We start from the raw sequence: 72,089 nt of genomic DNA, 5'->3' as shown, positions 1-72,089 counted from the left end.
TCTAATGGTGGTTTAGGTCTGCTTCTTATTTTTACACTTTGCTAGTTTATTTCCAAAAAAACTCAACAGTTAAAGGAAGTGTGAGAAAAAAAAATGCTATAGTGATCCTACAAAAATTAGTTTCTTGTTAAGTGAAGAAATAAGTAAAACAATGATTTCAACACAGTAATTCTATAAAAAATGAGAATTTAAAAGTGCTCCGAATTTGTGCGAATTTTAAATATTTGTTCCCTTTCTTTTTTTTATATGCCAACCCAAAGTGTAGGAATGAGGAATAGTCGTGTCAGTCTTGAGCGTCTAGACCAACATCGTGTTTTTCATTTTTTACCCTAATAATATTTAATTAATTTTTCATAATGGAAGTTTTTACAATCGACGGAAGGATCGGTAGAAGAAAGTAATAAAATAAAGGTGTTGACAGTATCTCAGAGGAGACAAGGGGTGAAAGTGAAAGAGTGGAAAATTAGGTAAAGGAGGGTCAATGAAGCAGCGCATTTTAAGTTTGTAGGAGAAATACTTATAAATTTAATAAGCGTTACTTCAATGACTCTCCTTTGCCTTCACACCTTGTCTCACCTGACATACTATCAACACATTTGTTTCATTACTTTCTTCAACAGTTCTCTCCGTCGATTATAAAAAAAAATTACCTTACTTACTGGTCCATGTCCGCCAGTTCCACAAAACAAAGGAATGAAACCAGAGACCTTCACTGCCGACGGTTACCCGCCATGACTTTCATCTGTCGCCAGGACAGGTTCGCTGCTTCGCCATGAGCTCTTGGGTCTGCATCTTCTTAGTTGTCCTTGCGGATTTTCGTCAAGTGCTTCTCTGTACATCTCATTCGCTCCTTTACTCAAGGTGTGGTCGTTCCACTTCCACCTAAAAAAAGCAAAGTCGAGTTGCTGACCTCCTATTTTTTGTACGACAGAAATCGGAGCCAGTTGTTAAAGTACAGGACAATTGCGGGGCTGATGCTACGATCCTCTTGACTCTAGTTGAAAATTCAAATTTTTTCATGTAAAATAATCAGGTTTGAGTGATGTTTCGAAGACCTGTAAGGGCACCCCTCTGGCCTTTCTGATTCGTGCGGCTATATCAGTTTTAGCACCAGCATCCGGCATTGTCTGGCTACCAAGATATTGAAAGGCTTCCACCTGCTCAACCTATTGTTCAGATACTGTGAATTTGGTAGGATTTTCAGTGTTTACCACCACAGACTTAGTCTTCGATACATCGACTATGATACTTGCTGCCGGAGACCTCTCCCTGCCCTGATACCCTGCTGGTAATCTAACTTGCTCTGCATATGGATTTGGTATTGTTTGAACAAGATAATGTCGCCGATTAGGTCGAGGTCATTTAGCTGCACCATTGTTAGAGGATTCCAAGGAAATCCTCGATTTGGTCTACTGTCAATCGATCCAACTAATAGCTCATCCACAACGATGAGAAACAGCGATGATAAGATGCAACACTGTAGCAGCGACCCTTATAGGATCGGACAAGACGTCATATGTCCTGCATCCACACCACCGAAAAAGTTGCTGAATAGCTGATTCATCATCTGGACTAACAAAGCTGGGTCAGTTTTGAGCCTCTCGGCTGAAATCCAGTCTAGCCCTAGTGATATGTTGTTGGATTTTATACTTTATGACTGCTCCAATTACACCCATTGATGGCGCCTCAGAGTTGACGCTGATGTGGATTTAAATGTTTCCCTTTGGGATTTTCTCAACCACGCTGTTCATCTTGCTGTAGAAATTATCTTTCTCTTGCAAGTCCGCTGCAACTGTTCGCACATGGCACTGGAATGCTGTAAAATTTCCAACCCGTGTTCTAAATCTGGTAAAGACTATTCTTTCGTTTGTCAGTTCCCACTTCCCATGCGCCCCTGGGCTCAGTAGGAAACTAACTCCTCTCTCGCAAGTAGCATTTTCACCTTAAATGCCAGAGTAGAGCAAAGTTGCCCGGACGATGTCTTGTGTTCGCCAGTATCTGGTCAACAGGCCTCGCACAGCTCCAAGATTTCAAATTGCAGGCGGCTGGCTTCCCCAAATTGCAAGTTGAGCCAACTTACCCTGCTGGTATATTCAGTATATTCCATATTATGATTCGGGTCCAGGTTATCATGTTACAGGTCGTTGCTAATAATCCAGATCGACTTTTGTTTACATTTTTTGTAACGTTTTCGATTTTCAAGTACAGTAGGTTATTAGCCTAAGGTCTTTCTCCCGTTAATGAAGTTGCCGTCTTAGTGTGGGTATACCCCCTTCCCTGTCTGCGCACAACAATCAGGTTTGCGTACTCCAGCCGGCACCACGTGGAGGTAGAGATAGCAGTTAGTGAACAGAGGTGGTAGCTTTGCACATGTTCACTCTTTGCCAGGCCAAAACTACCGTTATAAAGATTACTTGAGCGACTGTTCCAATGTCAGCAGCTCGGTACATGGAACTGTAGAACACTAAATTTTGCAAGTGGTGACCGGGTGCTGCTCGTACAGCTTAAGCCCCGTAAAGTCGGCATCAAAGCTCTGCAAGAGAGGCGGTTTGAAAGATTTACGGCGGAAAGGCATAGTTTCACCACAGAGAACAGACATTCATCTTAATCTCGCGCGATGTGTAAAAGCTCTACCGCCATTTTGAAAGTATGTGGTAATGCTCCCGTTACGTGGCGCTCGCATCACAAAGAGGAAGAGCTTTGGTTACCAATGCACATGTTACATTTTAACCGAGGCATTACAATGTTGCTAAGGTAACTAACATGTTGTTTACCTAATCAAACAAATCTAAAACGAAAGTAAACAAAAATTTTCCCAAGCGGTAATTATTGAATTATTCATTTTAAACCATTTCTGTAAACAATCTCTCCGACAAGCGTAACAAATTGCTGTTTTCCGTTCTAGCTCGAGGGCACGAAAGGCTGATTTGGGTTCCAAAATGCTGACGAATGTAAACAACTGGTTTTTTATCGAAGATATTTAAACCCATTGTTTCGTTGTATCGTTTTATACCTGACTCAAGACACTGACTGGAGGTTTTCCAGAAGGCACCCCAAGCTACCGGTGCAGTCGTGGTGGGGTCAGGTGGTATTAATTGAAAGAATAGGATGACCGCGAGAACGACCAAAAATGGAATAACTCTAATCACGATTATTTGCATTTTTAAAATTGTGGATAAAGATCACAATGCTGACGTACTTGGAACCGCTATGCTTCCGTCAAACGATACTGTTTTTCCTATATAGTATCTACTCTTGATTTAGATGAGCTCCGCCTTCAATATTTTGTTCAGTTATGAGCAGCAAGTGAAATATTCGGTTGAATTGCGGCAGTTATCCGTCTTTGGCATGCAATTTCCAGGCACCGAGCAATTCTTCAAATGTGTTTCTTATTGTCACTCGTCATGTTTATTAAAAATATTCAACAAACACCACGCCGTTGCTAAGTAGCTGATATTAGAGTTGCCAGTAAACCGAAAGTGTAGAGCGAAGTAAGAATATAAATTGAATTTGGCAACATGGACGTAGTATAACTGGTACACCCTGAGAGAGATGTCGCTAGTGTTTTGTTCAAAAGCTTACACACCATTTGAAAGATATTTTATATGAACATAAATGTCTGTTCTCTGTGGTTTCACCAGAGCGCTGGCACTACCAACGAACCGGGAACAGGCTTTGTAGTGTTGGGCAGAATGCCGGATCGCGTGGTAGATTGGAAGGCGATCAACGAGATATTGTGTTTTTTTGTTAGATTATAGTCACTTTAACCAGCTTGGGTCATTCGTGACTTCTGCGGGGTTGGGATTTGAACCCAGGTCCTCGGCGTGAGAGGCGTGAATGCTAACCACTACGCCAGGACTGACCCCTAGGTATTGTGTTTATTGAGAGTAAAGGGCCGTTTCTCCAAGTACAGCATTATCAACGTGCGCTACCCACTTGAAGGTAGACCCGACGATGAGAAGGAAGCGTTCTACGCGCGGCTGGAGGAGGCAATGGACAACAGCTGTTCGCCATGGGGCATCAAGATCATCTCCAGGGATATGAACATGCAAGTCGGTAGGGAAGAAATGTATAGATCGGTAATAGAAATAAGACACCATATTCATGCACACCGAACTGCGCACCGCACACGAACGACCAACGATGTATAAACTTTGCAGCTTCCTAAAGCCTGGTGATCTGAAGCACCTTTCTCTACGCAAAGATATCCACAAAGCCACTCGGAGATCACCTAATCAACGTACAATGAACCAGATTGGCCACGTTCTCATAGATGACGGATTCTTCTCCAACATCACGAACGTACGTTCCCTACGGGGTGCATATATTGACTCTGACCGTCACCTACACACTTAAAAAACTCAGCAAAATTTGCCGAGATTTGGACAACCGAGCGTTCGGTAAAAATTTCAGTTTTGCAAATCGACGTTTACGGATCTTTACTAACGTTTGGCATCATAAAAAATTTTACCGAACGCTCGGCTGTCCAAATCTCGGCAAAATTTTGCTGACTTCGGCACTTTTTTTTAAGTGTGTAGTTACAGCATATGAGCATATGTGCGCTCAAAACTGTCAATTATATACCAGACACGTGAAAGCAGTGCTCCTCAACTTAACCAAGGTGAGTTAAAATAGGTGATCTAGTTTTCACAGTTTGTAGAACAGAAGTGCGCGGAACGATTGGTTAGCAACCATCGACGTTGTTTATACATTCAATAGTTTCCGCATTGAAAATTTCGGTGGTCGTCAAGGGTAACCCAGCGGGGGTGAAAAACAAATTTGAACATCAGAAAACCTCTCTTGACTAACCTTGAACTTAACAATAGATAACCGGCTAACCTGCAATCTGCCCAGAACTACACAAGAATGAGCCTGCTTCCGAGTAGTTCGGTGCATCGACCCTAGAAGACGGTTGTGGCAGAATTCACCCGGCCATCGGCCGCCACTGCTGTGCTAGGTAAAACCCATGGTTTCATAGTTGACGTAACGATCAACGCCATGATTGTTGAGAAAACGCATTGTAATCAAATGTTATGTCAATTTAGTTGAGATTATTATGGATTATGATGGCGTTTTTTGATTCATTTCACGTTTATTGTGTATAAAAAAGCATACGCTAGTTTATGTGAATAAATAGACTGTTTCTTGAACGAATAAGGAGGGTTTGGATCGCAGTAAGCAACGCGTGTGGTCGGCAGCAAAAAATTTTGCTGTCAATTTTTCTTGTGAATTGTGAAAATTATTCAATTATTCAATCAATCAGGTCATTGGTGGTTTTGGACCTTTAAAGTAACTGAACTATAGATGTGTTCCTGATATGTATTACTAGCCACCAACTAGTTACCAGCACCATTGGCGAATATCGATGGCCTTAAGGCTAGCGATTCAGTCGTTCACAGGGAAGCAGCTCTTGCAGACTGGGCGTCCTGCCATGAACCACCTGAAACCCAGCTTTCGGAGGAGTCTTCAATGCGTCACTGTCAAGTTCAATCGGAGGAGTTATCCAGTGGTGGAGCCAGATTGTCCTCCTCAGGTTAACGAAGATGTCCCCAGCTCAAGGATATGGAGGTCTACATTCACTGGTCTGGTTCTGGTCCAGTCGATACACCAACAGATTACAGCGGGGTGACTGTTGGACGCGCTAGTGGCAGTGATAACCAGAATAATCCGTTCAGCTCCTTTATTTGCGTGAGGAAAATGATCACTGCTTTGGAGAACGCCGGATTCATGGATCTGCGCATGGATGGAACTAATGGAACGAACGATAGAACAAACGGGAGATACCAGTGAGATCGTTTTGGTTTTTTTTTTGGTTGTCATGAGGTTTCATGAAAACAATGGTTTAATATTAAGCAATTTTGCTTTCTACAAAAACATTCTGCTGTCTGTCTGCTTTTACGTCATCCAGCAATTTCATTATACAGTAATTTTTGTTGCTTCATTGAGCAACTCATGTCATGCGAATAATCTATACTATTTACTACCTCTTTGGCAGTTGGGATGTTTCATCTATTTGCAGAGAGCGAAATAAGGCGCTATAACCTTGGCATATTGCAGCCGGACTTTTGGCCTAAATGTCATAAGTTCATCCTCGAGGGTCCGGAGTATTATTTACTAGCTAAATACTCCCAACGAAACAAAGCTTAATAATTTATCAGAAACGGTTGGTACGAGACGTCCCCGTTTCTTCTTTCCCTGCTGATTCAGAAATGTATGTATGTATGAATAACTTATTCACACAAGATACATTTCTCAGAATCGTCTTTGCGGCAATACTTCACAGTTGGCCTGGCCGATTTAACATTTGCGATGTATCTCGGATGTTTTCCAAATGTTAATACAGACAAGAACATAATTTGAAATATTTCTATCCTTAGAAATATTTAAAATTATTTCCAAGAATCCTTTATTGTGGATGGTATTAATAAGAATAAGAATAAACAGACTGTTTCTTGAACGTTTATTCTCATAGCTTAGCGTAAAGCTATTGAAAAACAAATTACTGTGCTGATTAAATATATGAAGAGTTACGTTAACTGTGAAACCATTTGCAGAGTAGCTCTATTTTCCCAAATTTCTCGAATATTTTCGAGCAAACAAATGTTGTTTGAGTATTGGGCATGTAGAAAACATAGTTAAGAATTCGTAGGACTGAAAAATTATATTTTGCTTATTTTTGCTTTTACGTCAACTATGACACCACGGGCAGCACAGATGGAAGCAGTTCTTTACTAAACACCTCAATGGTGGAGTGGCAAAAGGAGGCGGAATGGAAGTTAACCTCCGATGGACACTCCATGGAAGATTGTAACGTCCCAGCACCTGATATCTAAATTCTGGCTACGGTATGCGACCATTGACATTTTACCATAAACCTTTGCACGGTGCCTAACCTCAACTCTGGTTTGAAGTTTTTGTGTGGTTTGTTTTGATTCCCTTTGTAACCTAAATTTATTGCTAGTGGGTTTATTACTTGTAATTCGTACCACTTGTTTGTGGAAATCGGAAATGGCCGACTTTTCCGAAGCAGAAAAATGATAGCAGTTCTGCATAACATCTATTTTTGTCATTTTTGCTTCTGGGTCTTGCGAATAATTAATAAAAACAAACCCCACAACACCGTCAAACATGGGACGAAAAAAACGCACTGACATCTGCGTGCAATGCTTTATAAGAGCAATTGTTTTACGACAAAAAGAAAATAAATTGAAAAAAGGTGCAAAGAATATTTCGCGCTTAAAAGTATACATTTGCATTGCGGAATACATATCTTTTTTTGCAATTATCAGAAAAGTAAAACCTGAATTGCATACGTGCGCAACCACATAAGTAATGTATAAGTAATGATATGAAATTATAATTGTTTTACTAACGACGCACTGATAAGACCAAAATAAACTTTCAATTAGAACTGTTTATCGGCCTTTATTGCAAGGTGTATTTGCAAGCAAACACAGATCTCTCACTAATAGGGTAGGACGATTTGTCGCACGTAGGAAGGACGCACTGAAAATAGAAGGTGTTGTTTTGCCGGCATCGGTGACCCAATGAAGATAAGACAAGGGAAGCTTACTTCTACCCGTTCATTGTTTTTGTGACTACAAAGGTTTTCATTCATAAAACAGTATCAATGTCATTATCAATGAAGTGATAAGAGAATATTAAAAAAAACATTCATTAAGAGTCTGCTTCCGTTTAGTGACAGGGATATGATAAAATTATTAACCCTGTGCTGTGGTTTGATAATAGCTGACGATGAATGTAGCGTGGTTTCAAATTCACGACAGACAGTATAAATAATGATGCGATTACTTCGGTTTCATATCGTTCGCGGTTCATTATGTAATTATGGAAATATGATATTTGTTCGCTGTGTAACATTAATATGTGAGTTATTAGATGGGCCAGATAACGTTCACACTGTTTATTTCACATTCTCAGAACAAATATGTATATAAATGTTATTTTCTATCCTAAATCGACTCAAAATAGAGAAAACAGATGTAGAACTCACGTTCGATTCTGGTCAATACAGAAACCTGATATTATACATCATCATAAATGAGCATTCAGAACGATCTTATCGGTTTCCATGCTCATTGAAAATTTTTCTAGTCATTGTTTTCTTGTGTGCTACTGTACCCTTAGGCATCGCGAACTCTTCGCCTGCTATTCTAATATGTAAAAGTCAATTTATGTATGTGTGTATGCACCGCCATTACTCCGGAAGGTCAACTTGGCATACATGTTCCTTGATATGAAAGAATAAACATACGGATATTGACAAGTTATGGAGGCGACCTCTGACAAGGAGGGGAGTACCAGTGAGGAACAGGGATGGTTCGATCACTTTGACTCAATTTTGATTCATTTGACAATACCGTCTCAGCCCAGCAAAATTTGACAAATTGATGTATGGGACGTTTGTAGAACTGGTTATTATCTACAATTTTGCCAAATAAAGTGTTGCTGTATCTTTTGTAGTTAGTAATTAGTCAAGAAGTTGGGGAATGGATATTTCGGCAGTGCGAAACCTGCCAAATGTAAATAAACCGAGTGAGAGTTTTTTTCACTATGCTAGTCCAGGGAAAATTACCCTCACTCGGTTTGTTTACATTTTACAGATTGGCCCTTCTGAAAAGTTGATGTCGATTTCATTAAATGGGTAGTAAGATAGTAAGTGTTGCAGTCTGGGTAATGTTGTGAGTGATGATTGGTTGTGTTGAACAAAGGATGGGTTTAAATTGAGACATAAATAATTGGCGCACGGCTGGATAATGCGTAACATCGGTGCATCACGAACCAGCAGGAGGGCGCGAGGTGGACGACAGGTGGAAGCAATTCGTCGCTGCACACCTCAATACTTAAATTGCAGGAGGCGAAACGTAAGTTAACCTAGGAATGCCCCTGGAAGGGGTCAATCCAGGTGTAGTTGTTAGCATTCATGCCTCTCACGCTGAGGATCTGGATTCGAATCCCAACCCCGCAGAAATCACGAATGACCCAAGCTGTTAAAGTCGCTATATCACCAAACAAAAAAAAAAGGCAAATTTGAAATCCGGTTGCTAAAGACCAACAAAAGCGCCGGTAAGCACCGCCTGCCTGCAGAGCTTTATCAACATGACCGAGAAACACTGACAACGGCTCCACACTAGGTTATTTTCAAGGTTTGAAAGGAGAAGAAACTACCGGAGCAATGGATCTCAGATTCTTTTACGCCGAATTATTACTCGTCTCATAGGGAATTAGACTTCATGGGGACTTGCGCCATAACAGACTAATCCTCCTAACTCCGTTTTTAGTCTGGCGTAAACGTCCCAAGGTTTCTAGTAATGATGTCGAGGTCGTCTGCGAAGGCTAGGAGTTGACTGCTAGGCTAAGTTTCGATGCCCGCTCGCCGAATCACACCTTCAATAGCGATATTCAGTAACATACAGGGCAACATACAGGGTCCCCTTACCGCAACCCTCTGCGCGATTTGAGAGTGCCCGCGAAGCGCGCACGTAGCATATCACTCGTTCCAGGGTAGCTTTGATCAGCCGCGTCAGTTTATCCGGAAAACCGTACTCGTGCATTATCTGCCATAGCTGTTCGCGTTCAACTGTATCGTATGCTGCCCTGAAGTTCACAGACGAAGGCAGAATTTTATCCAGTACGCGCGCGAATATTCGATATTCATTCTGGCTCTGCCAACATCAATCACATTCAACACAACACATAAACTCAGGCTAATTTTGAATCCCGAGCATGATCGGGCACTCAGCTAGTATTAAAGCATAGCTGGAATTAGCCAGTTCAATATTTTTATCATTAATATGTTCCATTTTTCGATTCCCATCCATGTTAAGTCATTGCCGAAAATACAAATCGATATCTTGTTTCTTTATTCAATGCTAAATGTTAGCGAATACAGTATGCTGTTTGCATACAGTTTCTACTCCGTACAGAAAACTTCCAAGCCAGGAAATAGCAAACAATAGAAATTGATTTCTTAGTTCACTTAACCATAAAGGTAAATTACAATCAAAGATTGCAATGATAACGTGAACACATGGTTACTGTTTTAATACTGCTACGACAGTTGTTGAGTTCATGGATTTCGAATAAGAACACGTAAGGCAATTCAGTACACTGCGGCAAATCCTCCAAAAGGTCCGTGAATACAGTTCCCACGCATCATTTGTTCATGTTCGATGAGTTCAAAGCCTCCAAAAGGGCCGTGAATACAGAGTTCCCACGCATCATTTATTCCTGTTCGATGAGTTCAAAGCCGCATATGATACCATTGACCGGAAAGAGCTATGAAAAATCATGGACGAGAACAGCTTCCCCAGAGAGCTCAACAAACTGATTAAATCTACGATGGATGATACACAGTGCTGTGTTCGGATTTCGGGTGGGTTGTCAAGTTCATTCGCATCACACAGAGGGCTTCGTCAAGGTGATGGTCTTTCATGCCTGCTATTCAACAAGGTGTTATGAACCGAGCGGATATCAACACACGACGCGGGGCACAAGTTTCAACAAATCTAGTCATTTCGTCTGTGGCATCTGTGGCGGTGGCTGAACAGTACACCAGAAAAGATTGGGTTGAAGATAAATACGTCTAAAACAAAGTACATGCTGGCCAGCGGAACCGAGACCGAACGACACCGCTTGGGCAGTAGTATATTGATCGACGACGATGAATTTGATGTAGTCCATGAATTTGTATACCTTGGCTCACTGGTAACGCTGGACAATAATACCAGCCGTGAGATTCGGAGGCGTATTATCAGCGGAAGTCGTGCTTACTATGGGCTCCACAAGCAATTGCGGTCGAGCAGACTAAGTCCCCGTACAAAGTGCGCCCTATACAAGACGCTTATTAGACCGGTTGTTCTCTTCGGGCATGAAACATGGACAATGCTCGAGGAGGACCTGCGAGTGCTCGGAGTTTTCGAACGACGAGTGCTAAGAACGATCTTCGGCAGCGTACATGACAGCAGAACAGAGTATGGAGGCGGAGGATGAACCATGAACTCGCACAGCTCTATGGCGAACCCAGTATCCAGAAGGTAGCCAAAGCTGGTCGGATACGATGGGCAGGGCATGTTGCAAGAATGCCGGACAACTACCCTGCAAAGATGGTGTTCGCCTTAAATCCGGTAGGAACAAGACGACCAGGAGCGCAGCGAGCAAGATGGTTAGGCCAGGTGGAGCGAGATCTGGCGAAGAGTACTCGGTGTCCGAGGAATTGGAGAGCGATAGTCCTCAACCGAGTTACATGGAGAAACTTTGTTCAACAGGCTCCTAAGAAGGACGGCAAGCCACCTAAGTAAGTAAGGCAATTCAGTATGAACCAAAAATGTTTGAAATTTTTTTCCGTTTATAATAAGCAGGGTTTATTTCTAATTCCCGTCGTAGTAAGTAAAGCCATTCTAATTTGTCGTTTGTTGGATGGATTTAATGAATACTACAAAAGTTCTTGTGCTGATTTGAATAAAACACACTTACCTTCCGATCCATGAACTTTGAAATCACTGAAAATCGATTATTAAAGCATAATATGCAAATTACGCAACTGGCTTCTTAAATTCGTCGTACCGTTTTAAAGTCCGTCCTTCAAAATTTTTCATCGTCCGAACCGAACTAAAAATCACAACAATGTTTACGAAGCTAACGTGCATGTATTTGTGTAGGATGGCATGACAAATGTTATTCTGCAAGATTTCTACTGGTCAGGTAAGTTTTCCTGGCTGTAGAATAACGACAATGCCTTGCGTGAGTTATTTTCATTTATTTATGAATGACGGAAATTAAAACGATTTCTTTTTCGTCGCACGAAAAAACGTAGGAAATTTGACTGGTAGGACTTCGTTAATGATAAAAAGCATTTGAATAGATCTCAGCTCACTTTGATTGATCGCGTATGATAGACAATAAACTAAAATATTAATAAAGAACTAGTTTTGCATTGTGTGTCATAAAAATGCTGATATTTTTAATAATTTGTGTTGGATAGGAAGGGAATGGGCAATTACGAGGAAGCAGCAACATACCCTATCTATTTTAAAAAAAAAGTATAAAAATCTATCAAAAACACGAAATCGCTCTAGGTCTATGACATCAAAATTAAATGAGAAGTTCCATTCAAATCACTTGTCATTTAATATATTCACTAGAAAATTTCATGCATTTTGTTCTGTATGGACTCATCACTGCGATCAGTATCGTTGATCTATTATGATATACCCGGGCGATATTTGCTGTACAACTCGCACTACATTTTTTTTTGCTATATTCGTTATTGATTGAGCGATATGCTTATTGAATTTTATGCGTGCTTGTGTGTAATTGGGTATCCTTCCTTCAATGCTTTTCTCTACTTTACCCATCTCGTTCCACATGACAGCGCGCTGTCCCCAATTATAGCCATCCCTGGCGCAACTAATCCAGTGCATTTTACTATAAGAGTCATTTTTGTACTGTCAATAGGCCATATCGGGATAATATAGAATTCAGCATGAAGGAAGGGTGATGAGGGGCCTGAGTATAAACCCATGCTAAAGTCACTTTGACATCGCCCTGATTCTACTAAGATTCGAACCCATAACCATTCGTTTGTCAAAGCAGATTTGCTAACCTTGCGGCTACAGAGCCCCCGATTTCATGCATACTACGGCTGTTCAATTGTCTTTCTATATGGAAAGCAGTTGTCTTACTGTATATTCCTTCGAAATTATTTTAACACTGGGGCATAAGTTTCAGCCGGTTCGATTAAAAATTAGCCAAGGTCACAAAATTGATATATTTGTTTGGAAAACGCCCTTGAGTATATATATTTCTACCAATTGTAACTTATTTTGGATTCTGCGTACACAAGCTACATAGGACATCTTTCACATTTATATCCAACCAGAAACATTAACACCAGCGCAGCAACCAATTATGTAATATGTAATTATACCAATTATTATAAATCATTTCCAACACATCACAGTTTTTTAATTTGAACTGCGAACAGTTGAACCAAAAGTGTTAAATCGTCTCCTGTTGACTACTTCGCAATTATAACTCACGCAAGCAACATATTTCCCACACACAGCCAAATTAAAGAGTGCAAGTTTCCTTCGGAACCAATCCACTCTATTCATTCATAAATTACAATATTAACATGAAAATCGTTTCTTCGATCGTTAAAAGCAAAAAGACACGTTTGAGCTCTCCTCTTCAAATAAACCAAACGCGCCTAGAAAGCAAAAAAAAACTGTAAAACCAACCAAGTTATGAATCGTGTAGACTCCGAATATAGTCAACATATTTATTCCATATTATTTTTCGTCTTCTTGTTCGAAGTCTTGACCGTATCCATCGTTATCGTCATCGTTGTCGTCGTCGTCGCCGTTTTCGACGACGGTCGTATAGAGTGTTTCTAGTGGGGAAAAACAAGCCAGCAACTCTCAATCGAATCAATTCAATTCAGCTTTTCTGCAATACGACGGCTGCTGCAGCCGTCCGTACCGCAACCATCCCACGTTGCCGCGCGTCTCACTACTCCCGTGCCTATTACAAGCCCTTACGAGGATCGATCGAATCGTGCCAGCAAGTTCTTTTCCTCCAACGCGTGCGATTTGCTTCTTCTCGAGTATATGTCCCCTGTGCCCACCAGGGTCCTCGGGGCCTACACTGCACACACCCGAACTCCCGCCAGTTGTTTGGTACTCCCTCCAGTACCACTTTAGTACACCGCTGCTCACGTCTTCTCTACACCATTGCTTCCGTTGAGCGAAAACAGCTTCACTGCGTCCGAGCGAAGAAGAAAAATACTAGTTGAGGATTAATTCCACTATCAGGATGTTTCGTTGCAGAGGTATGGAGGAGTCTCAAATTCTACATGCCAGCTGCGCACGGTTTCATCAGCTTTTGATTGTTGATTTAACATAAATATTCTTTGGAACATTGGTAAGGCCCAAAGTTTATCATTTGAGTTGAGTTTGGAAATTATTAATTTCGGTTTAGTATCAATATAATCAGAATGGAAATGTTGCTCTCTCAGAATTAAACTCGTCAATTATATAGACGCGACGATGAGCTTCCAGTCGTCTTGAGTTCTTGAAATAGTTTTTTATGACTTAAGTTCAACAACAATGTAACTAAGTAACAACAACTTACAAAATTAGATGTCTTCGGACTCTTGAGAACACTACGTACACGACATATGTGCCAAATCTTACGAATAATATTATTCAGAAATCGATAATGATGGGATATTCATTATATCCAACATAAAATCATAAAATGTTAAATTTGTCATTAACGCGTTCATAGACTAGCGGTTTCTATCTCGTTCAACGAACAATGATATTGCCGGAAATTTAAAAATTATACCTACAGTGTGACATATATATATTCGAACAAAAATCATTTTATGCTTGCAACGGCATATACAATTAATTAATATTATTTTTGAAACGACGGTTCTACAATTGATGGAGGGACGGGAAAGAAATGAAAATTTTTGGTGAAGGAGGGGAAGAGCGGAAAGGGAAGGAGGGAGGGGATATTGGTAGCTACGCTTGACAAGTAGTCATTTTGACACCTACCTTTTGTCCAATGCTGGAAGGTGCATGAATTGAACCAAGCTATAATCTGAGATTATAACCGGATTCGAACCCACAACACTCGCCAGGGCACGTGGTTCGCTGGTACTTGTACCTTTGAACCATAGAGGCGCTGGACCAAAAATTTTCATTTCTTTCCCCTACCGTCCCTTCATTAATTGTAGAACCATCGTTTCAAAAAAATATTAATATATATGTATGACCGCATTTCGAGGTCAGAACTAAAAAACTTGAGATTAGTCTATATACACTTAATACAATCAAACTAATAACATTATTAAAAAGGGTGTGGAAGTAAATGAAAAATACTACCTATAAATGGTCTTAAAACAAAATTTGATGTCTGACGTTCGGAGAATGTATGGTGAAAAATATTACTGCTTTCAACAGAATGGAGCTCCTGCCAATCCTGCCAAAGCCAATCTGACGAATTTCAAATCGAAAAAGGAATGGCTTCCAAGTTCTCCTGATATGAACCTCTGGATTTGTGTATATGGGGATACATACACCAGAAGGTCAAGGATTATAAATATCATAATTTGGATGAATTTAAATTAGTTGTCAACAAAATATGGGATGACATTCCGATGGGAGTAGTACGTGCCGCATGTAACGACTTCAAAAAGCGTTTGAAGCGTGTTATCCAGGCAAAAAGCGATTCAATAGATTATTTGTTGCGTTCTGTATGTATGGGTAAACAACTTCTAAAACTAAAATTCAAAATAAAGCCTTTATTTACAAAAATATATGACTTTGAGGACCTGAAGTATCAAATATTTAAAATATTACTACTGTACCATCAGTGGCATTAGTGACATCGATCAATCGACGAAAACTTTCGCAAACGCGGGTATTATATCGGAATATTCATTTGAGGAAATTCAGGAGCTCATAGACTCAAAGAAGCTTAATTACGCAAACTATTCTGAAAACAGATGCCGTTAGATCAACTAAAGTGAGTTTGATGCCCTAATACAGTAACATAATTAGCGAATTCAGTGAACGTATACAAAACATGAAGGAAAAATGTTCGAATGGAAAAAGGTTTCAGCAATTACAAGAAGAGAAAAGTATTGATTTTGCCGATGTTTTTTTTTCACGAGTTGGGACTTACCATTGCGACCATTATTTTGATCTATTGTGGTGTTGCCCGTTTTTATTTTATGCTATGTCGTATCAGTGTGCTATCAAAGTTTGATTGACTACGTCTACAACTGTGGGCATTTATCCCAATCAGGTGATGCATTTCGTATGAAATTACTCATTGAGAGAAAAATGCAAATTTAGTTTTCAAATCGATTTTAAAAATATTTGTGTGATTCTTTGGACAATTTCTTTTGGAAACATGATAAAATAGTCTTTCTAAACCTAGTATTTCCAGAGATATAAGCAAAAGAAAATAAGAGGATTTGACAAAAACGTGTCTTTTTATTTATTTATTTATTTTTTTTATATAGAGATTTTGCCTATTTGGTATTCGCCTCTGGAGTGTCTTTTCATTAAAAATGGAGGTACTCTCATTAATCGAGGGAACGTCCAATCGGCACCAAACTTAGGATTCTTTCTTGCTGACCTGAAACGAGCAATCTGACAAAATTTGGTTCAAATCCAAGATGGTCGATTACATGGCACTCGGACACTTGACGTGGAATGACCCGTATACATACATAGTATACAATACATACGCAGAAGAATTAAATTGGATAAGTGATTGTTTTTCGACTTTATTGCCAATTAGCTCTAGCGTTCCGCAAGGGTCTATTTTAGGCCGTTTTCTATTCTCATTGTACATAAATGATTTACCTTTCAAGCTAAGGAATTTTACGGTGCATCTTTTTGCCGACGATGTCCAAATGTATTTCGATTGTACTAACAAAACGAAAGAAGAAATAGAAAATCTTATTAATGACGGTTTGGCAAATATTGCCAGTTGGTCCAATGAAAATAGTTTGATTTTAAATAGCATAGCATAGTATAGAATAGACAACTGTACACACCATGGGTGGCTGATATGGTGTACCCGTAAGTATATCATACACCTGGCCATGTCCTTACGATTTTAGAAATGGGTACGTTAGTTGAACACCTACTTTAAGAGGATGCGCAAAAACTCACGCAATCTTCACAGGTATTTCTTGTACCCAGTATAGCATAATTGCTTCATTTAAGTTTCCATCAAGACATTTAATATCCAATAAATAATTTAATTTTTCCTTCTGATATCCATGTGCAATATTGAAATTTGTCACAGCCGAAGTACAGTAGGAAGTGCTTGATGAACTAAAACAAAACAAATCATTAGTATACAACATATTAGGCTTACCTGGCCGAGTGGCTCAGCCATCTGCCCAGAATCGCAGTTTTGAAATCACTAATCAGGCAGCCAGGAACCACGCATCAACTCGTATGACCGGGTATGACCGCCTGGAGGCGGTAGGTAGGGGCTTGAGATGGCAAGAGCTATATTGGTCGCTTTCTTGTTTGCCTTCCCCATTTCATACCCATGAAAATAGTTTGATTTTAAATGCTCAAAAAACGCAAGCTACTTTCATAAATCGTAATAGAAATACATCTAACATATTGCTGCATAATAACAAAAATGAAGTTGTCAGTCTAGGAATTCAGCGTAACTTGGAATGGGATTTTTTCACATCAAACAATGTGGTAATATATATCCTTCGTTACGATCACTCAGATTAAAAACCAGGTGTCTGAGGTTTCAAACTAAACTTTGACTCTTTAAGGCTCTAATCTACCCTCGGTTTCAGTAATGTGATTTTATACTTATGCCGGCTTCAGCGAACATCGTAAATCGATTGAGGGTTGCATTAAATTGTTGTTTACATTGACTGTGAGACCTACTGTCTGGGAGCTCTCAGAGTGGTCATCTAACTTACTCTACATATCGATTCGGCGTTGTGTAAGCAAGATAATGTCGCCGGCTGAAAAAAGCAAAGCCTTGGCCCTTAGGTTATAATCTTTAAGACTTGGGGTTCGCAGCCGGTTATTAGAGTACATGACAATTACGCGACTAGTGTAAAGATCCTACTGACTCTAGCTACACCACCAGCCGAGATTCGTACATCCGTCAACTGGCTTTTGTTAGACCAGCATCGTACACGTAAGATAACTGGGCGGCATGTCGTCAACTAGATCGAGGTCATTTAGCTCGTTAGCTTTAGTTAAAAATCAGCATTACGTTCATATATACACGCTAATAAGTGGTATTTGATGCGCATAATTGGCATATCCGTGGTATTTTGGAGGCGATATACGTGATGAGGAATAAACATACGCGTTTAAGCGATATAAGTAATGATATACGATAATATTCGATTAAGCCCGACCCGCTCCGTACTGCTATACGATTCTGTCCTGAATATCGTATGTTTGTCAGCTATAATCATTATATACGACTGAAAATCAACTTGAACGGACTTTATTAAGCTTTAGTTACGATTTCGAATTTGTTAACAATTATTTACGATAATGTTCGGTTATTGATATACGATGTGGTGCTGGCTGGGTAGCTGCTCCATCGTTAGATCATTCCAAGGTAATCTTCGATTTGGTCAACTGTCACTTGCTCTAACTAGTATCTTATTCATAATGATGAGAAACAGCAGCGGTAAGAAGATGCAGCTTTGTCTTACACCACCTTTACACCTTTACACCTTTACACCTTTACAGAGTACTATTACAGAGACGAGAGTCATGGAATTCGTTGATCTGCTTCAATATAATGCGGAATGTTGTGACATGGTCTACACATGATCGGGGAACACGAAATCCAGCTTGCTACCGCCAGAGAGTAACGTCAATCTGCTCCTGGATCCGGTTGAGGATTACCCTACAGAGAACTTTAAGAGTAATACAAAGCAACGTGATGCCACGCCAGTTTCCGTATTTAGTTGGGTCTCCTTTTTTAGGGACTTTGACTAATATGCCCAGCATGCAGTCCATCGGAAAAATTGCGGTTTCTCATGTATTGCTAAATATCTGATGCATCATCTGGGCTGACAAAAATAGGTTAGCTTTGACCATCTCGATTGAAATGCAGCCAATCCCTGGGCCTCCGTTGGATTTCATACTTACGATGGCTGCTTCAATTTCATCCAGTGATAGCACCTCAGAGTTGGTGTGACGAACTATTGGCGTCATGCGCTGCTGGTTTTGTTGGTCTACGACATTTAACACTCGAAAGAGTTGTTCAAAATGTTCAATCTATTGCTTAGACTATTCTGTACGGTTAATTAGGAATTGACCAGCTCTGTCTCTTCAGCATGTTTGGCTCGAGCAGCACGTTCCTCACAATCATGTGGAAAATTTGTGCCTAGCTCTGTCTCTTAGTGACATCTTAGTATTAACCTGGCACCACTAAGGCGTCGAGAAATATTGTACAACAAACGGATATCATCATTGGCGGTGGCGGTTTCGCCTTCACAGGCTAGGAAGTTAGCCCAGGCTCTCTTGTCCTACATACACATACAAGGTCGTTGATCATCACTCTCCAATTCGGCGTATCGTTAACGGGCAGTTAACTCGGTTCAACGGTTATCATTTGCAGGTGAAATTATAAATGCGCAGATTTTAACCCTTAAATGCGCAAATTTAATACAGTATTGTTGAGGAACTGTAGTAAGACAGGTTTATTCTTCGTATGTGTATATGGCAATAAACTCGATTTTCTTCATTTCCATTTAAATTACGATTGGAAAATTGAACTTGCACATTTCAAAGTGATATTGCTCTCTGTTTACATGTTGCTAGCTACGCTCTAATCGCAAGTCACTCCTGATTTTGTGAAATCGAAAGTATTAGAGCTTAAATGGACAGGAAAAATAATGATTTACTAAAATGCAAACAAGGCAATGCAATCGGTAGACAAAAACAGACATTCACGTTATCTCCTTGCTGGCCGTGAATGATTGTGGAGTAATATAATAGAAGAGCAAGTCAAATACATCGTCAGCTTGACTATCGAGTCCTAACAATCCTATCGAGGAGGTATTTATGGAATGTTGAATATGATAATTTCTGTCGTTTACGCGGCCGTTCTTGTTGATAGCAACAGTAGCTCCATAAGCTCTGTTCGTGCATGATCTTACGTTCGTGGCAGTAGCAGCAGCAGCGGCAGCAGCCTTGCACATAAAAAGCAAACGCAAAGAACACACACCGGCAAACTGTCTATCCCTCGTTGAGGCACTTTTCCGCTGCTGGCCGATCCCCCGGTTCGTTGATGTCGTAAGCGCTTAGCTGTAATGTGTAGCACACAGCACCGAGCCAAGCAATAAGCCAGACAACCATCTCCGGTTCGGAGCATAGAGAATGGCAACCAACGACACCTTTTACAATATGCGTGAAAGAGAAAGAAAGATACAAAGATCATGCGCGCGCAAAAATTGCCCTCGTGCCAAGTACTAGTTGTGTGAATGAAACGGAACATTGAATGGTAAATCGAATGAATTAAAATAAAAATGTGGCTGTGTGGCGAGTCGTGCAGGTCTAGAAATGGTCACGGCAGTGTCAGCGCTAAGTGGAAAGAAACAACGACCAGCGAAGGAGAACTGAGTGTGCGACGACGTGGCGACGGCAGCAAGATCATCGAGCCTGAGTGAGTGGAAGCGAGACAGGATACAGTCACATTTGGTTTTCGTTTCGATACTCCATTCATTATGGCCGTGGTTTTCATTCATAAAAACCTTTTCAGTAGTAACGAATTTGCCCGCTGCGTGGCATTGTTGTATCGGGTTAGGCACCCGAAGTCAACTTCGTGGGCTGGTTGCGAGGGTATGAGTGCGGAAACCGATGAAACCCGAACGCACCCACACATGCTCTTGATTGAATGAAATCACTCATACCTGCGTGGGGTACTTACCTATACTGCCACATGTTTGTGTAGGACAACCTCTATCGGATACAGTTTCCTGCCATGCACACAGAGCCAACTTGCTGCAGCCGAATACAAACCGAACGAAATACCTCGGAAACGCCCTCCCCTCTGACTGCGCATGACGTTTTCTAAATATACGAATTGAAACGAAATTATTTATCAGTCGTTTAAGAGCTTTGATCGTAGACGGACTGTATTCATAACGTCGCATAGTAGGTTTTTTTTGTGAATTAAAGAAAAATTACTATAATTATCATTGTGTATACGTATAGCACACACACGGAAAACGCAAGAAAAGGAAAAAGCGCTCGGTCAAACAACGAGAAAGAGTGTGCGATGCGAGAAATAGTGCGCGCTGGTGAACGAATTTCGGGAAAAGTAAGTTGAATGAAGTGAGTGGAGAGAAAATTAACCTCCACCGACTGCAACGAGAAACGGGATGTACCGAATCTGCGGCAGGAAGTGATAAGTTCGAATATAAGTTCTGAACGAACTAAAATAGTTGAAACAGGCATACCAGCGGATAGTTTAATCGGGATTGTGATTTGTGATCAGTTTTCCCTTTCGGATTTTACACTCGCAACTGTGTATAATGTGACAATATAATATTGGCAAATAAAAATTTTAGTAAGTTGTTCATCGAACGCAGGAAGAGAGCTCGGCAGCAATCTCAGCGGTTGCGACGCGGCAGCATTTTCATGCAGAATAGTACGCGCCGCGATACGCACACTGCTGCAAAGCAATTCATAGCCACAGATACCACAGCAACGGCAGATGTACCACAGAGAACAACGTCGCGGCCGTCTTCTTGTTGGTCGTCATCGCCATTGCCGTCAGATCAGCGGCAGCGGCAGAAAAACAACACCGTCGACAACGTCGTCGTCGCCGTCGTTGCGGTCGTCAGCAGTAACAGCGATATTAGGAGCCGCAGCACCAACGATATACCAGCAAAAGCATGAAAAGTGCTCCGAAAATACGCAAACGGCCACAGCATACAGCGAGTGAAGAAAATGTTTTGAAAAGTGATTTATTTTTGTTCATATTTTTTTCTGGTAACCGAAAAAGAGCATGAAGAAAAAATAAGGCGTAAAAATACGAAAATATATTTATATTTAAAATACAACAGAAAGCTACGAAAACAAAGCGCAACGAAGGTATTGTTGTCGGAATTCCAAAAAGAAAAGATTTTTCTTCGAAGTGATTGAATGATTTCATGAATGAAAACATCAGTATAAGAGAGAAAAAAATCACAAGAAAAAAATTCTTCCGTTTTGCCGAGCAAGTGAAAACAAATGGGAGTGGAATTTGATGCACAACAGTAAGAATAAGTGAAGCCAAACAGGCAATCAAAAAGTGATGTGAAGTGAATCAAATGTAAATGTCAAATTCAGTTAGAAAAAGCAGAGAAGTGAAACAACATACAAAATTTATAAAAGTAGCAATAACAACGCTAAATAAATCTGCACAGAAAAGAAGCAAGGTATAATGAAGAAATAGTGCAAGTGTGAACGTGCAAAAGAGCTACGTGAATTCGTTTGCCCCCCTTTTCCTGTGGCAAATCATGTATCTGGTGTTTATGAGCAAAACTTGGATTAATATTGGATGCACCGTGTCAAAAATTGCGTTATCCCGTCACACTACATCATTATCAGCGACACTACGATCGGCACTAGAAGCAACATTATCTCCATCTCCATCAGTATCATCGTCAGTGGCAGTAACACTAGGGATGTGGATTATGACCCCGAGTCGAAAACCGATTTAATTGCTTATTGATAATGTAAGTGAACATTTTGTAATTTAGGAAAGAGAGCCCTATTCCCGTCCTCGTGATAAGACTCACCACACGAACCAACTAATTTTGCTTCTATATAGGTATGTTTATTTGGTTCCTCTACATAAATTATGAGCAAAGTGCCTGTTCAATACACGCTGTACTCACTTCAAAAATATGAACAAACGAATTTTTCATCTCGATAATAATGTGAGGTTTTATGTTGATTCAAAACCGGATCTTACATACTGTCATTGTGATTACAAAACTTCTAAACAAGCCACCGAAAACATTTCCTAGACCTTAGGATCCCAGATTATATTGTTTATTACCAGCGCGATAAGGTTTAATAGTTTCAAACACAATTTTGTTGGTTTTATTTTCCATAGTATTCCCTGTCTTTCTGTTTCTACTTCTGCTCTTTTTCCTTCCCCCATTTTTAATGGGTATTCTGCTAGAATAGACTTTTTCAAAGCCAATAATCTGACAAAGCAGGCAATTTGTAACAAATGCTCAAGTTAAATAGAACAAAAGTGCTTCTGATTTTGCCAATTAAAGTCGTTAATTTAGATCTATTAATTGCATTATAAATAACATTGCATTGCATAGATTTCGAATTTTGTTTTTTGGGAAATTATAGGCAACTTATTAATTTGCCGAATTATCTGTTACTAATTCCCTACAAGTCAGAGCAAATAGAAGTTATCAACAGTTTAAAAAGATATAGGGAACGTATTTATTGTTGATTTGATTATTCAGGCAAGGTGTAGTTTCCAATTTACGAAACAATGTTTCTGAACTCCCGGATTACATCCGTCGAATATATTCGAGACTAAAGAGTCCTCTTAAAGGAAGAGGTTTGAAGACCGTACCCTAAGTTTTTTGGGATGCAGCCTGACAAACGTAATGTAAATTTTGCAAGTTCATATTTTACCTTGGACATAAACGCAAGCTTGTGGAAGCATCTTATTAAAATTTCATATTCAGCATGTCTATATAGAATAATGAAAAAAAATCCACCACGGTATGAAACAACATCAACTGTATTGAACAATGCTCATTCGACGATATTTTAAGGCTTTGTTCTGATCGATCGAATACTTTGCGGCTCTGTGTGGTTATAAAAGTGCACAGCATAGCAAATGAACACAAAGGTACGCTGTTACTGAAATATGTTCAACACAAACAATCTAACACACAAGTTGCACATAAGCTCTGGTTGCAGTTTTTGTCGATTCCGTTCACGGACAACGTGAATCGAGCTAACGTCATCAATCTACACTGGTGGGTTGTCGTCGCTTAAAAAAGGACACTCCCTGGTTGGCGGCTTATTCCGTTCGTGGTTAGTGGTATATCGAGAGGTGACAGTAAAAATTACAGCGCCCCGAACCCGTACTCGTATGATCGTATTTGACGACGATAGGTAACATTTGGCGAAGCGAAATAGTTGTATCTAACCGAATTTACCCTATTCTACGGTAACATTCGTGGTATTAATCACAGCCAATTTATTCTTTCTTCGCAATTACCTGAGCCCGTATCGAGTGGGCTACGCGCAGTTGATAGAGTATACGATGATTAGTATCATTATTATTACATCTATTATTGTTATTTTTATTGTTATTATTATTTTATCATTATAATCATATATAAACCTGCGCGGACTATACTAGATTTGCTACTGTATAGTATAGTATAGTGTAGTAGACAATATGACGTGCTCGTAGCCGTAGCCGTATGTGCTAACAGGTGTTCGTTCGAAGCTTTTATGCATACTGCTGTCAATTATTCATCTTGTGGCATATAAATTACCGAAAGGAATCACTTGAATGTTAGTCATATTTGCAAATGCTGTGTGTGGCGTAACAAACATTTACATCAATTTGAGCACATTTTGTGAATAGATTTGCGCTTTCGGTATTATGCTACATTTCTCTATCTAAAAAAATACTCGTTACTAATCTACTACGTACGCGCAAAAGCCAAAGAAAGTCACTTATTTATCAGCTGATTTTTAGAAAACAGGAAGCAAACAACGTGTTCATCCAGAATCTACTTTTATTTATACCTACTGATTTGATGGTAACGACGGCGAGTAAAACAACAAGATCCAGAAGAAAATCGGCTTTGGCAGCAGCCGTAAGGCGCAGCAAAAATTTATTTGTATTATAAGTGCTTGTACTATAGAAAGCAAACGTTCGCTCAATCGTTGATAAGAGCAAACATTTCAAACGGGCAGCCGAGGGAGGAAAAACACCACTCACGACCAATAGCTGAAATCGAGAGTTGAGCAAACGTAAGATGTTATAAACTTCCAGCAGCGTGCTAGGGAGATGATTACGACGATGACCGGAAGTAGTTGCTTCCGTTCTAATGATGATGTGATGCGGGAAAAATGTAATGTATGTCAGAGTTGTCATGGCATTATCAGCTTGGACAGCTTGGAATGCACGATTAGTCGGTTCTTGCTTTAAAAAGAAAAATAATCTCTTCGAGTTCAGAGTTTACGTCTCAGGCGCGGGTATATATGTTTTTTTGCAATTGGATAGTACCGATTCAGGGCACACGGTAAATTGAGATCGAGCATGTTGTATAAAATGGTATGAAGGATTATCGCCACGATGAATCTAACAACTTCCTAAACAGTGTGTTTCCAAGTTATGTGAGTAAAAAGTAAATTTAATGTAACACCAGCTATGGGCCTCCCAGTTGGCTTTGAGTTATGACACTTGTCTAACGCTGGACTAGGTCCAGCACTTCTGTGATTCAAAGGTACATGGGTACCAGCGAGCCACATGTCCTGCCACACATGCGAGCCACACCGGGTGTTGTGGGTTCGAATCCGGTTATAATCTCAGCTTATAGCTTGGTTCAATCTATGCACCTTCCAGCATTGGACAAAAGGTAGGAGTCACAACGACTACTTGTTAAGCGTAGCTACCACAATTCAAAAAAAATTCATTACTTTCCCCTACCGTCCCTTCATCAATTGTAGAACCACCGTTTCGAAAAACATTAATATATATAATATGCTTGACCGCATTTCAAGGTCAAGACTAAAAACACGAGGTTTGGTCTAGGTTTCTAAGTACCTAGTCCTGAAAGTAATTAAAAATGATAAATACAAAAGCGAAAAGATATAGTAAACCCATTTTTTGGTATGTGAAAGTTTCAATGCAAGGAAATAGCAAATTTTTAATAAAATAATATTAGTTCCTTTCAGTAAGCTTAAAACAGCCTGTTATACTAGTTTGGTTTTATTCTTTTGTACTCTACGTTTCGATAATGTTCACACCCATGTTCTGTCCCTTACCGGAATTATTACATTATCTTCAACTTATATAAGAATGATAGAAGGAGCTTCATTTGCATTTAAATTCCATCTGAGTTTGGTCAATTTAAGCTTTTTATCAAAAATTCTGCAGTAACTATCTGCCGGTACCGAGCTGTAGTTGCAACTATCTGGTACAATAGTTTAATTTAATCCCTGGTATGAATGATGCGACTCTGTATGTAAGCTGTGGAAAGGCGACAATCAACCGAATGAATGAAAATTAAGCATAGAAAGAAAGCACACTTTTGTAAACGTTTCGTCAGAAAGGTTTTGGAAAAATTAACTCTATTTAACAATTTCAAACAATCTCAGTAAGTCCCAAGTGGCCCTAGCGGTAACAATCCAATGTAACCTTTAGTATGTGGTGAAGTCAGATATTTGAATATGTTGTCATAACGAAATGGTAGAAGAAAGTCGTCAAATTAAAAGCTTGAAGTATCGTAACGGTAGAGTAAGATATAAAGGGCAAACAGAGAAAAAATAGATGATAGCTTGAAAATTTATAGCACATTTATTAGGCTCGCAATTCATTGTATTTTGCGTAGCTAAAGCTAAAGGAACCTTCAGAGCTAAAATACAATTTTATTCGAATATTCCGTATATTGGACTCTTGGTGCGATACGTGGAATAATGGTGGTCCCGATCTTCGTGCAAGCTCGATTGTTGTCTACACAAATGCTTCAAGAATGGATAATCAAGTGGAAGTTGGAAGTAACTGGCCCAGGAATTGCCATGGCAATTCCTATGGGCAGATGGCCCATAGACATGCACATTAAAACGTGAAATATATTCAATCACTCCAAAAATTGTATTGTAAGCAAGCCAACTTGTACTGGGTCCCAGGTCATTGTGGAATTAATGGAAATGAAAATCAATTCTTGAAAACATCTTGGAATATGATAATTACACGAATCTATCATTTTTCTTGTCAACCAACGGCCAGGTCTACCGCGCAGCATGTATCGCAGAGAGAATTCCAAGGAATCAAGTGGAACCAGATATTCCATATAAGTCCTGGAAATTGAGAAGAAGGAAGAAGACGTGGACCTCCCGTACCAAACGTATCAGCTAAGGAGCTAGCTCCTGTCTATCATTCTACCAAGTGGCCGAGTCGGTACGCATGTGGAAATTTGACCTTCAGAACATTACAATGATGGTCCTCTAAGAATGTCATAACAGAAAGAAATCAAAAAGAAGCCACTTTTGGGAAATGGTAACATTTTCCATCATTAACTATGATTGATTTCGCATGCTATTGGCTCCGACGTACGCTGCATTATCAAGCCAACCATTCCTTGTCTGAATTGCAGCTGGAAACTACTAGTTAGTCTTGTAATCCTTATTTTTGTTCACAAATTGCCAGCTGCGACAACTGTCGAGAAAAAAGGCTATAATTTTTAAACTGAGAATGAGCATAATAATCGCAGAATAATTATAAATTATCTTCGGGCATCTTAGTAGAATACTGGAATCAATGTAAACTTTGGAGAAAAATTCGGGAAAGAAATTGAAGTCAAAAGAAAAATCTACCAGTCGCTTGTATTTCTATCTGCTTGTTATGATGATATCATATTATATTTATTGGATATCAGGCCATATGAATAAAAACGTTTGCTTTACTTCTCTCATAAGGTTAGCACGGGAAAAGCAAGACTAACTATTAATATTTCTGCTGACCTTTTGGTCAGCGTCGAGGACGATTTTCCGTCAAATTGAATCAATTTAGAAGCTATAAAGGAAGGCCGTTCGTAATACTACAGTAGGGGAAAGCCACTAGGTGCCGGCCAGCTCCTGCTGCCTCTAACTTTCATAGTTACAATGGTATATCTTAATAGCAAATGAGATAAAATGGACAAAAAAATAGCATGAAAAATTGACCTGTACTCTAACAGCTGGCGGCGAAGTCTGTCGTATACAAACAGAAGGCCGAGTTTCGATAACGGGATGTAACACCTAGGCTTTTTGACCGAGTTGTTATGATTCAACTAATTTTCTTATCAGTATTGCAGTATTGTTAGGTCGGGTAAAATTTCATTTTTATGTATAAAATATACTGAGGTTACCCAGTCTGCCTTGACAAACGAGTGGCCGTAAGTTCTAATCTTAGTAAAATCAGGTCATTTGATGTTAAGTGGCTTTAGCATCTCGATCCGATGATTTTAACTAAAATATTACAGAATTGTAGCTCAAATTGATATTTCTATCAAACCTTGCTATAAATGTGATAGAAAAACTTACGACACACAAAATGTTCTACAAAGATTCTATCTCATTCTGTTATTTATTTAACAAAGCGTGTTGTTACAATTTGGTTATACAGCAGGAGAGAGTATGGGTATTAATACCCATCCCGATTAAATTAGAATGGTTAGAGAATTCTCTATTTCTTTTCTACTGAATCCTGCATTTACCAACAATGAAGTCCCTGGCCAGGACAAGTTAAAAGAGTGGTACTTGCTTGAGGTGCGAAAGAAGCCTCCTTTCCAAGAGCAAATTATAGCTATTTTCCGCGTTTCATGGCTCTAGAGGACAATATAGGTTGAAAGGTAGTAGAAAGTTTAAAAGAAAAAGTGTTAAAACACCAGCACAGACAATAAATTTTGTTCGGAACACAAACTGATTTTAAAATTTCAATTAATTAAATTCCTTTTTTATTACTTCAGAACACAGACAATAAACAGCAGTTCGTTTACACTACAGCGATACCTTCTGCAAAAAGAACACAGTGCGGAATGCAGCACTGGACGGTATCACAATAGATCTAAATACTGGTCGCAGTGATAATGTCCACATAGAAAGAAAAATGGCCAAAATATTTTTTGTTAAGTATTTTTGATATTCAAGTCGTCGAAAAATATACGTAGTACTTAGTGATTACTGTCCTCCTATACCGAACACTGAACCATCTCCCAATGCCGGACAGCAAAATGCGTAACTTGGTTCAGTCAAATTCTTGAATGAAATCAAGATTTTGTAAAAGACACAATTCCATACACAACTTTTTTCATAGCGGGATGACCATGCTAATTTAAAGAAATAAATTTAGGTGAACTATGCTATAATAACTTTCAAATGCAAATGGTTTTGTTACACATTTGGTGCAATTGTATGAAGAAAATCTAGCAAGATTTTAAAACAGAAAAACACAGTTCACTCAATTGTTGCTGTATATGTTTCGGTACATTTGGCTTTGCTCTGTGAAGCTCAGTTAAACAGCTCAATTTGTGTGCGAATGTACTGTCCATTTATGATTACCGAGTATTTTTGAGGAGCAGTTTTTTCAGGAAAACACTAAAACCACATGAACTTCAGTTGTTGATACCTTTAACAATTTGTTTGCACCTCACTATGCCAATTCTATCGTCAATTGGTCTCCGAAAAACATTCGCAACCATACAGACGAAATTGTTCTGGACAAAGTCCACATGGAATTTCACATTCGAATCTGGCGTCTTAATTTCGGTCAACCGGCGAAGCAAGCAGCGTCGTACCAATTCCATCTGTCTGCTTGCTTGCCACCACCCGAAAGTCAGCCTCGGTAAGCTCAATGATTATGTTTACTTTTTCGTCGCTATCTTCCCAAGCTACGGGGGTTTCAACGAGCTCTGTATGAAATCCCGGAATACTGAACTGCTCTCCGCTGAGCGGAGTCTCGCGCCATCTACCCGCGCCTGACTGAGTAGGCAGGATTGAGATGAAGTTAAAAATAAATCGTTTCATCGCGCACGAGATCTTTCACTCACTACCTCGGTGCTCTTACCCCCTGTAGATGGCGTGCGATGTCTTACCGGTTCGATACGGCACAGGATGGGAGCGCACTTTTGCTCCAACATCATCAAAATTACACCCAAAGTGCAGCAGCTTGCCACCACCCCTAATAACTGTAGTAGTAGGAGCATGAACTGGAGAGGTCTAAGTGAGCACACTTAAAGAAAAATATAAAATCTTGTGCAGTTCTAATAAGTGCCAATACAGCAGCTTTGCGTGAAAATCATCGCGAGGGCGGTTGGTTTATCGCGTTTTGCGAAATTTGGGAAGAAAAAAAAAGACTGGGTCAATTCGCACCCAGCACAGTAAATTCCCATTCAGTACTGCCAACGTTTTTCTCAAAGCCATCAACAACATGTGTTAGTACGATTCATTAAAAATCAACTCCTCGGTAACTGTGTGCGCGTGTAGCAGCGCGTTTACAGCGTAGCAAAAGAAAATTAATGAGCTCAGCTGAGTATTACATCTAGAAAAAATTCGTCTTCAACTTTAACAGTTCCAGAATTTTGCCAGCCACAGCCCTTCCGGCAATAGGGTTGAAAACTTTAATCTAGATTCTACAGCTCTCCGCTAACAGAGTTATGCGAATTTAAATTCCTCATACCCAACACACCGTCTCGGTCCTACCTACCCCATCTGTGTGTTGGTAACCGATCTCTGATATTCTGCTGAATGAATTAATGTTTCCGTTCAAACAGAGGAGATCTACTACTACAGTACCAGCAATAAATCCGCATAGCGCCCACTCGTATGGGAGGGTACAGATGTGTTGGTAACGGAGCGGAGTTTCGTTTCCCTTGAAACCCGCTCGTTTAGCTCGTGGTTGCCGTCGTTAGTCAATAGCACAACCACATAGCCAGTCGACGACTTCCTGTGTCGGTATTGTCTGTGTACAGATATGCTTGCTATGCAGCAACGCAGAGGCAGCCCGAAGCAACATATGTGGCCATACTACATTTCGTGTTGACTTCCATCGATGAAAGGTCAACGCTGCTGCTCTAACTAACTACCTCCGCCGAATGAATTATTTAGCTCCATTGATTCGGATGGGCGGATGCTGCGATTTACGATAAATTTGACGTCTATAAAAAAAGCTTTGGAATTCCGAGTATGCACTTATCGTTGATAGCTACCGGTTTCCAAACTTGATTTGTCTACAATTATAGGTAAGTGCCCATACACTTCATGAATTGAATTGATAATGATTAGCATACTTAGGTTTAAAAGAATATCTTTCGATAGTACCTTACGCCGGGACTCGTTAATTTGTGTTTCATACTAGTCACACTTGTTGCACGATTCAGCAATTCAATGAGAATTAACGTATTCAAACGTTTCGTCTGGCTTTTGATGGTGCTTTCTTAAGGAAATCACCTCCTTTTGCTACTCTTGTAGGTCACAGTTTCATTTTTCTTTATATTAATACTCTGCTCTATGAGTATGTTATCAAATATGCGTAACAAATTTCGAATCAGTGGACGCTGGCATGTGGTTTCCAGCTCATGCGCAGATGTCGAAAGTAATAAATGAAATGATTTTTCATAAACATAACATTACTGCAGTGAGACTGTTAAAATTTTCTAGCTAAGTAAATATTTGAATGTGTAATAAGAAACCCCGGAAGGCCGTTCGTCGTGTCCTCCAAACAGGAAACAGGCATAAATAAGAGAAGCTCACAGGGCATTGGTGAAATCGGGAAGCAAGTATTAATTCTGCACACAAATCTAAAATCAAGATTAATACGCGAATGAAGAAGAGCAAACAGGAGAGCCCGATGCGAGGCAAGCGAAAGTCGGAGAGCGAATCGTTCCAGGAAAAAGGAGGTTCTCGACAGCGACTTGTGTGCATCGTTGCAAATGGGTGGTGATGTGCCTGTGTGCGAGTGTGGGTGTCTATTTTTGTGAAGTGCGTCTTTTTCCCATTCCATAATATCGATGGTGTCGCTTTTCAGTTGAAAGATTCGGATTCCAGTGCTGAGTAGGAACCTGACTTCCGGTCTTTTGTCGATCGAGCGTGGGAGTTTCCTGTCTGCATTAGCATGACTGCCTGTACTTGCTCCGAGGGAGAAGGAGGAGGATATCATCTGTCGAGAGGGATTGTTTTTGCAGCTGTAGGTCCCGAATCTGGCACAGAGAGCCGGATAGGGACCGTGGGAATGCGAGTACACTTCCTGACTTGTGAATTCTTAGGATATCCGAGCGAACCGCAGCAGGTGTTCGCTGGTTGTGCCGATTTTATTTAGTCCTTTTTCGTACAAATTATTGTGGACTATCCATATACCTGTAAATTGCATTAAACCATATTTTTTAATGCATTCTGATATCCTTATTCGATCAACTCCTAATTCCTATCACTCAACTAATCTCATGATCAAAGCTTGCCCTTGAACTAACTATAAATTTCAATTCAATCTTTAAAAAATCGGCTACTTTGGTTCAGTGATCGGAATTATCTGCGTTCACGGTATCCCAAATCCATTGAATACTGCATGCGGCACTTATAGAGCTTATTATTATTTACAAAATCGTTGATTTAAATTTTGCTCAATCTCCTGTATTTCCGGCGAATGCTGGGGTTACACGGTGTCACACAAAGAACCCTCTATGTGCACCAACGGGCTTAATATTTATCCCTATAAATGCCCCAGTCATACCTTTTTTTCAAATTTGCTTGACTAAGGAGGCACATTCTAATAAGTAAAATTGATGCACCAAAAGCAGGACAGCCTTACTTGGTCAAGTATTTCCTATGAAATGTTAAGCGACCAAGCTCCAAATTTTAAATTTTATTCCTTCATTAGTTATTTTATCATTATGGTTCAGTAAGGATCAATCCCGGTGTAGTGGTTAGAATTCACGCCTCTCACGCCCGAGGACCCGGATTCAAATCCCAATCCCGCAAAAGCCACGAATGACCCAAGCTGTTAAAGTGACTATATAATCAAACCAAATAACAATGGCTTAGTTATTTTCTGATGTATTTTATCTTCTATTAAGTTAGTAATATCAATTTTAAATGGGCATTAACCTTCTTACAAATTCATCAATAATTTCTTAAAAATTAAAAATGTAAAGAGGACACTTTTTGTTCTCATAATAAGTATAAATTACCTTTTTGCCGACCGCATTTTGCTAAAGATTTATACCAGTAAAGATTATACCAGCGATAAATTTAAAATATTCCTTTTATTGAAGATTGAACACTTTATAAAGAAGCTAAATATACTGGAAAAAATCATTGTGTTTTTTAGGATTAATGGTACAGATATCTGTAAAAAAATCAGCAGAAACATATTATCCTATAGGATTCTGTTCAATAATTACTAAATGAAAATGTCAGGTTATCGCATCTCAAAGTGTGTTCCTATCCTGCGAAGAAGCACTTCTTTGATTGGTGGTAAACTAGGAAAATATCGTCGTGCATTACTTCTTTTTTAAAAGAAATTCACAAAGGAACTATTACATTACTGAAAAACTGTATGAACAACGCCTGTTTCTAAAAAAAATCTCTGAACTCCGAAGAAATAATTGAAATGATACGTGACATTGAAAGAGTTGGTTCCATACAAACCTGATCACCTATATATCTACAAATATCAAATTTTCATCAACTTTTACTATTACTATGATCGTATCATGCGAGATTAATTACTACAGCGAATGACAAACAGCATCAAACTTCAGCACCAGCAAATTTTTTCATACGAATTGTCGTCATATTTTACGTGACAGACGTTTTCCAGCGAATATTGCTCTATTGTACTTTTAAAAAAGCACCGAATTCGGAAAAATTTTACCGGAATCTGAACAGCGTAACGTTCGGTAAAATTTTTCATGATACTAAACGGTGCTAAAGATCCGTAAACGTCGGTATGCACCACCGAAATTTTTAGCGAACGTTTAGCTGTTGTTGAGATTTCGGTAAATTTTACGGCCGATTTCCGACTCGTGGTCTAATGAAAAATTTTGTAGCGGGAAAAGACCACTTTAAGTAGAATATGCTACCCTCCTCAAAGTGGCATAAAACCCCAATATCTTTTCTCAAAAAATTACAATAAATAACGAGTTACAATACAAGAGCTAATACGAGTGTAATACGAGTTACACAAACGAAACGCTTAAAAAGGAAAATCACTTCGTTGATTGTATGTGCTCCTAAATACCGGATCGGTTCATGTAAGTCATAGTTGGTACGTCGTGTTCTTACACGCAGAAGGTGCTGCTGTTTAGTAATAATTTAGTAATAATGTAGTAATAATGTTTCTCCTTCGTGGTTCGAGCGAAGTGATGCAGCTCAAAGTGCACAGATCCTCATATGATGGCAAATTATCAGGATTTCTCCACGCTGATCTGCGGCAAACATTCCGAATCGTCATATTATTACTATCGCATCACTCCGCAAACATATTGATCAGCTCTTGTAGTCTCAAGCAGTCCGTATCGGTACGAATGATCGTGAAAATGCTGGTGTCGTCAACATAAAATAATCATGTGCCAGTTGGTAACGGCCGGGAAAGGTTATTTATTGTAAAGTGAAAACAATAAAGGTCCTAAAGTGATTCCCTGAGGAACACGTGAGCAATTTTCAACCAGTCAGAAAGAGATGAATCTAGTTTCACGGCTATTTTGCGGTCTAGTAGATAATAGCCAAGCCATGTTATTAAACTTACCGACGCTCCTAGGTTACTAAGCTTTGTTAGCACAATATCATGATCGACACAGTCAAATGCTGCCTTTAAAATAAGCAGCGTTAACCTGACCAAGTTGGTCCATTGTCAATGAGTTTAGTGAGGTAAAATGAAGCAAATTTGTGAAAATCGATCTGCTAGGAAAAAATCCATGCAGTGAGGTGAATATGTAGTTTTTCACGTGAAAGAACAGATAATTATAAACAATGGTGTCTAACACTTTCGAGTAGGCACATAAAAAAGTAATTCCACAATAGTTTTCTACATTACGCCTATCACCCTTCTTAAAAACCGAAAACATGAAAGATGACTTCTAACGCATGGGAAACTGCTGACATGAATCAAAACTTTTTTAGTAGCGCAGTAGAAATACAATCCGGACCTGACTGTTCTAATTTACAAATGGCCTCAGCTACTGCGAATGTTTTCTAAGTCACTGCGAATGTTGATTATAATTGAAATTTCACTGTTAGGGACGAAACTCACTGCAATGTAATGCAAGTGTTTTTGTAACATATCGTCTTACCATATCACGCATCAGGATAGAATTTTTCTCTCCCAACATACTTGGGGATTTTTCATAATCATCGTACAGGTGTAGGCAGAAGCGTATCAAAATTCCATGGAATATTACATGCAGTATGGAGCTTATGGATTAATGATTGAAAGCAATATTTGAAGCATAACAGATCTTTTGTCTTTCCAGAAAACCCTAAATCCAATTTTTCGATTTGCTCGGGTATCGCTTAGGCATTAAATCCATAACTCTTGAACCTAGCGTCGTAGAACAAACGAAGATACAAGAACATTTTCTAGGAAATCTAGGAAATATATCGATTAGAAAAAGTTTTTTACCAATTTTACACAGTCGGAAAACCCATGTTCTCATTCTTGGAATATTTTTGAAATATTTATTTCTTATTTGCTAATTAATTATCTTTTTGTAACAAAAAAATATCCGATATAGATTTTTATTATTCTAGAGTTATGGCCGGAAAACTCGATTTTCCTAAACATTTTTTTGCTCCAAATGGCGGCATAAATGCACTTGAATGCGTCTATTTTGCATGAAACGGTTACTGGCATTATTGGCTAGCTAATTCTTATGAAAAATTAGACTGAAATGCATTTATGCCGCCGTAATAAGCATAAGAGAGGAGACGCAAAGAGAATCTCTCATTTGCACAATGGACCTTTTGACATGTTAGTAGAGAAATATCCATATATCAGGAACCAAATATAACAGAATGAATATTCTTTTTTTATGTAAGATAATTTGAAACTAACTTTGCTATCCATATCCAAGATAAATCCTATCTGGAACAAGTTTCTCACAAAATTATTTACAGTGGTATAGAATTCTTATAAAAACATAGGAAAGCTTTGTTCTCATTCCTGGAAAAGTATTTTAGCTTTATTTTTTGTTCTTAAGTTATAAGCAGAAAACTAGTTAAATGCGTTCTAGGAAAAGTAGTTGTTTCATAGTAGTGATTCTCAGAAATATGGCGAAAAACGAGCCGTCCTTAAAGAAGGTTACCTTCTGTCGTTAACTGCATGAATTTGAGCGTATTCAAAGATTTTGTTTCAGATCCAACATACTGTGGAGATTTGTTGAGATTAAATAATAATATTACATTAACTTCAAAAACAGAGAAAATCAGAATGTATATAGATTATCTTTGCTATTTTTGAACGCTTTATTAGAATTCACGAATTACCATTAAACCATTAAAGCATAGGATGAAGGCGGTTGAACATAGGAATAGGGGAACAAGGGGTAAGAAGGCCCGGCGGGGTAAGAGGGACCACATCGATTTCGTCAAGAAATCCTTAAATTTTCTACAAATGCCCCAGTATGTTTTGTTTATTAGCCTATCTAAACACTTTCAAGACAACCTGAAGCACTCGGCCGTATCCAACGTCAAAACTAGAATCAAAACAAACTTTTCGTTCGCAGTGTCTTTATGCGATATAATTTCAGCAGCAAAAAATTTAAGGTTTTTCAGCAAAAAAAGCTATGTATTTTGTCGTTTCTCTTACCACTGACTTTAATTGGGTAATTCTTGTTCTGTGTGTGGCGGAAAAGGTATATAAAATAGTACGGATTGAGAGATAAAAGTAAAATAATGTAAATTGTTAACTAGGGGTAAGACGGGCCATTTTTCACGGGGTAAAAGGGCCATACGTCATAGTGCTCATAATTGCCTAAAGTTCTTCTGTTCAGTGTCTTAATAGATTTTAAAAATATTGAATGAAAAAACCAACTTTTTTCCTGTTGAATTTGACTAACTTTTTTATTATTCTGACAGATACGCATTTCGTTTACGACTTGCAGGCTTCATCAGTGTCTTTTTCGAAATAGAGTACACCTGTAATAAAAATTATCCCTGAATCTGAGATCATCCTGTCTAACACAGAGCCTCCCACTTCAAAAGAAGCCAACAAGTGCCAATAACATAATCAATGTAAATTTGGATCTAACGGAATCGAAATTCGATGAATCCAATTCACTTACCGGCTCATTTAATGTGTTGCCTTCTTTACCTTCATCTAAAGTGAAGCGTATTCAAAGAGTAAAAGTCCTGCTGACAAATCAACAAAATAACGCCAAGAAAAGAGTGAATAAAAACCAGTGGAGTAAAATAACGTCTACTTTTTTTTCAAAATTGAACTAGTAGTAAAATTCCTTCTTTTAGCAGGTTTCTAAATTATTAAGCTATACCTTCTTTAAGCATGTACCTAAAAACCCCTTAAGAACTTGTTCTTACTTAGTTAATAATATTGAAATTGTGTTTACAACTCAAAGAAACCTTCAAATCTGCCACAATCCGCCTTACTCCGCCATGGTCCGTCTTACCCCTTTGGTGGTCCTTCTTACCCCGCCTGGTTGTGAACGAGTAATTTTTAGACGTTTCGAAAATTGATGAAAACTCACGGAAAAATAGACTAATTAATTTTTTATATAATTTTTAATTGTAGATAAATGAATGCTTTTCCATGTGTGGAACAAGAAAAGGTGAATTTTCGTACACATTTTATGCTAGCAATTTATTCGCTTAGGGGGGCCGTCTTACCCCGTCTTCCCCTACATATTATTCTTGCCTGTAAGTTTTAAGAATTAACAAGTTTAATTTGTTGGTAAATATTAGATTGTGCTTGTGCGGTATAAACAAGATGCCACTGCATGACAGGAATAAAATTGTACCCAAAACAATCCAAGTTTATTGACCTATGTTTAAGATTGACTTGTACTATATTTTCGATGCTTCGCGCACTTCAAGCTGTGAGCATATTGAAGAAAATAGGAAAAAGATCAACTACATTTGAATTATTCTCGTCAATCATATAAGTAAACAAGTAGTTAATTGTTTCACGTGACGCAAAACAAAATCGTTTGAAAACATACCAATTACTTTTGTTTTATTGTAAAAAAGACCACGAAAAATGAATTTACTATATACTTTGAGGTTAGCTAATGCATTTTGCTAATTTGGGAAGCTATATATAAAAAGCCTGCGTGGGTTGTTTTTATTTTTCGTTTTTTTAGTACCTATCTACTACCAAGGTTCGTCAAATTCACGTTTTAGCTGCTGCAAAATTTTAGTATAACTTTGAAAGACCGAGCATTTATAGAACAAAAAATGACTCGTCTTTTACAGGATGCCATCTGTTAAGAGTACAAGACAATTGACTGTAATAACTCTGTAAATAATAGACTACTTCTAAGAATAAATATATATAAATATATTATATTGGTATATTTTACATGCTAAAAAGCTTAATATCAGGGAAAAATAGAGCATATCTTTGATTATACCTTATCCATTTACGTAAAAAGTGTAAATGCAACATATAAATGCACGCAAATTGAAAATAGGAATATGAAATATTTTGAAAACAATTTGTTGAAAAGTTTGTGCATAATTTCCGTATTTAGCACTAACGTAGAAAACACCTCATTTCTTTAATCTAAAAATAGTCTGTTTCTGATGAGTATACACACAATTAACAGAAAGTTTGGAATGTAGTGACGTAGTAATAAAGTGCTCATTGGCTGCTTGTGAAAACTTACACAAATATGAATGGTTATAGAGAAATGTTAGCTATAAAAGTGCTTCACATATAGCTAACTCGTTAAAATTGCACTCAATGAGTATAAATTAATGGAAATTAGCGAACCAAGAATGCATCAAGAAACTCCCTAACAGAATCGTATTAAGTTATAACATTCGAAGTCAACAGGTAAAATTAAGTGCGGTAATCATATACCGTTCAGAAACCTCCTCTTTTCATGACTTCATCGACTTCACTAGCCTAGTTTAATGAAGCACCTTCGCAGTCAGTGCATTCTCGCTTACCGGCCAAATTCCCTAGCTGGCAACCAGCTAGGTTTTCAAATATTCTCGCAAGCTCAGTTTTCTATTTCCGCGAACAAAAAAGCCACACTTCAACACACATTACTGCAGCAAACAAAACTTCAGGCTGTAAACATCATTCAAATCTGCAACAAACTTCGAAACCCCCTTAAAACCGCAGCGAGCGCAAAACCGTGCGAGTCAGAGGTCGACAACCTTGGCGCGCGGAGAAGCTCCTCGAGCCACCGCCACTTAGCAGGCGCGCGGGACCATCCGATACGGGCTCGTACGTGCCCGCCGATTTGTTGTTGCTGTTGCTGCTGCTGCTGCTGTTGTTGTTGTTGTTGTTGTTGTCATGGGTTATTTCTCTTCTCGCCTTATTTCGTTATGTTATTTGTTGTTTTCTTTAGCTTTCGCTTCCCAACCCCGTCAATCCGTCTTTTCGCTAACAGTGGTTTCCTTGCTTATCTGCAGACATGGAGACCATAGGTTCACTGTCGACCTGTTTCTAGAAAACCCGGGCACTCGTCATGATGGAGAGTGTAATAACAACCTTTATTCCTTCGCTGGTACGTTCGTTCAAATGTTTTCTTCTTTTCTGCTAAACGCGTTAGAGATTGAGCATCGACGGTCATTCCGGCGGGGTTAGTCCGTGTATTACACAGAGCACGTCCGAGAGGAGATCAGCTTCTGTAGTTACGTTCACGTCTCTTGCGATCGGATGATCCTCAACAACGAAAGAGGAGGCTTTGGAAGAAACACGCACGCGTTGTTTGCGCGTTTCTTCAGATATACGTTCCCCCCATGCACTGCTGGTTTCGTCCCACGACCTACATGTTCACCAGCTGCGTACCAGCTGTAGCGTGCGGACATAATTACGAATGATGATGATCGAGATGAGATTTCTTTCTTCTTTCTGTCCTCAGGCAGGGAGGATGGTCAAACTGAAGAAACGATGCAAGTGTGTGGGTACGTTCAAGTTGTTGCGGATGACAACAAAACATAACTTGTAACACAAGCACTTCGTCTCAACCATCCTGAATCTAATTTAATTTGATGATCGACAGTTTTCAATCGAATTGAAAATCTCGAGTTTGGAATCCCTCGTTGCTGGTTGGTTATATGACCTGCTTTGGAGATCATTAGCTGGCACAGACGGTTGCCTTCTAACCCTGGCACTTGGACTTGTTTAACTTTTAGTTAGCAGCAACATGCATTAATGCCTCACTGTAACCCAAAACTTGTCACAAAAGCAACATTGGCGTCTTTTAATTTTTGAATCGCGTTCGAAAATCAAGTTGTAATCAATACCTTTTATCTAGGTGCACCAGTTGCCAGTGGTCGTGATTGGGACAGACGATCTTTTTTCTCTTTTTTTAAACCAGTTAGCCCGCGTCTTCCTCACCTTTCTACACACAAAATTTGGATTTAATTTCACCACATAAGCGGCTGAGGGCGTGCTGAATCAGGTGTAGTCTCTACCCGGCGAGTTATTCGAATATCATATGGCGTGACCTGAGAAGGTACGGATGAGGTCACTTTTCAGGAAATTCGAAAACTAGCTTTAAAAGAGAAGACCCACTATGTGTCAAGTCGTAAAATTTAATCCAACCAACCCCGCTCCGCTGGATGACAACCGGTACTTTGTCGTGGCGAGTTGCACGAATCAACAGGGGGGTAAAATTTCAAGTATCTTTGTTTTATGACACATTGTTTCGTTCACAAAAATGCAAATTTCTTTGCTTACTTCGTAAACTACCGGCCGGAGAATTTCAAGGGTTTGAAATGTCCAGTGGAGTTTATATGCTCAATAATAATCATAATTATACCTCTCCAGAAGGTAGGTACCACCTTGAGCTGTACGCTGTGTTGGGAGTTGGGAGTAGTAAACACATTCCTTGGCCTGCTCATAAACGAAACTGTGTACGAGAAGCGAGAAGGATCGATCAGCGGTATCTTCCAGCTGTGGATGAATAGCAAAAACAATGACCTGAGTACTTGAGTTAGAACAAAAGCATCAATAAAACCGGGACCAGTGGGTTACGATACATTCCTCAGAACATCGCAAAGTTTACGATTTTGCAGGGACTGGCGCAGGAAGTAACAGAGGTGCATTATGAAGGTGCCAAAATATACCTGCTCAAAGATGAATAAGTATCATCTTGCTTCGTTCATGCTCGACTCAGCGACCGGTTACAGGCTTAGGGTGACCGACAATATGAAAAAGTTCGAAATAACTGTTCTGTAAGGTTGATATTATTTCTGCCATCGGGAAGTGAAAAAAGCAAAACTTAAATCAAATAAAGCAACCATGGCTTGGCCACCCTACCGGTTACCGGTAATCTGCCGCGCCAGCCTGCACGGTCTATAGACTTATTCCGAAAGGTTTCTGTTAGCTATTCTTATTTATGGTTATCTCATTCTGTATATCAACTATGAGCATGTGTGTGTGCCTGTCTGCTTGCGGCCTTTATTTACTTCAGTCTTTTTTTTTTGTCGATGAAGATGAAGATTTTGTGTTTGCCAACCAGCAAGATCAATGAAATTCCGTTGAAGAAGAGGATTTTTACGATCGGATCATCAACGGACGGGAGGGTGACCCGGCGCAGGAAAATCCCTAGAAATCAAGAATGAAGCATTCTTCTGATTGCTCGAAACGACTAGTCATTTTCGGGTCTTGGTGTCTTTTTTACTGCCCTTGAGCCCCGAGTGTTCGGGAATTTCTGACTTTCACGGGGCATGAATGTGCAGTTTTTTGGGACAAAAATTTGCAGTGCGTTCGATTACGTTCGTTCGGGAATGGTGGAACGGGCACGGTGTCGAGTTCAGTTGAGTAACTACTAAAATCATAGATTGAATTTACTTTGATTGCATAAAAAATATACGTTTTGTATTGAAGGAAAAAATCTACAGATATGTAGTTTGCTTTAGTTAAATAAATGCAAGAATTCACGACTGAAACACAAATTCATGATCAGGGCTTCGACCGATCCTTTTTTTCTACCGCAGTCACACCAACGCGCATTCAAGTTCACACCGTCCGTTTAGAGGTGGAATACGAATGCTATGCATAACACAACTGGCATTTTGCTCAGTCAAACGCCGACTGCACGCTGCAGAACGAACGGCTTCTAAAACTTTTTGACATTTTCGTTTCGATCAAGTTGCCTTTACCGTTTGGAGCAGCGAATGACTGCAAAACAGTCAAATGACTGGCAATCACCACGCTACGAAAAGCAACCGCACAATCGTATGATTCAATACTACAAAAAAACAACCACTACATGTGCATGGAAGAAGTCGGTCGGACTCCGTCCAATACAAACGAATATTTTGCTTGCGTCGGACCGACGTCTGGGTGACAAACTTTTACTGTGAGCAGCCGATTTGGAGACAAAAAGAGAAACGAAAAAATACGTCACCGTATGCTTCCAGTCAGTTTGCAGTTTATATTCTCAAAGCGCAAAGCAAAACGGGAGATCGACTGTTTGCTTTTGCTGAGATGCCGCATGAATTGTACGACGGCAGCAGCGCAAGCGGCAGTTTGACTGGATTAAAAAAACGGTCAAATGATCGTTCAAAAATCGGAGTTTGAATGCGGAAAGTTCGCATTCACGGCAGTCACATTCAACTTGCGATCCCTTTTTAAGCCCTGTTCATGATAAATACAAAATTTGACAATTTACATAAACCATATTTATCCCCATTTTAATCTAATCTGATTAATCGCATACTAACGCAGCTAATTCTTGAAAGCATTCTGGAAAATGACGATTGCTTGAATCAGTTGCTTTTCTTGTCAACGACAAGACCATCTGCGCAGCATGTACTGCAGAGAAAATTCTTTGGAATCAAGTGGAACCAGAAATAATACCCAATTCCACTCAACTACTTGAAATTAAGGGAAAGGGGGAAACCCAAGCAACAATGAGAGTTTTATTGTACTCTTATGGCGGTTTTCATGACCAATTTTGATCTTAAATGCCATCATAAAAGTATAATAAAACCCAAATTGTTACTTGGGAAGCGTAGACCTCCCGTACCAAACGCTTCCTATAGAATATATTTTCAATTTTCAATCGTTGGGAGCATCTTTGTTAATAAAGGTTAAGTGATAGTTCGGACCCTCGGGAATGAACTAATGGCATTAAGACCAGAAGCCAGGCTGCAATTGGCCAAGGATATAGCACCCTTTTTCGCTCTCTAAAAATAGACTAAAGACACCAACTACTAAACACATTAGTTTAAATAATATAACACTTGAAAATTCCCAAGTAACAATTTGGGGTTCATTACACTCTTATGATAGCATTTAAAACCAAAGTTGGTCATGAAAACCGCCATAAGAGTACAATAAAACTCACATTGTTGCTTGGGTTAAGTCGTGTGGCCCGATGGTAGCCTAAAACTACAGTTGTAAGATCAGGAGCACACATGACCACACAGGACCACATGACCCCGCACCTCCTAGCTTAGATGCTCCATTATACTAATTGGAGTATTTCCAGGTATACCCACGTGGTAGCGTTAGGTAGGGGCTTATGATAGCTAGTTGACTTTTCCATTTCATACCCGTAGTCTATATTCCCATTTTGAATGCCTATACTGTACTTTACAATACGAAAAAGAGCTAAAATATTTTTTTATTGTTTTCAGCATTTTTATGAATATTTGTAAATACATTCGAGAGGTTTAAAATATTGCCTCAATATTCAAGGGTAGTACACGAAAAAACATCAGCTCAAAATACCCATGATAATCTGCAAAATCTAGCTTGTCAGGGTCGAATCAAGCTAGATGTTATGTACAACTAGCTGAGTGTCTGATATTGCTCGGGGTCACCTCCCTTTTTGAAAATTCCTATAGTAAAATAGAAACGAATCTTTTTTTCTTATTTGGATCCCGCCCTCGCCAATTGTTAACTCCTAGGAGATGTTAGCCTTTTTTCACAGCAATATGATTCTGAATAAAGTAAAACTTCTAATTTCTAATTGAAACAGACAGGCCAGCTGCTGATGTTCTAGGCTACGAAACCAGTGAGCGTTGCTATGCCAAGTCAACCGCTTTTTTTCGAAAGTATATTGCCGAATTTCGAATTATTTTCGCAAATGTCAAAATTTATGTTAGTTTACTACCAGAAATTGACTATGGCCATTTTATTTATACAACAATGCATTAATTATTGAAATTCATCCAGCACTACAGTTTAACAGTAATTCCATGAAAAAAGTAACTCCCAAAATCTATCTGTTTTGCGTTTCTTTAAAACATCATAACTTTTGAAACATTGAACCGATTTCAATGATACATTCGGGTCGATTGTCGGTAGGTCAACTGTTAAAAAAAAATACCGGCTTTTGATATAAACTGAGTGTGTAGGTGAGTTGATAAAACGGATGGGTGATTCCTGACAAGTGCGTGGAACGTCCAAATGAGGAAAAAGGACTTTGTTTCTTGTATTACGGGAATCGCTGGAAACAGAGGTATAAGTGGCTGAGTGACAAAAAGGGCGAGTAACATCAGCCACTTAGCTAGTGGTTTTATGTACTACGAAAACCTTCAGCTGGATTTCCAAGCAAAATAAGCATACTTGATAAATTTAAATTTGCATGACGTCAGTGAATTTTTTATTTGAATTTTAATTTTTTATATAGAATCTAATTAATAAATTCAGTGCCACATAGCACGGCTTCGAAAAAACTATCGTTATGGTGCTACATAAAATCTTGAAAGCTTACCGCAAGCTTCCTCACATGAAGTGAGACGACGGTGCCCATATCAATTCGCGTCAAAACTTGACAGCGCATAGTGTTAACCACTCAGCAGAACGTTAACCTTACTTCCATTTGTCTCTTTATTATTTGCCCTCAGCACTTTCTCCATTCGAGCTATTAGGACACCACGGTGAAACCCGCTGCTATAGTGGCCTGAACACGTGCGCGATCGTCCGATTATATCCCTTCATCCGCCGTTGGACGGTAGGTAAAGCTAAACGAAATAGCAGCCGCGCGTCGTCGTGGGCGTTGAAGTGTGTTCGTCAAATATCTACTCACTCATCCTGTTTACCACCATTGAATGCCCACGCATAGTGGATTCAATTCGTCGTCTTCGGCTCGGAGCAAAATTGCGTGGATCAGCGAACGCGATGGAAACACGGAGATCGGAAGAAATGCCAAAACTCGGACACGCGTGGGCCGATAAATAGAGCCAGTACTTGTTGTGATATTTTTCTCCGGTGTCTCCTGGGGGACGGAGACGAAGACGTAGGAGAAGCTAATGCGTCTACCAGCGTCGGTCGGCCAGCACAGATAGTGTCGTATATTGTGCGCTTGGTGACCGCTAACTACCTCCGCATAGTTCCAAAAGACAAAGGCGTATCAATTTCCCAGGTGAATTTCAACGTCTGACGCTCACTGACGACCACACAACACCTGTCTCTAAGGACCACTTTTCGCATCGCATTAGGTTTTTCCTAATAAATTTTAATTGAGCACATTTTCGATTGATTCTTGGTGCAGAGGCAGAAAAGATTACAGAGAAACCGTCGTTTAAAGTTTATTTTCGGCTGTAATGAAACGTGAATGCTCTGGCGGACACTAAAACAACTTTTTCTCTTTTGTGTAAAAATGACCGAAAAAAATAGCTCATTGACGTAGGTGAGGATATTTCGCAAGGCAAATCAGTTCCCCCTCGAGATCCAGTGACCGTAGTCAGAGACTCATTTAAGTCTTAATGAAACCGGCGAACACAGATGTAACGTTCCCAGAAAAGATATTTTTGGAGTCATTTTCCTAAAATTAACGGTCTGATAAACAAAGTGGCGACTAATATTTTTATTTTATCTCCGCGGATAATATTTAAACACAGCTTTTCTAACTTTTTCTTGAAATGAACAGAATTGCTGCCAGATAGTGGAGTCAATTTCAGCCTAGAAAAATTTTAGTCTTCACCTAGCTCCGCCAATGTATAAATAGTAACCGGAGGTTTTCAACGTTAACACACAAGTAAAAACGAACAAACTAAAATAAAAGTAATGCAAATTGCACCGATCGATGGAATGGTTTGCTCAGTGTAATACACTGCAGCAGATAATATCTTATGCGGGGAGCGTCCGCAATGCAATGCAAGGCCTGCAATAACTGGCGAGACCGTGGTCGACCTACACACAGATTCGCCACTCGAAAAACAAAATAGAAAAAAAACAAGCTTCGTTCGGCCACATCTCGTTACAGTCAGCCAACCGGCTAAGGACCGGTCGTAGAAAGGCGAAAATATTCATTCATTCATGCAAAAAATTTATCATCTGCCACACGTGCCCAAATCCGCGACCTTCACCTCTCTACCGAATTTGTTTGAACATTATTTTCCGCCGGCAGAGCAGGGAGCTATGTGAATTAATACAGTACTTAGCTTAAGCTTTAATCAGCTCAAAAACAAGCCAACAAATAGTTGTCTATTCCATAATGGTGTGTTGCACTGTCGCGTTCTTTTGTGATAGGACGAATTCCCGCAAGATTTCTGCTTTACACCAGCAGCGTTCAAAAACTGGTTTAAAATAATATTCGTCTTCGACGGCGACAGTGGCATTCAATAGTGTCAATCCACATTCACAACGATTAAAGATAACGCAGACGACGATCCTTACAGTCACTTTTGACCGTCACCGTCGTCATCGATCGTTATACATAGATCTACGTCTGTATGTCTGTGTCGCAGACGGCCGGCGCTTCTCATTGTCGTGTGCAACTCCCGTAGGCAGCACAGCACACACTTCGATCGTAATTTTCTTATTAAGGTGGCGTCAGTAATATTTCATTAATTTTTAATTTGTTTAGCAGATTGTGTGATTCCGCTCACGTTCGCCTGTGGAATCTCGAATAAAGAAACCGGATGAATGAGCGATGCGTGGTGAATGCGTCCGCCAATCTTATCAACAAGGGCTTAGAACAATTTGTGTCGTATGTCATGTTACGGGGAAGAAAAGACTGTGCCTTCGCCAGCAGCGGCGCAATGGAATGCGACCCGATTTCCTTTCTGGTTTGATATCTTTCTAGTTTGGTTTTCACAAGCGATGGAAGGCTATAATTGCGCTCCAAAAGTTATTTTTTTCAGTTGCCGCAAACCTTTGAATTCGTTTCGGAAACGGAGCAAATTTGTGTGAGTGTACGTTCTACTTATTTAAGATAGGGTACGGGAGGGTATTTTCAGCAGGTTTCTAAATTCAGCCTATTTGCCTTTTCTTTCGCCAATAAAAATACTTTACCGACATACAGTTTTAATATGTTATAACTATTTTCTCAATACTGTAAGTAATCTACTATTTTTTATTCAAAAAACGTCAAAACCTCCTATTCTTCCACTAGAACTAGGCCATGGGCCGAAAAAATAGATGCCATCGCTTAATGAGCTGAAAATACCTCCCCGTGCCGTATTTGATTTTCTCTGGAACAACGATTGGACCAACTTAAATGCGTTTATGGTATTTCCAGCCTTATTCTGTATTTCGACGGATCGCTTTATCGAACAAAAGTGGATGGTATTCCCCATTCCGCAAACATAAATCGAATGGGCAAATTAAGACCCGTCGGAATACAGAATGAGGCTGTTGAAATGCTATCTAGATTTGCTTCAACACTCGGTTATGCGGTGCTGCTAGACATAGTCAGTAGAATTGTAGCACTAGCCCCGTAACTGTCCTATAGTCTAATAGCCGGCTGGAAGTCTGTTGATAAAGAAGGGTCAAGTCGCAAGAAACATGTTTAAGCCCAAGGCTTTGCTTTGATTTTGATCAAACGATTCATAATAATTTTCTTATTCAATCACTAAATAGTGAAAATTAACGAAAAGTTGCAAGGTCAAATACATTTTCTTCGCGATCGCCTTGTTTCACAGACAGATGACAGCTAAATAGTCCATACCGTGATTTTGAATGCTTTCCTTTTCATCGTCCCAACAGATCGAAAATTCCTTACGATACGACGATTAACCTGAACCAATTTGATGTCTGTGCTTTGGAAACACGCCAGAAAAAGTGACAATATCTCCTTATCCCAACAGGTTAAAGGTTTTTTAAGTACGACTATTAAACCTAGACCAATTTGATGTCTGTGTTTGGGAAATACGCCAGAAAAAGTAACAGTCTCCTTGTTCCAACAGGTTCCTCACGACGATTAAATCTAGGCCTAGGATTTTGATAAAATCTGTGAGTTATCGCCACACGCACAGATCACGATCCGTACAGATCATGACATACAGTGAATCTTTAGCGTTAATCACAAGATTTTGTTCTCTAAACAGTCTCAGCAGTCGATCACAGTGTTACATCTTACCTAGCTGCGAGAAAAAAGGTCACACATGTTGTTTGTATTGCGATTCATACGATGCACACAACCAATCGTATGTATCTGTTATATTTCTCAACGCAATCATGCAATGAACATGACAAAGTGTTTGTAGCTTACAAGTAGTGATGTCAATGAATCTGAATCTGATCGCTTCTCTTCAGGCTTTCAGCCTGTGACTGGTTCACCTACTTGTGCCTAATTCATTATTACCGAAAACCTGTAAACTAGACTTTTAACAAACTATTTATATTTAAAGACCTTAGTCCAACTGATATCGACAACACACAACAATAACTTGCAATCTCTTAAGAAAGCGTGTATCAAAATTTAGAATTGCTCCGATTTTGTTTGAATTTTGTGTCAGGGAAAGAAGTCTACGTGAGATACTTTTTTCCACAAATTTAAAAAAAAATTTTTGATGATAGCTACCAACGAGCTCTTTAATCTATCTTATTAAATTTATTAAATTAAATCTTATAAAATTATTTGGTAGAAAGTTTCAGTGGTTTTGGTTATAACCTAAATTAGTTATAACCACAAATGTGAAGGTTTTTGTCTCACTGTTCCCCAACAGGTGGGACGAGTGAGACAACGAGTATTGCATACTGAGATACCAGTTTAAAATCAATTTAAACCATAGTTTTTGGTTATAAAGAATAGGTTAGAGGCCGTGCAGCTTATTGTGTCTATAAAGGATACATTATTGTTGAGTATGGTTGAAAATTCTGATTATTTCCACATATATCTATACCTATAAAAATGGATTTCTGTCTGTCTGTCGGTATGTTCCTTATAGAATCGAAAACTACTAAACCGATCGGCGTGAAAATTTGCATGTATGGTTTTTTGTGGCCGTGAAAGATTCTTATGATAGTTAGAGACCCCTCCCCCCACTAAGAGGGGGGGCTCCCATACAAATGACAAATGAAACACAAATTTCTGCTTAACTAGAGAACTAATCAAGCAATTGGAACCAAATTTGGCATGTGGGGGATTTTGGAGTCTTGAATTTATTTTATGATGATAAGAGGCCTCTCACTCCGGCGGTAGGGGGATGAGGAGTCTCATACAAATAAAACAGAAATTTTTGCGTAACTTAAAAACTAATCGAACTCGAGAAATTCGAGATTCTTCCATAAAATATTAGTCAATAACAAGACCACAAAACTATCTTTAGTAACACTAGATCATTTAGGGCGAGACGGCCGCGAGTGTTGGCGGCGACCCGCCGTTTGAAGCGCCGGCCACAGGGGAGGGGGCAGCAAATCAGCATATCTAGTATTTTATACTGCACGTTGTTATATATTAGCTTTTTGACTGTATAAGTGTTGTAAATTGGCATCCAAAATTCTATTCAAATTCTTTGTGTCGGTAATTAGCTGCAAATTAGCATTGTCAGCACTATAAGAAGGTTAGCAGTAAAGTAGCTGTATATTTTGCCAAAATGACATTTAAGTAGCATTTAAGGCGACTTAAATGCTTATTGGCTTGCATTTGAATAGCACTGGTAATGCTGGTTGGTTACCTGGGACCATAGTTACGTAACTGCCAAAATGAATCATCTAAGGTTAAACTCCTCAGAAATTAGCAAAACTCGAGATTGTGACAAAGATCATCCGAGACATGATTTATGTACAACACAGTTTAATTGGTGGTAATACGAAGTTTGTCGGGTCAGCTAGCATTCATATAAAGGACAAATCCTGGTCATCCGACTTTTATGTTACTCAAGAATTCAGTCAGTGAAATGGTGGTGTTAACAAACAACTCAATTGTCATTTTTTACCCATAAATTTTAGACCCGTACTTTCTTAATTGCAGTTTTGAGTGCCAATTTCTGAGCTTGGGTGGCCCCAAAAATCATCGTTTTGCCAACTTTTCCGTTACTTTAAAATGAAACCAACTTTCGAACGACTAAACCGATTTTCAGGATTTTCATGCCGAATGAAAGCAACTAATATAGCGTTAACAAATAGTTGAATTATGTTCCGAAAACGTGTCGGTTTCAATTTCAAATAACAAGTATGGTGGTATAACAATGGTTCCTTTCACTACCAGGTGGATTAAGGAGAAATAAGTCGTCATAGATTGTCGTAAATTTCAAAAGCAGTTTTTTTTTGTTTGAAACAAAAATTCAAAACAAAAAGCGGTAGCCTGAACTGAATATCTGAGTGCATTTTGGTCTTAATAAAACGCTATTAAATTTGAGTTATAGCCGCCAGAAATGATGAAGCTGCTGCGACTATTTTGGAGAACATTTTTTATTGTGGTGTCTCTGGTGTTTAAATTTACGACGGCCTGTCTGTTACAAACCATAACAGTTATAAAGCAATCTCTCGAACAACTCAATGATTGGTACTGCGCGGGCGCCGACCGTAATTTCTTAGTTACTCAATCAACAATAAAGCTGATTGTTGGCATATTTGTTGAGGCTTATCGTCTACCAAAAACCAGTTATATCTATTTGAAGAAACCTGCGAAATCTGCGAAATTGCGATGAGCAAACAGCACCACCCAAGGGCCTATTCGGTGGACTTCAACAGTAGATCAAAAGGGAGTAGGGTATTTTATGTGTCGATGTTGCCTACATATCGGCTCATTGAAGATAACTAGTGAGACAGCAAGAACAGTGAGACAACGGGAATAACTTCGCCATAAAGCATTCAAGATCCATGATATTTTCCTGGAAAGTAAAGTTTGTGAACCTATATTACATAATGTAGTTTGAGAAAAATTAGGTAATTTTTCAATATATTTTTCAACAAAAGTCATTTTTGGGGGGGTCGAAGTAAATTTTAACGCAATCATTTTCAGGTGATTTTCAACAGCAAACCGCATAATAAATCCAAATTGAATTTACTACATGGGATCACATAGTAATGAGAGATAAAAATACAAAAAATATGACAATCTAATTGTTTGCCAACACCACTATTTCACTGTTTTTCATAAAACATTCCTATTGGAAACAGTGAGACACACAGGCAATGCTCACATCATGCGATTTTTTTTTCGAATTTATTTCTATTAAATTGTTAATCAATCCACATGAATTGACTTTAAATTAATTCTGAAGTGATAGTTAAAAGTGCAATTGACTAGGATTAGTCCTTTATATGAATATATATGTAGATGTGAAAATAGTCGGAATTTTCAATCATACCCAATAATTATGTATCTTTTATACACACAATAAAAAGTACGGCCTCTAAACTACTCTTTATATCCAAAAAATATTGTTTGAACTGAATTTAAATATGTATCTCAGCTTTCAATACTCGTTGTCTCAATCTTCCCACCTAGTAGGGAACAGTGAGACAAAAACACACCTTCACATTTGTGGCTGTAACTAATTTAGCTTATGACAACTGAAACTTTTTTTCAGGCAACTAGAAGGATATACCTTTCAAATGGATTAAAGTGCTCGTTGGTAGCTATCACCGAAAATATTTTAAATTTCCTGAAAAAAAATGTCTCACTGTCGACGTCTCTCCCCTACATTAAATCATTCACATTCACTAGCACCAGAATCAAGTGGTTGTCCTCCAAAAACTAGCTATTTCAACATGCTAGAAGTGTTCCAGGCGCATCTACCTCGCATATTTATAGTAGTGTAAATGGAGCACCTATTTTTTAGGCTGAAATTAAAAACAAAATGCTGCAAATTAGGAAGGGGAATTTTTGTGTTCCTCCGTGATAAAAAGAAGTAAAATTATTCTGTGATACCGTATCAACAGCTGTTTAATTTCTAGAATAAGTTATTGTGAACATAATTGTGTGTTTTACAAACCATCATCGATCGAGACCGGATACACGTAAGGGATTGTTTTTATTTTTTTCGGCCTAAATACGTGCTAGTGGAGAAACAGTGGTTTTGCTGTTTATTGAATAAAAATTAGCAATACGAAAATAGCTGAAACACATTATAGCCTATGAGTGCTACATTAATTTCAGCATTGTTATATAGCGGTAAAGTGTTTATTTGGGAAAGCGCAGCTAAAGAAAGGGAATGTAGGCTTAGTAGCATGCTGAAAATACCCTCCGGTACCCTATATTCTCTGTGTTCAGATTGGCAAGAGGAATGTTGTGAATACATTTTTAAAAACAGAACCCCTGGGCCCAAAAACTGCTTCCGAAATTGGGATTTTCGACGAAAATATAATGACTGCTCATTTCTCCTTAAACCGTTGTTTTTTCTGACTTCAAAATCGCGAACAAAGCTTTCTTATTCTAGCTATTATAGCAAAAACCTGCCCAAAGCATTTCTACGTCAATCATGCGGTGGTGTTAATAACACAACTTTTCTGATATTTTCTTATCAGAGATTTTTTGCTTCAAAAACATCTTTGCAACTGGGATTGAACACAATTCAATTATTAAGTTCAATAGCCAGTGCTGAATAAATTCTTACACATAACTTTTTTCAAGCACTGGTTTTATTTCTACCAATAAATCTACCTTTTCGTGCGCCTGATGGCGGCTAGTGGGTACAACGTTTCGAAAATATTTAAATGCTTTTGGCAACTTTGCTTTCAAGTTGTGCATTTATACATTTCTTCTAATAGTATTAAAATTTATGACTTTGCGACTTATTTTTAACTATAATTAGATTGGTTTGAACTTTTTTATATTAATTATTATTACAGACGTAGTCATGATTGATAAGATAGTTATATCTTATCAATCGTCGGAAACCGTCGATCATAATAATCTTAAAATGGCTACATATAAAGCTATGTAAATTTGAGAATGTACAATTATTTCTCTAGAAGATGCATTGTCGTTGGAAACGGAGAAAATTACATTTGGTAAAAATTCCACAGGAGTGTCTTCAGATTTCAATTGCTTGTTAGAGTACTGTTTTACTTTTCAGCGTTATCGTGTTATCCTATGAATAATTATATGCGTACAGGGGGCGTAACTGTCGCATATGTGGGTCGTACTGCCCGAAAGCGGAGCAAATGCCCTGTTCAAAATATCTATTTGCTGCGACTACTGTTTGCCAATCCCGGCGCGATCTCACCGTGCAGAATTGGAATGAGTCTGCCCACGATGATATATGGCAAAAACTCAACAAAAACTGGCTGTGGAATTGCTAAAATCGGCAAAAACCTGTACCGGCGTGATGCTAAGTCAATAATGTCCCTGACGCCAGTTGGAATAGCGTATAATAATCAACCGGACTCGTTGTCCATTCGCAAATGGACACACGCGCTCTTTCTTTCTCGCTCTCTCGCACACACATACACGGACTTATACGCGCGCACGCACTACCACGGTACCATACGCAGACTAGGCGGTCAACATTCCATTCTTATACGACAACCGAAGGAAAAGAAATAAAAAAAATTAGCGGCCAGAAAAAAATCTAACCATACGATTTTTTTTGTTTTTTTTTTCTTTTTTTCCTGTGTTCTCATTCTTTTCGTCAATCATTATTGACCTATTGGAAACACGTGTCAGCATAAAAAGTAATTATATAAATAGTTCTATGTAATATATAACACACAGTTATTTATATAATCATACATTGTAACTTTCCCAAGTCGACTTTTACGCTTAGCTCGTCACTTTGGTCTTAACTGTTGCTAACGATCGTAAAACATGTTGCTGACCGGTAGGGGGTCGGACAACTGTGAATGAAATCCAATATCTGCCTGCTCAAATCACGCTTTGCTGTCTGGCCAACCGAAAGTGGCCTGGTGCTATCAGTAATCAATTTTGTCTCTGTTTATTTGTCTTGGATTCTAAAAATATTTCACATCGACAACAAAAACAATATTAACAACAGCAGCGAGGCAGCACGCTGGCGACACCGTTATCGGTCACACGACAGAACGTGTAGTGTTCGATCGATAGATGTTGCTACTATACTGCCTGGCGCGATTTAGCTGACAAAAACTATAAAACTTTCTTTTCCTTTCTTTTTTTTTCTCTCTCACGTAGATGGCGATTGAAACGATGACGGATCTTGGTGGACCACGGCTGAAAAAGACGCTTCGAAGCCGTTAGTGTATCGAGCTACATGGATCGCAGAAATGGCGGCGATCCTTTGGCGCCTCCTCGGCCCCCTAAGTCTTTACCCCGTGTTCATCGTCCTCGGGCTCCTGAGCCGACCATAATGAGCGCCACTGTCGCTGCCAGTAACAATCACAACAATCAATCCACAGCTAATAGCGCAAAAACGACGATCAGCACGACTACGAACCGAAGTCTTAACAACGTACCGCAACTGTCACCAAAACCTAGAAATCTAAGCTCGTCCAGTTCCCCTGCACGTAACATTAGTAGCAATATTAGTTTATCAAACCCTCCACCGCTGCCACCTGCCCCACAAATAGAACCATTGACGCCGCTGCACACCCGAAGCAACAGTAGCAGTCATCGTCATCCTCACCAGCATACGACCCACAATCATCTTTCTAGTAGTAATACCAGTAATAATAGCCTAGCCCAGCCAGCAAGTACCTTCTCGCGACAACGTCCACCGGCAGCTTTACCATCAATTTCGATACCGAGCATTTTAAACCCTAGCATAGATACGACCGGGTCGAATACCGCGTCCGCCACATCCCCGGTCACCCTGGCTGCACCTAGACCAGAGAACGAAAGGCTTACTAACGAGTATGTCGATACACCGTTTAGTAGACTCTCGCCTGCAACGAACCACCAGCGACAACAGCAGCATGCTGTTGGATCCACGACGCCCACCAGGACGGCGACGTCCCCGGTGCTGTCCTCGTCCGTCAACTCACCCGCAACCCAACATCGACAACTATCAGTATCGCAAACAAATAATGATCGGTTACATTCACCTAGCACTATCAGTAGTAGCAATAGTACAACAGTGTCGACACTTGGTAAGCCAATTGGGTCCACGGCAACGACTACGACGTTGCACGGTGGCAGTAGGAATTTTAACAATAATACTATCAACACTAGGCCAAATATATTACCACTGGGACAAACGACGACGGCAGCGAGCACGACGCCACTGTCCGCCGGTGGGTCACCAACAATACAGTCAACATTGCCAATTACCAAACAACCAGTATCAAATGCGTTCAGCAAAGACCCACCGGCAGCCGGGCTGCACGAACTGGACATTGATCTGCACCCGGCAAACTCCATCACCTGTCCGCAGTGTAAAAAGTGTCGATGCGAAGAATGCCAACGACCTCGACAGCTTCCTTCACGATGGCTATGCGACAATACCTGTCTCTGCAGTGCAGAGACCGTCATCGATTACGCTTCATGCTTTTGCTGCGTCAAGGCGCTGTACTATCATTGTGCCAAGGATCACGAACTGGAACGAGAAAGTGATACTATATCCTGCGCTGATGATCCCTGTTCGTGTCTACCACATAAACGAACGACTCGATGGGGTTGGCTCGGAGCTTTATCTCTGGCATTGCCCTGTCTTTGGTGTTATTGGCCCATGCGGGGCTGCGTTGCCCTTGGTGCCAAATGCTACGCTAAACATTCCCGACACGGTTGCCGTTGTCAGCCACAGAGTGGCGGCAGTCTCGCCGGAAGCATACTGGGTGGAACTGCTTACGGTGGCGGCGGTGGCAATAATCATCATAATGGACCGCAATCTGGTGGCAATGACATCGCGGACCATCATCATAGCAACACCATCAGCAGCAAATTCACCGCAGTTAACAGTACCAGCCCCTTCGGAAAAGGACACCATCACCACCATCATCATCACCATAGCGATCTTACTCCCGAAAAGCGGCTACTCGATTCCAGTCCGGAATACTGATATATGCTGTATCTGTAAGCGGGTGGCCAGAATGCCAGAAACAACATTGTTTCTGACCAAACGGCAAAGCGGCAACAGCGTCAATGGAGCAACTGATGCTGCTTTCGAAAAACTACACCCGCTGGCAGAGATCACTATCGCATCCGGCGTCCAACGGTAAACAATAGTGGTAATAATAATAAACTCGGGCGCGAGCAGCACAGCAATCAACTCACGCGTTTCGAAAGTAGAGAGATACACAGACAAAAAAAGAAAGAACGAATTGAAAAAGGGCGAAAATGTTTTTTAATTATAATTTAACCAAAGACTGCAGACTATTATTGAGTTATGTTTTTTGATATAAATAATAATTATTTTTCGTGTTATGCAAGCAAGCAAATGAAGAATAAAAAAAACAAGAAATTGCTCTTTTCAATTTCACTAAACCACTCACTAATGCGTCAGCCTAAAAGGTAACGATAATTGCCAATATCATCTAGGGCGAACATAGAACATAGAGCATCGGAAGTAAACTAGTGTTCCGTCACGCAAAAAAAATGTATAGGAACAAGAAAGACGAATTAAGTCGATCAAAACAAAAGCTAATTTATTATAACTGTATAAAGTTTAAGGTGGGAATCTCTCAATTTTCCGGAGAGATTAAAGTTTTTTTTTATTGGAAACGCCTGCGAACGCTTTCGCTACTGGAAGCAATAGTTCGCCGCAAGAGTAAGAACGCGTACACTGTCTGTAATGAGAGAACGAGTTTTTGGGTGACAGCTCACGGGTAGGCCATCTGGCAGAATTGCTGCAAGTTATCCGCCATCGTATCTGCTAGGTCATGGGCTATAGGTATCATTAGGGCATTTCCGGAAATTGTAAATCAGAAAAAAATTCTAACATAGCTTTGTTTCATACGAGTATCTTCTATTGCTTAAACGATACGAAGTAACAGAATCATCGGGCGACTGTTTTCTTGATATTTTAAAAATATCCAGAAAATCTAAGAGATGTTCTGTGTGCGGAGAGATTGGGTGCTAGATTCGGGATAGAATCGTTACTCCCAAGGAAGGGAACGGACCCTTCAACAAGCCGAAGGACGTGTAGGTCGAAGCTAGTAAAAACGTGACTGGAACAGAGAGCTGGACAAATCTTTGTAGATATCTATACATATTTATCCAAATGTCTAATTTAATATAGCGACCTCAAGGAGAGTAAGCAAACCGGAGGGAAATATTTTCTTAAATTGTACGAAAATGGACGCATTTTTGCGAGATATGTACATATTAACTATCAGGTGGAATGACAGAGCAGAGAAAACTCATACACATATTTATATTTAACTACACGCGAAACAACAACTGAAAAATATTGTAATATATTTTCAGGAGCGTTCACAGTCAGTGCGTTCATGAAGTGAGTGTTCGAATGAGGCAGAGAAAGAAAGAGAGATGATTGCGAGAACGAGCAAAAACGTGCGCGAGCTTGTAAGAATGTGTAGTTATATTTCTGTATAAATATTTACCATGCAGGAAAAGAAAAAAAAGAAAGCAAGAATAAAAACAAATCAGCATTATCCGGTATGAGCTAATTGTATTTCAGACAGTCGAAACAACCGAAATCTTCAACTAAGGAAGAAAAGAGGAATATACACACAGATTTGAACTATAGCACTAATCGAACAATTTCGTGTTGCAGCAGTTTCGTGTGGTGAAGGGAATGCAGAAGTAATAGTTCTTTTCTTCCAAAGTAATCGTTTTGCAAACCCGTAGGCTAGAATGTTTTCCATTTTGCAAATTACCGTTAGGTTAATCTGGCAAATTCGTTTTCGAAATCAACATTCTTTTTTCGTTTCGCCAAACTAAGTTCAAAAGTGTGCAGGTAATTGCCTGTGCCAGGCATACCCTTTTTAGGAAATGAAATAATCGACTAAACTATCGAAAGCAACGTCACAGAACATTTAGGGTTGCCAATACTTGATAACAAATGGTTTCCCACCACGCAAATCATTCCACAATCGAACGTATGTAGATTGGAATGCGCACGCTACAGGACGACTTCTTATTATTATTGCCGCTGATGTTATTATTGTTATTGCGCGGTGCGGACTGGCGTGAACTGCGATTTATGGTATGAAAAATATGCAAAAATCATCACGTTTCCAATCAGGCAAAAACCGATGGCGAGTGTGAATGTACTTTTCGTCGCTCAACGGCCTGCGACCGGTCGGTCGGGGCGCAGTAGTGTGGTTAGTAGAAAACGTTGTACATGTTGCCGTCTGATGTGAAAAAAATCAGTTCATTGTTATTTAAATTGATAAAAGCGCTGATTGAAGTGGTGCATTCACCACATCGCGCAAAAGAAGAGCTGATTACCGCTGACAGTACAGGCAAGCGCAATCACACCGTGTGACAACCAAGGGGCGCTCCGATCGGTCATTCTCGTGTTAATAATCGAAGCATGCGAATAATCGAGCATCGGGGCAGATTCCTTCATGAGGGGCTTGACCGATCAGACGGAATGTGTAAACCAAATTCATGCCATGGCAGACTGAAAGCTCACACATAGTGTGTTATAGACATAAAATATTTATTTGACAGTGATAACCTATATGTACGCTTCAAAAACATACAAAGCAGATAATATTTTATTCGGCATGGAAAGTAATGTGCGTGAGAGGACTTTAAAGAGTGGTTAAACACAATTCATAGCAAAATATTTCCTTATTTTTTTTCACGATAATTGAACCCAAAACTTTGGGAGATTAAATTAATGATTTAAACAACCGCCAATCAAGCGACTCTCGTGTGCATAAGTACGTTTGCTGATGCATATAAATCGTGTTGTGCCGAGAATCGATAAAAACTGACAAAATGCTCTGAAATCTAAAATATAAATTTCAACCATCTGCTGCCTCTCAGAAACACGAAGGTCGTGGAAAGAAGACTATGATCCACAGTTTGTTCATTCGTTTTTTTTCTCTTATCTTCGCTTGCATCTTCAGTCAGCAATGGTCGATTTTTGGGAGGAAAACATTTTCTGCTGTCCGCGTCTCTCTTCGTTAGCTGGAATTTGAGTCAAAATACTTTCAAGGGTCGTGAACAGCGTCGAACGATTGAATCGACCGTATAGCAATAACAACAATGCGCTGTTAGGGACCCCGTATATCAGCAGTTTAGGGTACCGGTTTCATCGGATCGCTACGTGCCCTGTACGCACGATCGTACGGTTTTTAAGAATTTCCTGTCTAATCTATCAAAGCATGAAAGTCGGCCCCTTTTTCACCTCGCTTTGTGGCGGCCTGAGGTTTCGTACTCTCATAGTATGTTCTAAGGCACGACACCGAAAGATCTAGCGCGCAGAAAGAAAGAAGGAAATCTCAACTCAAGTAGAACATTTATCTTTGGAGATTTCCTCTTACGAAAGAGAGCATACTCACTCGGTAGCATTACGACTTTTTCAGAAACAGGAAACGACTGCCATTTTCATTCATTAAATATCATTTCTGGATGAAATGTCCGGGATGACTGTATATGAGGAAGATTTAAGTGCGCGTAGCAAATCATATGATGGATCGCATAGTGGACAGGACCTGTAAAAGTACCAGTTTCCATTGCGTGTTCGATATTCAATAATTACAGACTGCTTGAGTCGCGTCCCAGGAAGGTTTCCAAGTGAGCGCAGCAAGAAAGTCACGAATGTTTGCATCGCAATTCCTCCAAACCTGTTCCTTGGCCAATGCTTACGCCACTTGCATGTGACAGTCAAAACACAGCACATTCTCATATTCAGCCGTAGCACACACAAGCCTAGGTCGTACATTTCTGTGTTGCTTTTTCTCCGCATATATTGCCGTGCGCATCCGCTTTCGCGGACCAAAAAACACAACCGTAGACGACGACGACTGCCTCAATGTTTTCCCTCTGACCGATCTGAGCATGCTCCGTGCTTTTATTTCTCGTCTTTTTATAAATAAAATTCATTCACAAGACTTGAATATGACTTTGATGAGAATAAAGCGGATGTTGTAATTTTTCGCGCTAAATTTAAATGAAAAAGCGCCTATGTCATGCTGCGTTTGACACAGCGAGGCCAAAAAATGATAGAACACAATGAATGTTTGGTTGGCCCCTTGTTACCGCATCGCATCGATGTGCATACCCTACCCAGCCCAGAACATAGCGAAATTGCTGCAACAAAATGTATGCAAATGTCTTCAGTTTAGACAACACGTGCTTCGCGTCAACCATGAACTAGATTGTACAGCATAGAAATAACATTAAATCGAAGATAAACAAAAACGTACCTAATTAACCAGTTATGGAATCCTTAAAAGCAAATGATACACCAGGAAATACTTATAGTACTTTTTTTAACAAATTGGAAAATTTGATTCTATTTTAACGACATGCAACGTGAACATTTTGTAGCGAAAAGAAACAATTGAATTGCCTTAGAAACAAAATTGCAAGACGAAAAAAAACCAAAACTTATGACTTTTTGTACGCTCGTCCAAGTGATGTGGAATGTAAACATTTAAGAAGAATAGATTTTCCTCGCATTTTTCTCTTCTTTTCCTTATTATTGAAGAATGCTTTTGTTGACATATTATATACAAGTAACAGGAAACAAACCAGCGCAGGAATCTAATGTTTTAAATTTAGAATTCAAACAAAAATCCGCATAGAAAAAAAGTCTCGCGAGTAAGTAGTGAAGCAAAGAAAACAGAAAAATGATTTCGTATAGGATTTAATTTCCAGTATTATCTAGTCGTGCATTATAATGTAGCAGAAAAGAAATATAAATAAAAACTAAAAAAAAACAAACATTGAAAACACTATTAAAAGGATGAATATTATTGAATAAGTGAGCAACTGGAATGCGAACAGGAGAACAAACTTAACTGAAACAATTTAAAAATTTAGAACTTAGAGTAATCGTATCCTTTGGCATACAACCCATTTGTTGAAATGTTTTTTTTTTAGCTACTAAACCTTTTGAGGAAACTTTGCTGTTGAAACTAAATATTACCAAGCAAAACAAAAAACATTCTAAATTAAACCTATAAACAACAAACCTATATGGAGAAAAATTATGTCCAAAATCTCGATGTCAGACAGCAAACGAAGCACATATAGAATCTTATCAGCATTAATACAAACTATGAATTAAAAATAACGATAAATAAAGAAAAAAGCGCTATATAAACATAAACTAAAGTGGAATCATTACATTGTCAACTGTACCTAAGCTGTTATTTTTTTAATAAATGGATGAAATAAAGCAAAAAAACAAGGATGATGTCAAATATATTCAAATTCCTAACACAAGCCTCTTATATGCATCCTTAGAACAAAAATTAACTATTGTAAACAATTGAAAATAACAGTATAACTATCCAGAAACAATACTCCCATACCCTTTTACATTGCTTCGTCTAACAATTGCACCTACACACCTACACCATGCTAAGGTACCACTTCCATTTTCTCGTCGTAATAGATGCAACATAAAATAACTGAATAGATAAGAGATCAAGACATACCGAAAGATTAAAACGTTCAATATAGAGCCAATCAGTTGACGTAGGAAAGCTTATTATACCACTAAACATCGCGAAAAAAAGAAGCATGAAACCACTATACCAAAACCGTTTGAACAGTAAAAGAAAATTCAAAACTGAACTTCAACATTTTTGTTTTTTTTTTCGAGCAAAAGAAAACATAGTTTAACAAAAAAAAGCATACAATTTTCCCCTACCCGATAGTATACTACGTATGTGTATGTAAACCAACTGCGCTGAAATGAGATGGGCAAAACCGTGTAGCAATATGGAAGGGAAAATAAAGTTGAAAATTCTTCTGCATAAACGCTGTGTAAATTTCTGTATATAATTATATTATTTCTTCTTTTTTTTTGAAAATTATAATTATTATCTAATGTTAAAAATAATAACAATACGACCAATTCAAAAAAAAATCTGCTTAATTATTTTATCACAAACCCATTTCTCTTCTGCAATTTTGTTCGCTTTTGGAATTCTTGACTGCTGCGGGATTACACTGTTAAGGTTCGGATGGTCTTCAACCAATTTTCTACGAATAGGATCATAAAAGTCTTCTACATATGTACCTAGCAGGCTAGAGTCGAGCTGGTTCACACTATATCAAGTAGTACTCGTCTTCACTCAATTCGGATTTGGACTTTTTTTTATCGTCATAAGTTTCGGCGTTTATTGAGCAAACTGTATTACACAATTTCTGGTTCAGAAGGGGGACGGGAGAGCTTTTGCTCATGCATGTTTATAGTTTTGCGTCTTCGATATTCTTGGTCTTTCAGCTGCGCTCCACCGTAGATCACCGTAGATTTCTTCGGTCGAAAACTCGAAGAATTTTCTCGAGGAGGAATTAAACGAACAGCGTCTTCTGAAGCAAGTTTCGGTTTCCAAATTGAATTGATCGATTGGTTGTCTCTGGAATTCCTTACTAGTGCTATCGACGGTTGCTTGTCATCCCACATGCACAAGCCATCTACGTTAACCATGTTGGATGTTGAAGAGACTAGTTCTCCAACATATCGTTTTTACAGGCCACAGGTACCAAACTAGATATACTAGACGTTCTTTGCAAACTTCGACAGTTTCATATGCTTGAAAATGTTCGCCACCTTTCCCCTTCCGATCGCCGAATAAGCATACTGGCCAAGAAGTTATATGAAGTTTACCTTGGTGTAGTTTCATCGTGCATCTCCGAACTTCGTCAGCGTTGTCGTGCGTACACCTCCTCGATATCTCTATCTTGGTCTACAGAATTTGACAGTACCCCTATTAAGATGAACCCCTCGATAGTGAGCCCCAAACAACACTGACCGTCGCATTGATTTTCAACTTATTTTGTTTCTTATAGGTCGATTCAATCTCGATTGGATTCGATTCGATATGGTTATAAACGAAACTCCAGCCTGTTTGCAACATCTCAGATGGAGTGGGCGGGGTTCCATTTGAAAGCGTTCCCCGAACACTTTGAAACGATCCCCGAACACTTTTTTGCGTTGTTAACAATTGATTTAGCCACCTTTAACAGCGAGCAAAATTTTGAGACATTATTCCCCTTGCTTGACGATCGTTTTGATCAAAACGTCATTGCGATCATTCGTTGGAGAGCAAAAAATTTAAATCAAAATAGAGGCATCATTCTGAACGTACCTGCACTCAAGTACTTTTTTACGCGGTTTGTATTAAGAACGGAGCAATTTAGGGACCATTTCTTTAATTGTCAATACATTTGGGAGAGGCCCGACATCCGTCACGTATTTTGTAAATGGTCTCTAAGTTGCACCGTTCTTGAGTAATAAAAAAAACAAACCGTATAAAAAAAGACTTGAGTGTACATACAAACTAAGGGGCGTTCAGGATTTTTAACGGTACAACTAAAACTAATGCGCAAGTTTAATTCGACCGATTTTGATTGTAACATCCTTTACATCACACGATCCATGGTAGACTGGATCAGTCACACAATCTTATCCGAGAACATGCCCTCGTTCTATTGCTTGATCTACTATAGACTGTATCGTACGCTGCCCTTAAATCGATAAAAAAGTGATGCAGATACACATTGGGATCCCACGATTCTGGCACAGTATTTGGTCACTACCACAATCATTACCTTGAGATCTGAAACAAACTGTTCCCGATTGTGGCCAAAGTTGCAACGGGCATTGTCTGTTCAACCTAAGTTCTACAAACCTACGAGTCATTGTAGAAGCACGCGTTAGTGCAAAGTGTAAGTTTTAGATTTTTTGCTACCTACTTTAATTAACAGTAGATAGTCTACTAGAATTCAGTTACGTCCTCCTGGTCGGGAAGCTATAGTCAAAATCTTCTCACAGACTCCGGCTTGTGCACTGACGCAATATTAGATTACACCTTCAGAACATTGAACTTCTTTGTAATCAATAGCTTTACCGATCCTTTCCCTGACAACAATTCGGTACATTGCTTTAACTTGCACTGCCCAGATTAGTCAGGATGGTGGTGTTTCCATGTTTATTTACTCGGTTGATGTTTTACGTTCGACTTTTTTTTATTTCGTTAAAACAAAATAGGCAATAACAATCCCCGCTCGCGCAGCATGGGTACGAGATGAAAACGAAGCCGGGAAAATGAATTCATGCAGATTTATTTATTTTCCTTTTGCATCGGATACTACCACTTTCTTCCTCATTTTGTACATACGCTACACCGCCTGGACGTTTAAATTTAAATCTCGAGAACATGGCAGGTACATATACGCGGCAAGCAGATGAGCACCAAAAGCAATTTGGTTGGAGGATTTTCGATTTTTCCTTACAACAAAATTTTGTCTTCATGTGTTATTTCGTTCGAAATCATTAATTTCCTTAATGTTGAAAATTGAGAAAAACCGAACTTTTCCTTTTATTACTATTATGAATCATTCGAGCTGATATATGTTTTAAAGTACAAATTTCAAACAGTTTCTGAAGTAACCTGCCATCCAGAACTGATATATTATGTAAGCATTGGTGAACCGCATTGGCGTTTTCATGTTGTATTATCTTATTCTTTTTCGGAACTACGCTACTAAATTTTTTATTCTAATTATTTCAGAATTCCGATATGGTATTGATATAGGTAGAATCGTAGCATAGTGTTCTGGAGCCCTTGGCAACGACCTGATTTGGCGCCGCCTCGTTTCTTAACTTAGTTTTCTTTCTAGGTTTATTATTCGCATAATAGGGTGATTTATATATTTTGCACAGGCGTTACGCGTGCTCTATTTTGGACTTTTCCGGCAAAATCAAATGGAAAATGTCCAGAATAGAGGAGGTGTAACGCTTGTCCAAAATACATAAATCACCCCAATTTAAAATCTACAGTGCAATTTAAAGCTTAGATCATTTAAAATGGGGCACTATTGAATGCGTGTATTTTATTAACCATTCTTTCAAGTGAAACACTCGATATAAGACAACGTCGACATAAAACAACCTTCATATAAGACTATTTTTCTAATAGATTTGTCAACGGCCAAGGCAAACTCCACTCCGAAACATGCTTTCGTATTCCGGTGATTACTTTTTGTAAGTTATTTGTTTCCAATTTAAATTTTCGTGAAACAAAAGGATACAATATGTAACTAAATGCTTTTAAAAACATTCAATGGTGAAACCAATTATGTTTTTGGTTCTTCTGTAAGACACATTGAGAATTGTTATACTTAATACTTAGGCATTAGCCTAATGCCTTTTTTTATTCCGCAACCCGTAAATGAAACAAAAACATCAATAAAAGCAAGGAAGTTCTACGAGAATGCTGAAATTTTCAAGCAAGATATTATATAGAGCACTACGTCCAAAATTTTATTGAAAATATGCATCGAAATAATGTAGAGCCAAGGCAAATCTAAACGAAAACATAATAGAATTCTATGTTGTCAAAAATCACATGGTTGGTATGAGAGATTAATTCAACATTTTATACGATAATCATCAATAATTCGCAGTTTTAATTGCTGCTTGCTTGTATATTGTTGGCAAACAGGACGCCGCTTACAAGGAACAAACACGCCACCTATTTTGGTTATCGTAACCTCGAAGTTTTACTGATCAAACGCGTAGTTGTGATATGACTAAAACATGGTACGTAAATATAAGCGCATTTCAACGAGAAAACATTGGTTATTAGGAAATATGACAGTGACACTGCAAGTTCCACACTTGTGTAAAACATTTGTCATGCCCTCTAAATAGCTTTTCATGACGCTTGTTATTCCTATAACGCATTTCTGCTCAACAGTTATTCGAAACTTCAACTAAATGTTCAATATGGGAAGAATTTAACGATAATAAAGACTTCTTTATGTGTGATTGTTTTGCCCCATCATAGTGGCGCTTTTGCCCAATACCTACTAATGATACGTTACAGGTAAATCCTCTAATATGGTATAAGTGGTATCTAATATGATAGCATTAGTGCAGATATTTCAGGGGCTGATGACCTAATCCTTAATCATTACAGAGTTATTAAACATTTTTAGTTTTCGGTTTTGTTTGTCTTTAATTAGCTCGAGCACAAAAACTATGCCAGCTACAGCTCCATTCTGTTACTTTCATTCGAAAACTGCGAAAATATTGTATTAAAATTGCTTTTAACCCCGTATTTTATGAAATTTAGTAACTTTATCAAATTTTATCAAATTTCTCCTGAAAAGGTGTAAAAAACTGACTGCTTCCATTTACCAATGTAAATCTCTAGTGCCGTTCTACAATTCATTCTTTGGCATAAAACGCCCATCTCTTTTAGTTTCGTTGCAATTTCATTTAAAACGTATGGTTTTAAGTGTTGAATTAGTATCGGAAAACTGCACGAAGTGATACATCACGCATAGCATATTAGACTACCGCGTGCGTCGAACACGGTTAGGCGCATATGGAAAACAATAACGAAACTAATTTCTCGGGTCTCTCTGGGACGGTTCCGAAAGCGATTGCAGTATTAAAATCTATTTTACGGGAGGGCTTGCGGACATTCACCTTGATTATGTCTTCGCTAATTGTGTAGCAACGACATCCCAGCAGGAGTGTGGTTGTAGATTTTCTGATTGTCGACTACCTAATGCAAGTAAGTGAACATAAATTCGGAAGTGTTCGTTTTGTTGCACAATGATTTTAATTCAGGGACGTCTACGGCAACGCACCAACCCCTTCCGAGAAGGAACGTTGTTTTCAATGAGGCTTCGAGGGGAGCATCATCATAAAATTTTGCTGATCGCGGGAAATGATGTCACCCTGGAGGTGTGGAGCGTGCTGACGCAGGTGAAAATCCATCCTTTCAATACTGCAGGTTCAAAAGCTGCTGCTTGTGAATAAACCTAAGCGGTTTGAGTTTTACAAGATTATGCAAGCAAGAGTGGAAACGAACCTTCAATTTATGAAAAATATTGTTGTTGCTGTTGTTGTTCTTTATACGTGTAAGATTGAGTCCGTCGCAAGCGGTAATCTAGTGTGCTATGCGTGCTGTATGAATTCTTTCAGTTTTCCGATTCTAATTCAACACCTAACATGATACGTTTAAAATGGCATTGTAACGCAACTAAAAGAAATAGGCGCTTAACGCCGAAGAACGAATTGGAGAGCGGTACCAGTGCTTCAAATTGGTGAATAAAAGCAATCGGTTTATTACACCTTTTTAGGATAAATTCGATAAAAACGCGTTGAGAAACACTTATTTCAAGATTTTTTGTTTCTAAAAAGTTACTAAATTTCATGAAATGGGAGGTTTCAGACAAATTTCCAGTACAAAATTTTCACAGCTTTCTAATGAAAGTAACAGATTTGAGCTAGCTAGCAAAGTTTTTGTACTAGAGCTAATTTAAGACAAACAGAACCGGAAACTAATAATGATTCATAACTCTGTGACGATTGAGATTTGACCACATGCGAGGAAAGAATTTTTCCGTCAAATGTGGTCCTCTGTCACCCCCTGATGACATAATATGCTACTTAGGTGTTGAATCAGTATCTGAAAACTGCAAGAAATCATACATCACGCATACCGCATACACTCGAGTCTTTTTTTACACGGTTTGTTTTTTTCGATTACTCAAAAACGGTGCAATTTAGGGACCATTTACAAAATACGTGACGAATGCCGGGCCTCTCCCAAACGTATTGAGAAATAAATGAATGGTCCCTAAATAACCCCGTTCTCAATATTCGAAAAAACAAGGCGTGTAAAAAAAGTACTTGAGTGTATGTCATTTACGTTAAAATCAAATGGAAATGCCCAAAGTACGCGGAACGCCTGTCCACTAGCTAACGTCGCACCACTACCTAGTAATGATTTAGATGCGCTCAAAACTCTCCGTCGCCGCAAACCCCGCACACTCACACGAAGCTGCGCTCCCGGAAGAGGATAAGCTGGACGAAGCCGCCTTCGGGGGCTGATGGAACACCTTCAAAACAGCAGGAGAGCTCCATCGGGCATATGATGCGCAATCAGCGGAACGATTGGTTTGACGATGAATGTAGGAGGGTGATGGATGAGAAGGACGCTGCGCAGGTGGCCAGATGCGCAGTGGCACACGTCAGAACGTGGAAAGACACAAACAGAAGAAGATGCAGCGAAACCAAATCTTCCGGGAGAAAAAGCGCTTCCTGGAAGAGCAGGAATATGCAAAGTTGGAGCGGCTGCATCGTTCTAAGGAAACGTGAAAGTTGTACGAAGTTGAAGTTGAAGAAAGCCTGCAAAGGCTTTGTGCCGCAAGCCGAAACGTATCGGGATAAAAATGACATTATTTTGACGGACAATCGTGAGATGACTGAAAGGTGGCAGCACTTCGATGAACACCTCAATGGTGCCCAGGCGGAGAACAATGCGACGATCTAAATAAAGGGCCGTAAATACAGAGTTACGACGCACCATTTGCTCGTTGATTTCAAAGCCGCATATGATACCATCGTTCGGAAACTTACTTACTTATATGTCCATACCCACCAGTCCGGCAGAACAAAGGAATGAAAACAGGGATCTCCACTGTTGACGGTTGCCCGCCATAGCCTTCACCTTTCGCCAGGACAGGTTCTCGTCTACAGCCTGAATGTCATTGGCTAAGCAGCGTCACCGTGAGCCTCTGGGTCTGCCTCTTCTACGCTGTCCTTGCAGATTCCAGTCGAGTGCTTCTTTGCAGATCTCGTTCGCTTCGTTCCCCAAAGTGTGACCGATCCACTTCCACCAACGTTCACGAATTTCTGCTCTTTGTTGGATATCCAGTAGTCAGGCCACCAGGCACAAATGATATATCGCAGGCAGTAAATACCTACAGTTTTTGCGTTATCTTCGCTGAGACGCGACACGTTTCGCAAGCATACAACAGTACCGATTTAACGTTTGAATTGAAAATTCGGGGTTTTATATGACAGAGTGATCTGGCTTGACCACCAAATGTTTCGCAGACCTGCAAAGGCACGCTTGGCCCTCCTGATCCGTGTGGCTATATCAGTCTTAGTACCACCATCCGGCGTTGTCTGGTTACCAACCCATTGAAAGGCTTCTACCTGCTCAACTTGTTGTCCCGTTACTGCGAAGTTGGTGGGATTGTCCGTGTTCACTACCATAGACTTAGTTTTTGCAATCATCGACTGTGAGACCTGTTGTCTTGGAGCCCTCGGAGAGGTAATCTAACTTGCTCTGCATATCGTTTCGGCGTTGTGCGAGTGCGAGCAAGACAATGTCGTCGGCTAGGTCAAGGCCATTTACCTGCTCCATCGTTAGAGGATTCCAAGGCAATCTTCGATTTGGTCTACTGTCAATTGCTCAAACTAATATCTTATCCATAACGGTGAGAAGCAGAAGCGGTGATAAAATTCAACCCTGTCTCACGCCAGCAGTAACCCTTATAGGGTCGGACAAGACGCCGTTGTGCAAAACCGTGCACGAGAACGCCTCGTACATCGTACATCGACCGGAAAGAGCTATGGAAAATCATAAACGAGAACAGATTCTTCAGGAAGCTCATCAAACTGATTCGATGGATGGTACTGTGTGCTGTGTTCGGGTTTCGGGTGGATTGTCATGTTTTCGAATTCGAATCACACAGAGGGCTTCGTCAAGGTGATGGCCGCTCATGCCTGCTGTTTAACATAGGTGTTATGAACCGAGCGAATATCAACATGCGGGCACGATCTTTAACAAATCTAGTCAATTCATTTGCTTTACTTATGACACCAGACTAAAGCGCGAAGCAGAAAAGATTGGTTTGAAGATAAATGTGTCTAAAACAAAGGGCATGCTGGCCAATGGAACCGAGACCGAGCAACGCAGCATGGGCAGTAGTATAACGATCGACGGCGATGAGTTTGAGGTAGTTGACGAATTTGCCTACCTTGTTTCAGTGGTAGCGGCGGACAATGACACCAGCCGTGAGATTCGGAGGCATATCATCAGCGGAAGTCGCGCTTACTATGGATTTCACAAGCAATTGCGGTCGAGCCCCGGTACAAAGTGTACCCTGAAGACGCTCATTAGGCCCGTAGAGTGCATGAAAAACGAATAATGTTCAAGGAGGCCCTACAAGTGTTCGGAGTTCGAAAGACGAGTGCTAAGAACGATCTTCGGTGGCGTACAGGAGAACGGAGTATGGAAGCGGAGGATGGACCTTGAACTCGCACAGCTCTATGGCGAACCCAATCCAAAGGGTGGCTAAGGCTGGAGGGATACGATGCATAGGGCATGTTGCAAGAATGCCGGACAACTAACCTGCAAAGATGGTGTTTGCCTCAAACCCGGTAGAAACAAGACGGCCAGGGGCGCAACGAGCAAGATGGTTAGATCAAGTGGAGCAAAGTCTGGCGGAGAGTATACGATGTCCGAGGAATTGGAGAGCGGTAGCCCACTACCAAGTAAATTGGAGAAACTTGGTTCGTCAGGCTTTGTCTTAGGACAGCAAACCAACTATGTAAGTAAGTAACGCCTTTCAAAAATAGATAAATCACCCCTACCATGGCGAAATCCGCTTCGATCGTCAAACTACGAAAGTCATTGCCGATTAAACCGAGACACTTTAAATGTGAAGGAACACAGCAAGAGCTCTGTTTGCTGTCGACAGAGAAGAGTCGATTATCCTGCTATTGTGGGGCGATTGGCCTAAACATATGTCCCAGAGGCTCAGTCATAACTGACTATTTAATTCAATTTGTTTAATTCGAAACAACAGAGCTGTACTCGACTAGTAGTTTGACAAATTGTTGTTTAAAGGCTAATAAGTACAGCGAATCTATCACAGGTCCTTTGAGTTAAAAAAAATCAATAATGGTAATTCGGAAGAAAGGTAATGAATTGCAGCACAAGCTGTGGAAATACTTAAAAATTTGGGATTATTTACAAAACTTAAACTTTGGTTAGAGTCGTGGTATTTCGTGGTTAAATCTGCATTATCAAGTATCTAACGAAAAAAGAAATTCTGACACTGAACGAAAGCAATTCTATTATAAAAACTAAAATATAATCATTTAAATTCTATTCATAAAACGATAGCTATACACATCCCACCAGTAGTGCAAATGTACCTGTATGAGGTACGTTCTGGCAACAAGCCTGGCACTTTCGGTCCCAGTGTATTACGCAGCAAGTAATAAAGTGAACGAACAAGATATTTATTTATATTTTCTAAAAATACTTCAACTTATAATAAGCAACTGAAAGACGAAATACGTGCTGTGTACCGAAGCAGAGTGAACATATGAGAGAGGGGTGATGCAAATAAGAATAAGGCAAACAAAATATAAATGAAAATTGAGGAAAAATCTACTTTAGCGATCGCCGGGTTTATTTTGACTCTTGTAGATTCAATCGAGCGGGAAGATTTTCACTGCAAAATGACGATGATTGCAGCACGAGAATGCTTTATTTCCATTCTATCGCACGCAATGTACATGTACACTGTATTTATCGGCTGCAATAAATCGTGCCTATTTGTGCTTAGGAAGATTCTAATAAGACTAGAATGTAAACAATCTATTCTTTATGCATACTCAACGGTGGCCTAACTAAAAAGATGGACATATAGACACTTTGCAATAGGATAAACCATAGTCGTCTAAGGGATTTAGACTCAAACCCATTAGATACACATACTAGATTTAGAGTAGTTGATAAATAGCTGAAATAATTTACCGGAATGCTTAATCACTATGTCTTTCGATATTTCACAAGAAAAATCGAGACTTTTCATCGTTTTACGAAATTTTAATGACTTGTCTTACAGAGCTACAAAACAATACGACGCTTTATGCTACTCCTTGCTACGCTACTGTTCCGATCTGTGTGGTGTAAAAAGTTTGCGCGCGTACATTTTAGAGAGGATATGCGAAAATGTAGTCCATTCGTACATTGCGAGCACGTTTTTCCTGTGCGGTGAGTAGCATAAATGTGACGTGAACGATATGCACTTCGTATCCCGGCTGCAGCGTCCCCTGCATGTCGCACACATTTGCAGTCGACTTTTCACAGCAGCACGAGAAAGTGTTGGTGAGTTTCCAACGCTTCAACTTAAATAGGTGCGATTGAGGAAATTGGGGTTAGGTGAATGTTTTGCGAAATTCTAGGCTGAAATTAATTATAAATAGTTCACAGAGTATAAAAGAAATGCTAATTTTTCCCTCTCGTATATTCTCGTGAGCGGCATTTTTTGTACATATTACGTATGAGAAATATGATGTGAAATATCACGATGCTAATGACGTCGGTGTTTTACTACAGTGCGCCTCAAACCTCAGCAGCAATCCCATGTTGGTACGTCGTTCAACATTTCACGACTGTTTACACGAAATGTGCTATCGAGTGACCAAGAATGAGACACAACTTATTGCAAAAGCTTTCAAGCGGTAGCAAATATCGTTATCGTGAGTGTAATTTTTTGATTGATTGAAAAGTTACTACATTTATTATCTAGCTGTCTCGATTTCGGACTTTCATTAAAACTATCGGACAATTACGGTCTACCACCATAAGTAAATTGTAAAAAAAATATTAAAATATTCACTGGTCACTGCATTTCCTCTCGT

At 39.4% G+C, this 72,089-nt stretch overlaps 1 protein-coding gene across 1 annotated transcript; it reads left to right on the top strand.

The window, feature by feature from the left end:
- Positions 1-20,676: 20,676 nt before the first annotated feature.
- On the top strand, positions 20,677-61,463 carry LOC128733713 (protein sprouty). Its single transcript, XM_053827481.1, has 2 exons — positions 20,677-22,276; positions 53,705-61,463. The coding sequence occupies exon 2, from the start codon at positions 53,784-53,786 to the stop codon at positions 55,524-55,526; it is 1,743 nt and encodes a 580-aa protein (XP_053683456.1). The 5' UTR covers positions 20,677-22,276; positions 53,705-53,783; the 3' UTR covers positions 55,527-61,463.
- The last annotated feature ends 10,626 nt before the right edge of the window (positions 61,464-72,089 follow it).

Source organism: Sabethes cyaneus, chromosome 2 (assembly GCF_943734655.1).
Source record: "Sabethes cyaneus chromosome 2, idSabCyanKW18_F2, whole genome shotgun sequence".
Lineage (NCBI taxonomy): Eukaryota > Metazoa > Arthropoda > Insecta > Diptera > Culicidae > Sabethes > Sabethes cyaneus.
The sequence above is the reverse complement of the archived record's forward strand: the minus strand, read 5'-3'. Positions and strand labels throughout refer to the sequence as shown.

Excerpts from the sequence above, each read along its gene's own strand:
- LOC128733713 (XM_053827481.1), top strand. The coding sequence starts at position 53,784 with ATGGATCGCAGAAATGGCGGCGATCCTTTGGCGCCTCCTCGGCCCCCT.